Source organism: Semicossyphus pulcher, unplaced genomic scaffold, assembly GCF_022749685.1.
Source record: "Semicossyphus pulcher isolate SPU_LCO1_2020_fin unplaced genomic scaffold, fSemPul1.0.p SCAF_8, whole genome shotgun sequence".
Lineage (NCBI taxonomy): Eukaryota > Metazoa > Chordata > Actinopteri > Labriformes > Labridae > Semicossyphus > Semicossyphus pulcher.
In genome coordinates this window covers 28818572-28879519 of record NW_027211759.1, presented here as the reverse complement: position 1 = coordinate 28879519, position 60948 = coordinate 28818572, and the positions used below count along the sequence as shown (strand labels likewise).

At 43.0% G+C, this 60948-nt stretch overlaps 3 protein-coding genes across 3 annotated transcripts; 1 reads left to right on the top strand and 2 right to left on the bottom strand.

Moving 5' to 3' along the window:
• Nucleotides 1–1060: 1060 nt before the first annotated feature.
• agk (acylglycerol kinase) lies at nucleotides 1061–5673 on the bottom strand. The gene is made up of 14 exons (XM_069686578.1): nucleotides 5423–5673; nucleotides 5295–5334; nucleotides 5119–5198; nucleotides 4938–5013; nucleotides 4711–4836; nucleotides 4518–4612; nucleotides 4339–4408; nucleotides 3010–3089; nucleotides 2866–2923; nucleotides 2259–2406; nucleotides 2058–2155; nucleotides 1873–1943; nucleotides 1686–1770; nucleotides 1061–1551 (listed from the first exon to the last, which is right to left on the bottom strand). Exons 1-14 carry the CDS (start codon nucleotides 5530–5532, stop codon nucleotides 1417–1419), a joined length of 1272 nt encoding a protein of 423 aa, XP_069542679.1. The 5' UTR covers nucleotides 5533–5673; the 3' UTR covers nucleotides 1061–1416.
• Nucleotides 5674–6109: 436 nt separating this feature from the next.
• nup205 (nucleoporin 205) lies at nucleotides 6110–22242 on the top strand. Its single transcript, XM_069685923.1, has 42 exons — nucleotides 6110–6146; nucleotides 7358–7500; nucleotides 7677–7848; nucleotides 8042–8186; nucleotides 8296–8455; nucleotides 8538–8766; nucleotides 8893–9057; nucleotides 9214–9389; nucleotides 9527–9643; nucleotides 9872–10009; nucleotides 10097–10247; nucleotides 10611–10816; nucleotides 10900–11082; nucleotides 11401–11451; nucleotides 12342–12551; nucleotides 12671–12908; nucleotides 13013–13202; nucleotides 13359–13479; nucleotides 13686–13767; nucleotides 13876–14040; nucleotides 14173–14297; nucleotides 14463–14577; nucleotides 15662–15811; nucleotides 16133–16207; nucleotides 16312–16469; nucleotides 16563–16643; nucleotides 16730–16921; nucleotides 17144–17345; nucleotides 17445–17543; nucleotides 17790–17938; nucleotides 18210–18401; nucleotides 18521–18642; nucleotides 18756–18888; nucleotides 19066–19192; nucleotides 19304–19377; nucleotides 19487–19615; nucleotides 19859–19985; nucleotides 20143–20315; nucleotides 20522–20651; nucleotides 20840–20965; nucleotides 21573–21649; nucleotides 21782–22242. The coding sequence occupies exons 1-42, from the start codon at nucleotides 6119–6121 to the stop codon at nucleotides 21932–21934; spliced, it is 5979 nt and encodes a 1992-aa protein (XP_069542024.1). The 5' UTR covers nucleotides 6110–6118; the 3' UTR covers nucleotides 21935–22242.
• A 1879-nt stretch (nucleotides 22243–24121) lies between these two features.
• fgd4a (FYVE, RhoGEF and PH domain containing 4a) lies at nucleotides 24122–53093 on the bottom strand. The gene is made up of 18 exons (XM_069686286.1): nucleotides 52962–53093; nucleotides 46283–46366; nucleotides 36080–36232; nucleotides 34257–34461; nucleotides 31615–32032; nucleotides 28734–28823; nucleotides 28416–28561; nucleotides 28153–28309; nucleotides 27863–28001; nucleotides 27714–27772; nucleotides 27482–27628; nucleotides 26976–27148; nucleotides 26637–26667; nucleotides 26465–26545; nucleotides 26258–26383; nucleotides 25696–25833; nucleotides 25442–25582; nucleotides 24122–25320 (listed from the first exon to the last, which is right to left on the bottom strand). Exons 1-18 carry the CDS (start codon nucleotides 53026–53028, stop codon nucleotides 25057–25059), a joined length of 2619 nt encoding a protein of 872 aa, XP_069542387.1. The 5' UTR covers nucleotides 53029–53093; the 3' UTR covers nucleotides 24122–25056.
• Between the last annotated feature and the right edge of the window lie 7855 nt (nucleotides 53094–60948).

Genomic DNA, 60948 nt, shown 5'->3' with positions numbered 1-60948 from the left:
TGTCAACCTGGTATTTTGTGTGGGCTTGTGAGTTTAACGAACTGTAAGTGTGGGATTTGGGAGCATTGAAGGTATAATTAAAGCTGCAGTTGCATTATGGGAAATGTAGGATCCAGCGCTTTCACAGTTTGACCCATTCTGAGGCCATTTAGTAAGGTTATCTTGGCCTCTGCTGCTTAAATTGTGATTATCCGGGGCGCTGGTTTAGCTCAATTGGTAGAGCAGGCGCCCCATATACAGAGGACACAGTCCTCAATGCACTGATTGCAGGCTCGACTCCCGGTCTGTGATCATTTAGTGCATGTCATCCCCCGCTCTCTCCTCCCCATACTTCCTGTCCGTCCTCAGTTATCCTATCTAATAAAGGCAAAAACCACAAGATAAATAAAAGATAATAAAATAAAATGGGATCATTCTTTTGTTTTATTGTCTCTTTTGAATCTCCAAACCATATTAAAGAACAATAATAAACCACTGGGGTACCTCTCTGACAAATTCATGTTTAAATTGAAATTAGGTTAGTCTTTGTCAGAACAATCTTACCATACAAATTAACCAGGAACTAAAGCTGTCAAATAAATGCAGTGGAGTAAAATGTACATTTCTCTGTAAAAAGTTAGTTACCGTTTCCCCACCACAATAATAAAACTAAGAGCCTTCCTCTGTCTTTTCCTAAACAGCCAAAAATGATAAGAGGCCGGAAACGCAGCTTCTTGTTTAATCCTGCAGATTTGCCGTCTACGCCATCTGTCAGATCAGACCCAGGCTCACCAGGGAGTCTGCCAAACTCCTCATCTGAGATTATGGGCTTTTGGAACAAATTCAGACTGCTGCAGCATCCCTTTATTCTTCCACATTTATTCATCTAAATATACCTCCAACCTACCCATACTCTTGTGAGCCCCAGTAACTCAAAGCCATGGCGCTAAAAGGTCCTCACTAATGATGCATCGTATTATCATACATTAGTCTTTTTGTGTCCATCACTTTAACTTCATCCCTTCACCCCAAGGCCATCCAAACCAGACATCGAGCTAAAAGTCAAATATAAAAAGATGTGTTGATTTGGACATTATCTTTATTGACCAAGTTTAAATGTGATGACAGTAAACCATTCAGTAAACATAAAGTCCATGTGTAAGACAGCCTGTACATCGGTTACAGGCTCTAAGAAACAAAGTCTTGGTCCTCTCATACAACAATATGTAATGTAATCCTCCTCATAATTGATTAAAACAACTTCAGCTTCATATTTCAGCAGTTTTACAAAGAGGCTAATTCAAATCAACAGTTCTTTTAAAACTGCTGCAGACATCCACATCAGAGTTTTACGGCATCTGCTTCTTTTCTTTCTCTTAAATTCAGTGTTTGTCCTTCTGTTCTTGTCTTCTTCCTGGATTGATGTTTTTTTTTTCATCACTGCATCTGTGAGAGGAGCTGCTCTCTGCGCTCTGCACTGATGAAGAAGCGTAGTTTCCTTGGCAACAGTCTAACCTCTACAGGCATGGCCTCATACTCCTCGTTGTCGATGTTGTAAAAACCACCAACACCCTGCAAGGTCAAGACAAAGACGAATAATACACTGAAAACTTACGAAACAAAACTGAGTAATACAAGCACAATTGTTTTCATTTCTTTTCAACTGACACAATGACAAAGGACTAAGTCGCATGAAAGCTTCCTACCTCTGGGAGCTGCAGCTGGCAGGCACTCGCCTCCAGTTTTGTGGAGTTTTTAGTGAACACAGTGGGGTCCTCTTCTTTTTTATTACTAGAATAAAGAACATTTACTTTATTTTACTTGAAATTATGTGAACATGAACATATAATATATATTGCCTCAACAGTGTTTAAAAAACCTGATACTACCTACCCGACAGTGATGAACTCGCCCACAGTGAAGTCGTCTGGTTCTGCACAGATCATCAGGGAGTCATTGAGCCTCTGCAAATTCAAATGAATAAAGAGACGTATATATTTAACATCAGATTAAACCAGCATTCAACATTTTAGAACAAGTACAAGGTTTTATAAAGTGTAATTATTTTTTCCACTGACCCTCTGCACTGGGTTTTTGTTGTGCGTTTGAATAAACAGCTCTAACGTCGACAGCTGCTCCTCCTTCCACTCCTCCGGCTCTTCCACTTTCGGAGGCTCTGAGCAAACACACAAACCAAACAACAATATTCCACTGTTAGGATTTGGTGTCTCGTTGTCATGCTGTGATCAACCTATCAACACTATAACACACACTGCTACCTTCAACGGGAGGGTTCCAGTAGTTCTTCAGCCTGCGGATGATGCGGTTCAGCAGGTTGGGTCTGGGGGGTTTCTGAGGGGGCAGATCTGGGGGCCGGAGGCTGGGAGAGGTGTAGGACACGGAGACGTTTCGGACCAGGGGCCACTCCTGAAAGATTTGATACAGTGTAAGATTTAAACACAGCAGCAGACAAGAAATTATAAAGATACAGTAAAGTAATAACCTCTAGTTTTCATGTATTATTAAAAAATGAAAAGTATATTTTTCAAGGTACAAATACTAATAGCAGCATTTAGCTAGTTATAGGGCACTTCAGTTAAACAGCTGTTTAAGGCAGAATGACTGAATAAGAAAATGTGTTTAATTGCAATCGAAAAACAGGCGATAAATGTCAAGAGCGATAGAAAGACAGAAATGCACTTGCAAAGTCATAACCAAGAGTTACACAACAGAAAAAATGCTTGTTCATATCAGGAAGGAATCTATTTCTCACGGGTGCTAGCTAACATGACCTAGTTTCCGTATCAGATATTGTATGAAAGGCTAACACCGTTTCCATATTTTGTTCTGACCTATGCATGTTAAGACCAAAAAATATAGGCTTACCCGCAGAGTGCTTAACCAATGTGCTGCCTTTGTCTTCAGTGGTCCAAGGTACCAATATCTATGGAAAGATTTGGTTAAATACTACTTTGTTATTATTTCATGATTTTTCCTGGGTCATCTGAGTGACCAAATGTGTAATCTTACTTGCTGATTGTTGCAGCTACATCTCTAAAAGCGCCCCAACGTAGTCCCATCAGAGCAAAGACTGGCTGCTCTTTCTCCCCCTTGAAAATCACACAAACAAAAACACAGATGTTAAGTTCCTGTCTGAGTGCCGTCACATAAAATCTGACAACACTGCAAAAACAATCATCCTTCATGACAATGTAACATTATTATTGCAAATGAAGAAGACATGCATATTATAAAGTTTGAAATAAATACAAAATGAATTTCTTAAATTATCTGTTAATTTGATCTGAAAATGCTCAGCATGTATCTGCATTTGAGAGGTGCTTTAAGGGGACATATTTTTGTATGCAATCAAGTTTTTGAATCATGTTTGTTTGTTTCGTTTTAAAATATTGTATACATATTTTAATCTCATTATTTTCTGGAGCCTCTCCATCATCCTGTGAGGGAGTGGCCACACTGCACTGTTACTCCAAAGTTGTAGAAAACATGGCTGCTCTTGGATCGGTTATTCGGCCTTATATGTACGAGCCAGAATCGCCAAGAGATATTGGAATGGTAAGGTGAAATCTCGACAATGACTTGACTACAAGCTCGTGCAAGAAGGCAGCCTGAGGTGAATGGCGATTGGTCAATTTTAGCGAAAGCAAGGTTCTATGTAGAAACCATAGACTGTATAAAAAGATGGACAACATGACAGCTCCCTAAAAGTGAAGCCAAAACCTCTCTATCGCCCCCTGCTGACTGGCTGCAGTATAGGTCATACAGCCCACCTCCTCCATGTTAACAGATGGGACATGAGTCAAACTATAAAATCAAAATACAATGCAAATACATTTTCTCAGACATGGTTTCTGTCATTATAGTTATTTCTTATCATGCTGATTTATGTCCAAGTGTTAATTTTTATTTTAAAGTTTTATTTTAATTAGTTATTTGATACTATAAAAAGGATGATTGACAGCTCTGTTGACAAATACGGCTCCTGCAGCGGATCTGTTCCGGATTAGCAGAGTGGAGGACGACGGTCGAGAAGAGACGTAACTAAAACAATCACTACATCATCATCATTGAAGTTTCCATATCTGTGAACGTTAACCTCAGACCAACACGAAGAAGCAGTTCTGCTGAAAAACACGCCGGCGTGTTGCTGTTTTTTCAGTAAGTTAAGTGTGTGTTTTGGTTAGCACAAGTAGCTATGGTGGCACCACCCACCGATCTCTACTGCGCAGACTCTGGCTCCAAATGTGAAACCCATGCAAAATATGAGAATATAAGAATTAAAAGACATGGCCCCTTTAAGTTCAAAGCTATGTTGAGTAAACAGAACCAGTTTCTCACTTTGATTTGTAGCACATCCAAGGGTACCGTTTCTCCCTTCAGAATGGACAGTGTTGCTGATATTATGTCTCTGAAAAAAGGTGAAAAGGTATCTATTTATTGAGACTCATTCAGTAAACCGTTATCATGGGATTGTGTGTTGATAAAATCGTGATGTATGCTACTGATGAGATACTTACTTGACCTTGTTATCACTGAGAAAATGAAGACTTGGACTCAGAGAATTGTGAGAGCCCAGGGGAATGAATCCAATTGGTGTGTTGCTGAATGCGTCCTGTAGTCATAAATCATCATCAGTGAATGATTAATAGAAACTTTAAATAAACTTCTTCGTTTTTGACCTGATCAACAAAATAACTGTGCGACACTTACTTGATCTGGCCTTCGCAGTAAGCCTGTGATGACTTCCTGCAAGGTGCCATCCCCTCCTGCAACAATTAGTATGTCTGTCTGCTCCATGAGCTCCAACAGTTTTTTCGCCTGGCCTTCATAATCTGTCTGCAGAGGAACAGGGAATATATAATCATGATACTACACACCATGATTCCTTCGAGAGCAACTAGTACCACTATATGGATTAAATAAGAAAAAATCTGTACCTTTACTATAGTAACCTCCACACCTGCCAGGTGTAAAATGGGAGCAGCATTCTTTTCAAACAGGTTGTTGGCTTTCCTAAGGGAACACGGAGACAGGAAGTTGGACATTTTCTTTTAAAATAGTTGTCTGAAGTCCAGATAAAACTGTCAATGAGAGGTTTTCAGATTTGTGTCTTCTTACCCACTGCAAGCTGCAGGGTTCAAGACCACTGTTGCTTTCCTCAGCCGCTCCTGTGGTTCTATCTGTTGACGTCCAAATTCCTAAAAGAGGTGGTGATTATGATGATGATGATGATGATATAACTTCTATGATCATCAATGATGTCAATTTCTGTGTAAAAATAAGTACCGTCTTACCCTGGCCACGAGACAAGCCTCTCTCCGCAGAACATTGTCACTAATAAGACACAAGACTTAATGTAAGACACACGAACAGGACAGTACTGTTTTTAATCAATGGAAATGCCACATTCTGAGCTACTTACCAGTGTTTACCATACAGCCAGTGGCCACCATAAGACAGCACACACACTGCAAATGTGGACTTCTTCCAGTGATTCCGCAGAGTCCGAAACACTTTCACAACCCGAGCCATGGTGTCGATTAATATGGCCCCAAACCTGTATTAAAATACAGTGCTACATTTAAGCCGACACCGACGTTTTAAACTCAGGAATGACACATTTGCATCGCAGCGGTCACGGGTCTAGCTGTCAGACTAGCATGGACATCTTGGTGTAACGTCAAAACAGTACGGACAAACACAAAGCGGAACCAATGTTGTGGCCGCATGTGGATCATTAACGCGTTTCAGCGAAGAAAAGTATATCTTTCTTAGAGGTTCATAAAAAATAATATTTAAAGGAGGAATTAACTAAAATCCTAAGTAAATAGGTCAGAATCCAATAAAATCACATATTTAGTTAATCTATACAAATAAACTACAACTCCCATTCAGCTAGGCAGCTCCAACGGTCCGAGGACCTCGCCTGAAAATATTAAAGCGAAATATAGAAATGTTAAAAATTCTATATCGATACAATTATCCATTATATACATTAGTTTAGAACTAATTATTTTTTGTTGAGCAAACATTACCAAAACGTGTTGGGCTAATTCATCATTTTAAATTTCACACCGGCACAAGCGCAGACTCCCTTGTCCGATTTTCCGAGTGTATCATGGCGGCGCAGATGGCGGTAAATTCGGGTATGAATCACATTTCTTTCCCTAAGTAACTTAAATGCTGTTGTTTTTATCAGTTGCAACTAGTAAGCGTTTCACACATAAACACGTTCATATTCGCTTTATAGCGCAAGTTTTGTCGCATGTCATGAATTGAACACATGGTGATGGATCACTCAAGTTCAGGCACTGATGCTAGGCTAACTTAGCCTAGCCTGCAAGTAAACGTTAGTTTAGCTAACGTTTGGTGAACAGTTAATCGATGGGCAAACACGTTTTTACAAATTCATACATTTAAAGTAGCAAATGTAGACTTCGCTGACGCAACACTTGTCAGACGGGTCAGCAGAGTCCACTTATTTGGAAACAAAACTGAAACAAACTGACTTGGAACTAGCAAAGAACTGTTAGACATCAGTGCTGCTTTGCAAACTGTAATGTTTTCCCTGGGTTCACTTACGTTGTTCCTCGCTTTACTCTCTGGCAGGTTAATGAAAAAGATAAAAACCCAGGCTTTAAACCAGCCTTTAGGTTGACTGTACTGTCAGTGATCAATGCGTCAGTGTCAGTTGTTTACTGGTGACGCTGGTCAGATTTGTTTTTACAGACCAGATTGGTTATGCTTAGCAACGTCTAGTCCTCTTGGGGGTTTGAAATACTATACTTTTAAAACACAAAGTGTAAATGAATGAGGCTTAATGTACAATTCATAACGTGAAGGGTAAAACACCTGACTTCAAAACTAATATAATAAATATAATATTGAGGAAAGTTCACAGGGGCTGTCAATTACTGTCAATCACATGTTCATCTTTAATCAGTTATCTATCTATCTATCTATCTATCTGTCTATCTATCACAATATCAACATCATGAAAGAGTCACTTCCCAACATCAGTCCTGTCATTTACCTCAGATTATACAGGATTATTTCTTTGTTAAAAGTGAATTTACATGCAGTATTTTTCCAGAATATATTACTTAATTTAACTAAAAGACATACAAAATATAGGCTACTCAGAATATTATCTAGAAATGGATTTAAAGTATGAGTGCAGGACTTAACAGAACCATGATATGGTTCAGCCATGATATGTAATATATGGGGGATACACAAAATGTTCAAGCAAGAGATACGAGAAGAATATAAGTAAGATTTCAAGACATTAGTATGACTAGACTACTAACCGAGATCTGTTTTGACAAAAACTTGAAATTTCCCTCACCAACCCCAGGAGCCAGTCTGTGGGGGCCGCTGAAAGAGCTGTGGGAGACGGTGGACGGGGCGGTGTTGAGGAGACAGCCCGAAAGCGTCTACCTCCTGGACCTGCAGCTGAAGAAACACAAAGCTAACTTTCTCTCACTCTTCAAGAACCCGGTGAGACGCTGTTAAAACACAAATGCATCTTTTGTAATTGCTGTTGTTTCATAGCTGAATTCTACAGTAGTATTCTTCCTGTGTTTCCTCCTGCAACCTAATTGGTGCAGGAGGAAGAGTGTTTTCTGAGACAACTCTGTAATGCTGATAACATTTGGTCATCTCTTTACTTTCAGCCAAAGAGTGCAGAGCAGAGAGAGAAGGTGCGTAAAGCCAGCACAGAAGGCATCGCCATCCAAGGTCAGCAGGGGTCACGCCTTCTCCCAGAGCAGCTTCTCAAAGAGGCTTTCATCCTCAGTGATTTGTTTGATATTGGAGAGTTGGCAGCTTTGGAGCTTCTCTTGGCAGGTAAAGTGGACATAAAAGACATGACTTGAATGCAAACTCTTACAGAAAGTTTAATGATGTAATAGATACAGTTCTCACATTAAGAGAAGGGCTGTTTTTTTGTAGGTTTGTCCTCATAAAATGTAAGATTCTGACACAAAGCCACTTTTATTTTAACACAACTAATTCCCTGAATATATTTGCCTGCCTCCAGGTGAGCAACAGCAGCCGCATTTTCCAGGTCTGACACGAGGCCTCGTAGCTGTGCTGCTTTACTGGGATGGAAAGCTTTGTGTGGCCAACTCCCTGCGCACACTCATCCAGTCCCGCCAGGGCAAGACATTCACTCTGGACCTGAGGTAATAATGCTGTCTGCAAGTAGTAAGTTTGAGCAATAACGAAGATCGTCTTTGTGGGCATGGAACTGTGGTTCTTCTTATTGACTGAACTGTTTGTTTTCTTAATCAGTGGTGAGCTGGTGGCTTTCACAACACGTTTTACAGATGAACTGATGAACCAGGGTCTGACCAAACGCATTCTAACATTGGTGTCAGAGATAAGTGTGACGCGTGAATTTGAACGGCTGCAAAAGGAACGCGGCCTGGGCAATGAGAAGCACAGGAAAGAGGTATGGTGCTGTAACTAAGGTAGAAACATTTGATAGAATATACATACATAAATATAACTTTAACTTGGTTGCTTCTCCGCAGGTCTCAGACCTCATCAAAGAATGCCGACAGGCTCTGGCAGACAGTCTGTTTTCATGGACCTGCCAATCACCGCTGACTAAAGATGACACCCTGGCTCTTATTGGCCACCTAGAGACAGTCACAGCTCAAGCTGATGGCTCATTGGACAGTGTTAACCTGGCTCTGGTCATGGCACTGCTGTACTGCTTGGACGTGAGCTTCGTAGAACAGGGAACAGAGGACAGAGAAGGTGAGCGCATGTCTAGAATTGTAACTCCGTGTTTAAATCTCACTAAAACCTTCTGCTTCTTGCTATGCATAAGATTGCTTTTAGGTTCAGGTAGTGAATGATTGTGTTTGTGTTGTGTTTTTCTAGATCTGCTCCAGGCACTGCCATTGCTGACTGAGAGGCAGTATGTGTCTGCAGTGCACAATCGTCTGATGGACGGCCAGCCGTGGAAGCTTCCAGGGCTGCAGGCTGTTTGTCGACTAGCGTGGGCTCTTTCTCTGAGGGTCCTTTCTCAGCTACCACAGGGATCTGGTAAGTTTTGAATTATACTGACCTGCAAGAAAAATGCCTTTCAGCTGTTTGAAGGAATATGAGTTCTAAAAGAACAATGAGAAGATATTTTGTGTGTGTGTGTGTGTGTGTGTGTGTATGTGTGTGTGTGTGTGTGTGTGTGTGTGTCCTTTGCAGCGCTGGTTGAGTTCACAGAGGCAGATGAGGCCCTGGCTGACCAGGCACTTCTGGGAGATGTGTTCCTGTTTATGAAGGAGGGCATGCTGGGATGTGAGAGTTTTGGCCAGGAAGAGTTTTACATCCGCCGCCTCCATTCACTCATCACAGACTTCCTCGCACTCATGCCGATGAAGGTGAGAGATGCGTCAGGTGTTTACTATCAGTGTTAATACTTAAACAACAGATTGATTCGGATGGATCTCATGTTTTAGGCAAGTTTCTTATCCAAATCTGTTTTGTTATCTTTATACTTTCTTTGCTTTCTTTGTAGGTGAAACAGCTTCGTAATCGTGCTGATGAGGATGCTCGTCTGGTGCACATGTCCATGCAGATGGACAGTGAGCTTCCATCATCACTACGCAAGGACTTAGATCACCTCATGATCCTCGTGAGTCTATTTCCTAAATACATGCATACATACAAATACATATCAGCAAACCTTACCTTTTTACGTTTTAGGGGTTTAACAGATATTATCCAAATTAAGGTAGTCATAGCAGGAATAGGACAAGTTTGATTACTAGATGAGCAACATTAGAAGCAAGCAGTAGCAAAAGTGTGCTGCAGACACTGTGGCTTTCAGTTGTCACAGTTAGTTTTTGCTTTGTCTTTCCAGATAGGAGAGTTTTACAGCAAGGACTCTTTTGGGCTGGAGTTGGGTTTGGAGTTCTGGTGTCCCACAGAGTCTCTCCAGCACACCTCTCTGCAGGGATCCTACTTGGGAATGGCGCTGCAGAGGCCTCCACATAAACAGGTAAGGTTATTTACTGTACCGTGTTTGTATTAAAAATTTTTATTCTTCAGAGTTTTATTGAAAGTTTTTTTTAATGTTTTGCTGCAGGTGGTTTTGTCAAAGTTTGTGCGTCAGATGGGAGACCTTCTGCCCTCCACCCTCTATATCTCCTACCTGCGTATGCTGAAAGGCCTCGCCAACGGTCCTCAGTGCGCTCACTACTGCTTCAGCCTGCTTAAAACCAACGGAGCCACACACAGTAAGGACAGACTGCAGCTATACCCTGAAAGGCTTTTTAATCTTCTGGGTTGGATAAGAATAAACACATTTTCATCTTGACATCTGAAATAGAAAGCTGTTGAACCTCTGATGTTCAGTCTGGCCTTTTAGGGCAGGGATATCACGTGGATTTTGTGTTAATCTGGATTGGGAATTTCCACCATTAGAGTATTAGACTATTTTTGTGGCTTCTCAGTAGTTGATACAAAAGGAATGATTTTTTGATTTTTAAATCCTGCTTCAAATTAAATTCAGATTAAGGTGACGTTAACATCAGACAGTAAAGGCCCCTTGCTGTAGTTTAACATATTAATACCAACTAACTACATGTACATGTGTACAGGTGACAACATCCAGGGAGTTTCAGGCAGCCCCGTGTCTTGGGAACATTTCTTTCACTCCCTCATGCTCTACCACGAGAACCTGCGACGAGACTTTCCAAATCCAGACGCAGCACAGTACCGCCACCCGCCACTAAGGGGCATCACCCAACGAGAGCTGGATGGACTCACCTCATTTCTGCAGTTGCTTACCACCATCATAACATGGGTACGGTACAAAATTTACTAGAAGGGTGGGCATTTTTGGATATATGCGTGTTGCAAGATATGTGTGTGTGTTTTTCCCTTTAGAGTGAAAATGCTCGCCTGGCGTTGTGTGAGCATCCCCAGTGGACCCCGGTTGTAGTCATGTTGGGGCTTCTACAGTGCAGCGTTCCTCCCGTCCTGAAGGCTGAGGTCCTGCACTGCCTGGCTGCGTTTGGGAAGTCACCTGAGATCGCTGCCTCACTCTGGCAATCTTTGGAGTACACACAGGCATGTACACAGCCTTGATAAATAGAACCGTTTTAGAAGCAGTCTGTTCACCTGAGACATGAACATTATTTGTAGTTCTTTATTTAATATTGGTTAGGTGGAATCTGTATAATACCAAACAACAAAACTAAACTTTAAACTTATGTATGTCATATTATCTTAAGAGTCTCTTGTGGTGGATGTGTTCTTGTATCTTTTTTAAAGACACTTAATTCTTGTAGTGTTATGACGTTGTGTTTTGATATGGCACCTTGTTGTGTTGACCGATATCTTTGTATCACATTTAAAGTTTTGTAACTTCATGCTCTGTTACCACAGATCCTTCAGACAGTGAGAGCCCCAGGACAGAGACAGGCAGCTGGAATCGAGGTGAGTCTTTTGTGGTTGATAAATCTGATGCTGCATTGTTACTCATAACATGTTCATTCTATTCATTCTACATTTTATCCTAATTTGATGAAAAGTCTTTTAATTTAAACCCTTCTCTTTCAACTTCAAGATAGACAAATAAGATGGTTCATAAATTGGGAGTTAAATGAATTAGACAACTTGGGCCTGCCAGGATCACCTTTACTTTGTTTGGATCAAGATTACATTCGACTGCAGCCCAAAGAGAATATTTTAAGATCCAAATATGTTGTTGCGATGTAAAAAAAATACAGACAGCAACTGAGTTCTCAACTTTAGAGGGCCAGGTCGCTGATTTTCAACCTCAGTCCTATCATGCTATTATGGGGAGCTAATGCCATTATGGTGGAAAAGAAAGCAATTTGGCTCTGTGCCTTTGGAGGATGCTATCCACTTCTCCAAAGGGCCCTGAAAAACCTCCACTAGACTACGTAAAACACGTCATCTGGCGGAGGCCAGGGAGCTCGCAAAACTACACTTCCTCAATCAAGGGCGCCTGCCTCCGAGGTCATGTCTCGTTCGTCAGGTTTGAAATTTAGAACTGCAGACCTAAAGATTTTTTAGATGATCCACCGGTATATTCTCGTCATATTTCGGATTTTGTCCCGCTCTGAGTCATTGCCTGCAGCGAAAATGGTTCACTCCAGCCTCTCCGCTGGGCCCTTCCTTTCAGAGGGAGGGGCGCAATGCACGCTGGGTGTTGTAGGAATGTAGAAATGGAGAAACCACAAGCTGTTTGTACAACTTTCTCTACAGCTATTTCAAATACTATTGCTTCTATCAATTACAGAGAACACCAGCCTTGACTGACAGTGGCTTGCTGCTTTAAGTGTTGTGTTTCTTTATTTCAGGTGGAGCTGAATGAGATCGAGTCCAGCTGCGAGGAGTATCCCCTGACACGAGGCTTCTGTCATCTTACAAGTACATTGGTCGAGAGCAGTCTGCCTGTTAATTTGGGGGCGGGGCTAAGAGTGCCAGGTTTCCAGCCCTACCTGAACTTCCTGCGTGAGTCTGTGTTCCTGCCCTTCCCCACCAGAGCATATCGCCGCCCAGCTGAGAAGGTAGACTACCGTGATCTGCTCTCCATATGTCATTACAATGTTAAAAAACTACTGTGTGTATGTTTGTTCTTTGAACTACACATGGATCTTTTCCTTTTTAATCCCTTTCCATCTCTCAGTGGGAGGTCGCAGATTCTGTCCTGGAGGTTTTCCACAAGCTGCTGCGGGACTACGAGCCCCAGCCAGCAGACTTTGTCCAGGAGATGGTTGAGCTGCAGGGTGAGCAGGTCCCGGCCCACAAGCCCCCTGGCCACAGCATCATGTTCCACCTGCTCAACGACTCGCCCATGCTGGCGCTCTGCCTCAGCCTGCTGGAGGAGGGTGTACGCCAGCTGGACACCTATGCACCCTTCCCTGGTGAGAGAACATATGCTGCTACTGCTCCCGGAGAAAGAGAGACAACTCGTGTGTGTGTGTGTGTGTGTGTTCCACTGAAATGCTCTGATACTCTTCCCCTACAGGTAAGAAGAACTTGGAGTCGGCGGTGCTGCACTGCCTGTGTCTGCTGGACTTGGCTCTGCAGAAGGAGGTGGTGTTCATGGACCTCCTCAGGGAGAGCCAGTCCTCCCTGCTGGTGTCCCCCTTGGAGCAGCTCCTTCAGGGGGTCAGTCCTCAAACACGAAGGGCTGATCACATAGTCAATATAGCAAGGTACGAGCATCCTGCTTTGATATAAACTTTGATACAGACCCCATTTATAACACATTATCAGAAGTCATTGAAGGTGATGTTTAAGAAAAACTCTATACATAGAGAATTTGTTCAAAAAGGTGCAACTTATTGGGAATCTATGTTTGTCCCTTGCAGGTATCTGTACCACAGTAGCTCAAACCCAGAGGCTGCGTTCCAGAGTGCCAAGATCCTGCGTCGCATCGCCAACTACCCCAACATTCAGAACAGGCTGGTGGGAGATTTTACACATGACCAGGTATGTAATTATGAGCAGATGATATGTACTTGTACATTATACTCATGTACCTATAATAAACAGTATTATAATCGTACTACAATATATATTTTATAATGTAATGCTATCTGAATGGCGTAGGAAAAGGTATCAGGAAAGGTCAGGGTTTTTTTGTTTTTTTTTACTGTGGTGTTAAACTTTAGTTGTGTTTCCTCTCTGTCCTGCAGGCTGTGAGTGACAAACTGATGGCAGGCTTTGTGGAGTGTCTAGACAGTGAAGAGGCAGAGGAGGGAACAGAGAAAGAAGATGGTGAGAGAAACATGATATTCTCTTTAATATTTCGTCAGCCGTATCATCTTCTGTATTTGGCTGTTTTAAAAATGTAAAAGCTAACCCTGTGATCCCCAAAACTTCCAGACTCTGACACACAAAAGAAGGTTGCAAGAATCCGACACGAAACCCAGATCCATATCCTGAACCTGCTCATCACCTCCTTGGAGCTGAAGACCCCCAACCTGGCCCTTTATCTTTTGGGCTATGAAGTCAAGAAGCCTGTGTCCTCCACCAACCTGCAGGACCCAGGTCAGACTAAGCTTAACATGCTAATTTAGATGTTTTGTTTAAGCAGCAGTGGTCGGGTGGTGGTTTAGAAGGAAAATAGAAGATGATGTGAGAGTGTTATCTTTTAGTTGATAGCACAATTGTGTGTTACAGGTGTGTTGGGATGTCCACGGAGTTGCTTGCACGCCATCCTGAGTCTCCTGCAGAGAGGAACTGAAAAGAGATCAGGACCTGTTCTCACACAGCAGGCTCCCCAACTGGCTGAGCTCTGCTACCAGGTACTCCTCATCCTATGCTCAAAATGCCCAGAAATAAGGCTCTTTGACATCAAGATCAGTCACTGCACAGTAGCACCTTAATGTTTACATTTTCAATATTATCATAATATTATCATTTGTGGACTGATTGTTTAATTAGTGTCTCTGTCATTGTTTCCCTCTCAGGTGATCCACCAGCTGTGTGCCTGCCCTGACACATCAGGAGCCACCATGCGCTATTTAAGGACCAGCCAGGACTTCCTGTTCTCTCACCTGCAGCACCTCCCCTTCATCCTGCCCAGTGAGTTCAGGGTCCCTGCTGATGTTCTCAGGAGAAAAAAATATATAATGTTCTATATAAGAACAAAAGCGTTGTTGCTGATGAAATGTGATTTTCAGGGTTTGTCCTGGCTCCGAGTGGACCTTTGGTTGTTTGCACGACAGTAAGCATATACTGTCTGCTTTCATCAAAGGCAACGAGTCTGTCACTCTATTTGACAGGAATCTGTGAATTTCCCTGTTATTTCTGACCATTTAATAAACAAAAAAGGATTTTATGATGTCATCGTCCCTCAAAAAATCCCCAGAAACAAAATCAATTTGAATAAAGTGATCCATCGGATTAAAGGAGATAGAACTATAAATACCAGGAACTGACAAATCCTCCTGGTTCTGCCTTTAGAGACTAAGTATTCATATTAGGTATATATAGGTTGCTGCATGCAGACAGACCGAGAGCTCCCGAGAGCAAGTTGGATAGTAAATGAAGAGACAAATGAACAAAACCTTAAATCGGAGAAATAAAAGGCCTATTTCTGAATGTTTGACGACAGTTCTGAAGCACAAATAAACACAGCGACATGTCCACTCACCTCTACACAACCTGATGGGAAGGAGCCACATTGTCAGAATCTGTGTATAGCAGCCAAATCCAAACTTCATGCTGGCCCATAGCTCTAAATACATCTAAGAGAGAGACGGCGAGCAGGGGAGAGAAACTGAAACAGCTTGCAATGTTTTGTTAGTCCTTTTTTTTTGTTTTATGAGAAATTGCTGGAAGTTCTCTCTTTTAAAAGCTAGTTTCCGATCAGGGCGTTCATGTTGAGTCAAAACATTGCAGTTATCTTTTGATCAGCTGCTATGTAAATCCAGCGGTTGTCAAAGAAAGGGTTGACTGTTGGTATTGAAGTTTATTTTCTGCTTGTTCAACAGTTGTTTGGAACATTTTGGGGGGATTGTTCTCAATTCTTCTTTTATCCGCACTGATGACTTTTAAGGGTTCCAAAAATTCCTCTATGTAGGAAAAAAATCCTGAATGTGCTGATGAAAATACGATGCTTGTCTCGTCTTCCCATTGCCTCAATTCTACTTTCTGCTTTCCCAAGGCAATCAGATCGCTGCCCTCTCCCAGATGTCTTGGCTCATGAAAACGGCTGCAATCGAGCTGAGGGTGACCTCACTGAACCGCCAGCGTTCACACACACAGCGTCTCGTCAGCCTCCTGTTGGATGACCAGCCACACACTCAACATACAGGTAGATTTTTTTTTTGTCATGTCTTTTTGTACGTCTAAAAATATGTTGAATTTTCCAAATATTAAGCCTCAATGGCCTCAATGAATGTTTTTATAGAGAGTGACTAAAGGTTTGAATTTACACATGCTATTTGAAACAGGATTGGATTATAACCTTGTTTTTCATTGGGTTGTCTTTGGTTTGAAAGATCTCAAAGGTTCTGTTTACAAAAGCCTGCATAGAATCTGATGAATAAACACAAGTAATGATCACACTCTCTCACATGCAAACTTAACTTTCCATTTATCATGAACCTAACAACCTCGTAATTTCTGTTGTTAGCTGATGGTGAATCTGGTATGGAGGAAGAAACAAGATCCGTCAGTGGTTTCCTGCATTTTGACACAGTTTCCAAAGGTTTGTGCATCTTTGTTTTACAAATTTAAATCTAACATTCTTAAAATAAATCCAATCAACAAGTATATTTCGACTTTAACTCTCATATACTCTAATGCCAACAGTTCGCAGGAAGTTGCTGAGTGTTTTGGACGCCATTGACTTTAGTCAGGATATGCCCGAGCTGCTGCAGCTGGACTTCTTTGAGCGCACTCAGATAGAGCAGGTGATCTCCAACTGTGAGCACGTCAACGAGCAAGGACACACTGTGTGCAACGTTAAGGTGGGCCTCCAAGTTGCACATCACCTCTGTTGTGTTTTTTTTGGCTTTATTTTGTGTTTAATCATCCTCTTATATATTTCGTATTCCTCACAGTTGCTCCATAGAGTTCTTGTCGCCGAGGTGAACGCACTGCAGGGGATGGCAGCCATTGGACAGAGGCCCCTGTTAATGGAGGTGAGTGGACTAAAACTAATAACTAAAGAGGAGTCATCATGCAGTGGACTATAACTCTGCACTGGTCCCTCTGTGCATTCTTGTAGGAGGTGAACTCCATCCTGCAGCAGGTAGTGGAACGCAACCGCGTCCGTAGAAGTTTGAGTGCAAAGCGACATGCGCTGCGGTCCTGGAGGAGCCTGGTGGAGACGCTGCTGACTGCCTGCCCTTCTGATCTCATACCTGCTGACGACAGGCAGCTCATCATCAGAGACCTGCTGCTGGACCTGCACGATAAGGTCAGTGAGGAAGCCTGTCACATAAAGGCTGAAAGAAGTGCAGCAATAATATCCAAATTATACATCATCAGACTTGACTTAACCAATAGATATAGTAACAATATCTCAAAGGGTTTCTTAGCTTTTACTCACCCATCAATACATTTGTGGGATTGAATCGTATTAGACAAAAACCTAATAATTAAATGTTGCTAAACGTGAATGTTGCTGTGCATTGTCCAGGTGTTATCTGAGGACGCAGCAGGAGAACTGATGCCCATTGTTGCTGGGGCAGTCTTCACTCTGACAGCCCAGCTCAGCCAATCAGTCCTGTCGGAGCAGCAGCAGGGGGCAGGATTAGAAGCATCCTCCGGCTTTGCCTCCATCGCCAACTCTGCCCTGCACCTGATTCTCCGCAAGCTGCTGGACTTCATCCTCTCTACTGGTGAGTGATGACTTAAAAACACACCTTTATCTAATTTGATATTTTGTTAGATTAACCTTGTTCAGGTTAGATTTTCTAATATTTTTTTTACCCATGAAGGAGGTGGATACCAGCGTCTGCGTGCTCACTTGTATGGCTCTCTGCTGTACTACCTTCAAATCGCCCAGAAACCTGAAGAGCCAGACACTCTGCAGACAGGTACAACACAGAAACATTCATACAGATAATCTGTAAGATGATGATGGTAGATGAAGTACTTTATTTGTCCCAGAGGGGAAATTATATTAAGTATTAAAGAACATTAAAAACACGCTACTAACTAAAAGATGCTGGGAGCTGCTACTACAGACTGCCACTAGCATGGCACCATGGTTACCAAGCACGGCGCCATGGTCCCTATTTTAAAAGGAACAACTGATAAAGTCTCCTTTTCCGTTTCTTCAGCTGGGAAAGCAATGTGGGAGCGTCTCACAGCTCCTGAAGACGGTTTCTCCAAACTGCAGAGAGAGAACCTCGCAATCATTGAGAGCTACGGCAAGTCACTCATGGAGGTGGTTTGTCGGGACGCCTGTGACGGCCATGAAATTAGCAGGGTAAGAGCCAGATTGTGATGAGCATTATTCACAATATTTGACATTTCATAGACTGAACAATTTATCCAGTAGTCCCAAAACAATATTCGTTAACTGCAGCACTAGAATGACTGGAATAAACTTTTAAATAAAGCTAAATATAAATGAGAGAAACTAAGTCCAAATATCTGAGACAGACACCTCTAGTTTTCTTTTCTGACTGCCTACAGAGGCTCTTTGTTTTACTCCCAGTCCATCCTGTCTCATCCTTGTCTCCTCTCCCGTCTGACAGATGTTGGCTCTGGCAGTGCTGGACCGGATCCTGTCCATCGACCGTCAGAATCAGTGGCTGGTTTACGTCTGCAACAGTGGCTACCTGCGGTCTCTTGTGGAGAGCCTGAGACAGGACGATGCTGCCCTGCAGAGCCTGCTCGCTCCTCAGCCGCCCCTCCTCAAACCACTCTACATCTATGAGAGCAAGATGGTAAGGAGATGTGCACTTGAACACACACACAAAGCTGTGGACTGGGACCAGTAGCCTGAAACTGAATGCCAGTTTGAGAGCAGGATAATAAAGGTGCAAACTCTGCTGTGTGTTTTCAGGCTCTCCTCACTCGTGTGGCTAAGACTGGGCAGGGGGCTGTGGAGCTGCTGCGCTGTGGCCTGGTGGCTCAGCTGATAGAGTGTCAGGTGTTTGACATGGTACCTGACAGTGATGCTCACAGGTAGGGATAAAAATTAAAGGAAATATTTGTATTATTATAATAGGATTCTGATGTTATTGATGTCTTGTTTTTAATTGTTTATTCTGAATGAAATATCCCTCCATTGTCTTCAGGGTGATGAGGGACCCGTCAGGCTTCATCCCCAGCCCTCTGGACCGCTACAGGCAGATTCTCTTACCCACCTTGAGGCTCTTTCAGGTGATCCTGACCTCCACCACCATGAATCACCAGCAGGGGGCAGCACAGGTAAGCACTCAACAATAATAATATTGCAACAACAAAGCTTATTCTTGGGAGATTTATTTAATTTTCCATTGAAACTCCTCGTAAACAGAGTCATAAGTGAGTCTATCATGCTGCCTGTACTGACTGTGTGTGTGTGTGTGTGTGTGTGTGTGTGTGTGTGTGTGTGTGTGTGTGTAGGTTCTCCAGTGGCTGATAGTCCATGCAGACACCATTCAGTCCCTGCTGCGCTGTCAGGAGCTCAGTATGGGAGCTTTGCAGGAGCTCTCTCTGCTTACAGGCATTATCAGTAAGACGGCCCTACCAGGTATATTATCACACAAAACAATGTATCCACTTTATTGTATTTGGCCATTCACTACATATTCACATATCAGAAAGTCAGTGAATGGTGTGCATGTGCTGCCTTGTCTCACAGGTGTCCTTGAGATGGGTGGGGAGGTCAACGGTGCAGCTCTCCTGGAGTTCCAGGGCCACATAAACAGATTCCAGGTTAGACATCTGCAGTATGGATGTGTTTTTATTGTTATCTTTATCGCTGCTTATGCAAACCCCTTCCAGTGTGTGGATTGTACAGTTCATAACATGTCTCCTTTTTTAGCGCCTCTGTCTGTCCCTGCTGGGCCGTCTGGCTGGGAGCGAGCGTGAGAGGTTGCTGAAGCAGGCGGAGATCGCTGCACCGGGTGACTCAGCAGAAAGACGAGAGGAGATGGAGGTCGCCATGCAGCAGGTCAGACAAAAAGCCTTCTGTAAATGCAGGAGTGAGAGATTTGGTGAGGTGGTTTAGTTTATTAGATCTCGTCTACCTGAAATATATTGTATGTTTTATTTCACATAGTGTAATGGACAGTGGGGGGATGGAGGGGATACAATTGCACTGAGGCAGTATGTGTGGAGTCTAATATGCATAGTCATGATTATTCATCAGCCCTGCTCTGTAAGTGACCTGAGAGGTGCTGTCCTCTGTGCCCAGGTGTGTGCTAACATCATGGAGTACTGCCAGACCCTGCTGCTGCAGAGCTCAGCTCAGGCCCAGTTCAGCATCTGCCTCTTCAGCCCGTCAGGTAGCGAGCCAGCTGGCAGGGACGGAGGGCGCACAGGTCAGTGATATTCTGCATATACTCAAGGAGAGGATTTAATACCTTTAAGACCTGATTAATTTGTGGATAAGGCAAACTTTTTGCCAAGTAAGCTTTTTGTTATCAGCAGCACTTCCTCAACTTTGAGACTGAACCATGACTTGTTTTTTTTATTAAGATCTATCATCCACTCTGCCCTCCATGGCATACTCCCGGGCCCCCAGTCTGGGTCTGGTTCTGTACCTACTGAAGAACAGCGCTGCGGATTTCTTCCGTTTCCACCAGAGTCACAGACAAAGCCTGGGAAAGCTGCAGAGCCTGGATCAGCTGCCTCCTGAGGAGCTCAAGGAGGTAATGATTGGTCAATACACACTTTCACTCTCACCACATATTTCCCATTCACCACACTGCTGTGCACATTAAGCAAACAGTTTCTCCCTTATATAAATGTTAAAAAGGCAAAACACTAATAACTTAAGAGTCACTGCTCTTTCTTCTGTGCTCCTTATTGGCTCCAACATGCATTGTCTCAGTTCTAACCGACATCTTGTCTCTAGCTGTGCCAAGGCCTGGTGTCCGGTCCAGGAGCTGTGGAGAAAATCCCATCAGTCCAGAGGAACCTGCTGGCCAAGAGACGACTGGTCCAGCTTATTAACAGCAGAGCCAAGCTGCTCGCCCTGTGCTCCTGTATCCTTTGGTCCCCTGCAGGATCAGCTGTTGTCGCAGTGACTACAAGACCAGAATTAAAAATCAACTTGAAAATGTCCCTCACCAGATTATATTTGTCCTTTGGAGTTCTCTTTAGTAGGCAGAACTAACAACATGCTGCTACATTATACATTTCTGTGAAATGCCTTGACCTGCCTCTTCTTCAGATGTGATCGAGACCTGTTTGTTCGTGTTGTGGCGCCACCTGGAGTACTACCTGTTGCATTGTACTCCCACTGACCCCAAGGACCTGCTGCCTGGAGCCGGTTTATTTAGATCACGCCTCACAGATGGTAAGATATTTGCATTAAAGCCAGGGTTTGATGCACGATTTTCTTTCTTTAAAACAAACTAAAAAAGATTATTTATAATTTATTTACCATTTTGTTTTTACCTTTGCTTTGTGCCGGCCCCTTCTTTTCATTTGAGATACGATAGGAAAATTATGCTGCTAATGTTACCTGCTTAATAGTGGGTGTTTCACAGTTGTCATACTCAGCTGCGTGTCTCTGTTTGAGATGTTGGAATAAGTTAGTCATGCTGCTGCCTTTAGTCACTACTGACTTTCGACAGACTTTACAGCGGGGACTTGGGGAACTGCTTCCAGTTGACTGAGGTTCCTTTTCTGGGAACGAACTCGTCCCTTTAATCAGCGCATGCCACAATGTTGACATTTTGAGCGTTACTATGAACTACGGGAGCTCAGAGGCTTTGCGACGCTGTGGCAGTGCCCTGCCAAGTGCACTCAAGTTAAGGGAAAATCAATTTTCATTTATTAAAATCTTCTTAAACCATTAATTCGATTAATTGATAAAATCGATTTATCACCCAGCTCTATAAAGCAGACTTGAAATAACCAGCAAGCAAATATATTGTATCTAAAATCTTTCTTTTCTCTAGACTCGTTTGGAGGTTTGCAGGCAAGTGGAGGACGTGGTCTTGGTCTGTCCCGAGTCAGCCAGCAAGACCTTGACCTGGTAAGAAATGGCTGTGAACTGGCAGCCTGCTGCGAGTACATGTTGCACGCATTGCATAGTGTTGTTTATATGCATTTACCCTCTAAACTATCCCTGATCTCTCTGTCCTTCTTTCTGTTTTTGTGTGTGCAGCTGAAGAGCGACATGGCAGCCGGTTTTGGGGAGGCTCTGCAGAGGAAGCTGCTGGAGGTGGAGGGTCTGTACAGCCAGGTCCGCTCCCGCTACACCTTCATCCAGGCGCTGGTCCGCAGGGTCCGCGGCCTCCTCCGACAGCCCAAAAGCTGAGACAGACTCTCAAACACAAAGACTGACTAAAACTAAAATTCTCAGTTTCATGAATTGAATGAAAATTTCTGCACCAGAAAACTACTAAGGACTCTTTCTGCTCTGGAAACGTCACTCCTTTCTACTGACCTGTCGAAGCTCTTTTCTTTAGTAATGCCATCACAACCTGTGGTGCATTCTGTGTGACCAATCCTGATTATGTTTGACTAACGCTGTGCAAGAAGTGTTCATCAAAGAAGTGAGAAAAAGTTACTTGCACAAATATTTCATAAATTTTTACTCATTAAGAGAATTTGATATTGTTTTTGTTCGCTCTTTTCTTTTGTGAAAATAAAAGTTTTCTAAATCTGTGAAACCGCTTGTCTCGTTCACGCAAAATGGCACCTTAATCACACCAGCATGTAGCAGAATATATTCTGTTACTACAGATGTTGCCGTTCTTCAAGTCCTTACTTATCACGTACATCTTCAGTGTCGACCACGTCTGACAACAGCAACTACTGACTTCACCTATTTCTACGTGCATACGTGCATGCGACTCACTTTGAAAAACGTTGTGAGGAGAAGCAAAACGAGGAACCAAAACAAGATGTTTCTAAGTGAAAGTAGAATCACAAGGACTGATGTGACCAGATATGTTGGACTGGTTTGAATTTCTATGATAACAAGCCACAAGTCTCAAGAGGTAATATAACATACGAGCTTAAATCATATTTAATCTCATTTATTTTCTTTGAAGGTACACTTTATAAGACTGTAAAGTGCGTAGATTCTCAAACCTTTGGGGAGGACATGAGGACACATACAAATCTGGATTTACATTCAGATCTTGCAGACAGAAGTTTGTGCTCTTGTTTTTTTATTTGAATACTGAGGAGGGGGAAAGAGTTCAGACTCAGGTGAGCACCAGCATCGAGCACAGGGGAAAACTCAACTTCAAACAGAATCATATGAATGAACACAGCCCGTCCAGCCCGACACTGAAGATCTGAGGTGACGCTTTGATGAGTTAGTGGAAAAACGATTCGCTCTCAGACAAAATAAGATCTAACTAGTTTTCAGTGAGGGAACAACTCTGTGCTACTTTTAACATCATGCTCGTCATATTCTATAAATTACTTTAAATAATAAAATTAATTACAGCATTAAAAACATTTACACTTCACACACCAGCTTGCTATATCTGTGATTGTGCTGCTCTTTCATCTAAACCGAAAACCTGCCACACAACGACAACGATGATCCTCGCTCATCTCTCTCCACATAAAGGTCCATGAGTGTCCTGAAGTTAGACAAGCATGTACCTTTCAATCCTCAGCTTTGTATTTGATTGGCTATCATCGGTTATTACGCCCAACTAAAGTGCACATTATCAATGTATTAATGCAAACAGCACTGTCTGAGCCACAAGGTTAAGGCGATGTGTGACGATACATATAGTAAGACTTAAAGGTTTAATAAGAAGGATTTTTCCTTTCATTTTGTCAACACATTCAAAGTGGGCCCCTCCTCCTGGGCTCCTCTTCACCAGAAGCTCACTCTTACTCTCTCATGCAAGAACACGCCCACGCTCCGAGCTAACACCGACAGCATCACGGTTACCTTTGCACTAGCTAGCATGCTAATCACCGGTTAGCTTTGCGCTAGCATGCCACAAGTGCGCCCCTCCAGAAAACGTCCCATGCAAAGCAAAACAACAGAATAGATGCAGAGGGAAGGGTCTCACAAGGGTCTGCACACACATATGTATAGAGGCCCATAAGTGATGATTTATATTACATTATACTTTAAAAGTCTCTATTTTATTTTTCTAGGAAAATCAGACTTATTATACCTTTATAATAGAGTCGTCCCCTTGTTATATTACCTTCTGTAGAGGAAGCTATAAAGCCTGACAAGCTCTTGTGATGTCATAGATGTTTCATCAGGGTTCTTTTTGTCAGGCTTGAGACCTTAAATGTATGGCAGCAACTCTGGGTATTTAAAAGCAGGGACAGTTTAATGTTAGTTGCATCATCTACCGTTTAAACTTGGCAGTTAAAAAAAATGTTGCAGTTCACAAAACTTTATAAAAGAGCATTACCAAATTGCTGGTGAGCCCCGTTGCCTGTGTTGAAATCAATAAGCAAGCCGCACTCAATGAAGTCATGGATTTACAGGATTGTTGCATCAATGTGATGAAAGTGATGTAACTTGAACCAAAAACTTTTCGCATTTTATTTTATCTACAAGTTGCTTCTGGACAATGTTTTAAAATCGCATAATGTGTTGCCATTATATTCGTAAATATAGAAATATTTCATCCATATTGCCCACCCTCATAGCATCCTTTTTGATTTTTGATTTGCCATTTAGTTGATTCGTCTCTAATAGAAAACACTTTAGATCAGGTGCAACAAAAGCAGACAGATCAGCTGTCGTGCATCTGGAGTTTGATTAGACTGTTGATGAGTTCACACTGACTGGTGTGAGAGAGAGAGAGAGAGAGAGAGGAGACCATCGTTATCTAACCACATAATCATTTCCCAGTTTCGGAACGAACTTCTCAAGCAAAGAAACGGGGGAATACTGTAAATACTTTGTCATACTTAGTCGTTTCTATGTTATAAAAACAAAGTTTGGGACTGATTTCTGTACATGAAAACACAACCGAAAAAAAAACATTTATGCTATACAGGTACACAGACTGGAGCTACAGCACCAGCAGACTTTGCTTTGATTCACATCCTGTACAGAGCGCTGTGGAAGTCTGTGGTCGTCCACTGGCTCAAGAAGAGCTGACACGTTAAGAGTCCATGATGAGTACGTTTGAACTGTCCTTTATAGTGCCTGTTTGAGGGAAGCCGATCGATCCTGAGGCCCTTCTGCTCTAGTGTTGATTGTACCAGACATGTCCTTTAGTAATCCAGCACAGCTCTGCAGTCCTTATGTAGCTTTAGGAGGAAATCCAGGAGTAAACAGGAGAGTGGCAAGGAAAGGCAGCTTATCCAGCAGTGAGTTTTCCACTTTGTCTTTGAGACTCAGATTTAAGGACAGCATGGGGAGTGAGCATTTGTAGTTTTTATGTGTGCAGCACGTGTGCATAACGTGTCTTTCTTGAGCAATCCAACAGCAGTTTGCCCTTATGTGCTGTCTGTACTTGCTTCCTGTGCATTGTTATCCATCATAGAATTGTTGCCGTTGGTCTGAGGGCATTCGGGCAACTCTCCCGTCACTGCCACACGGATCACTTTCAGCCAGCGCTGCTTCAGCTCCTCTGATTCAGCTGCAAAGTTGTGGATGGACTTAGACTGAGAGAGGCGGAAGCTGGCTGGAGGGTCTGTGGGCCGGGCGCTGTCATCCACAGAGTATCCCAGGAGGGGGATAGTACACTGGGCCTTCACGTCCTGTGGGGAGCGATCAGAGAAGAAGAAAATGTGATCTTTATGGTAAGATTTTAAATCAATATTTTTATATTTTATTTTTCATAATATAAGTGACTAAATTTCTTCTTCATCCTCTGTTTACCTGTGGAGCTCCGTACAGGTAGAGCACCAGACACTCCATCTTGGGGATGACGCACCACACCTTCTGCCAAGGTTTGTTCTTCTCAGAGTACTGCAGGAAGCTGCACATGATGCTGCTGCCTGTGAACTGACCTGCCTCAATCTGGGAAAGACAAAGACAAATGAATACAAAACTAAAGAGCAATGCTTGTTCAAAATGGAGAATGTGACATCTGTGTCAGATAATCTCAGCATGCATCAGTACATCCTCCTCACCTCCAGGATGCCCTTCTTCTTGCCCTCTGCGACCCTTTCTCCAGTCAGGTATGAGAAACAGTCTCTGCAGACTTTGTTGACCTTGTTGCCATCGTATTCCAGTGGCACCTTATTGTCTGAACATTTCCAGCACACCACCTGTAAGAAAGAAAAAGATCTTTGTCACTCTCACAGGTAACTTTGTAATATATCATATCAAAACCCTCACTAGATTTTAAAGGAACGATTCTGGAACTATTTTAAGCCACTTGGCACAAAATGGGGGGAGCCATTTGTAAGTTGTACTTTTAGTACTTGTGGAAACTGTAAAAAAATAAAACCAAATCCAAAAGTTTCTCTTAGAGGGAGTGGGTGTGGCATTGACAGATGACTACACTCTTCAGCCCTTGAGTTCAAAGATAGGAGCATTCTGTGTGTATTTTACTGAAATCACATTAATTACTGATGTTAAAAATAAACACTGTGATCTTTGAATGTGTAAAGCTTCCTGTTGTAGTGACTAAGCTATTCTCACGGACTGTTGATGCATTATGCATGACATGACAACATTGAGATTACTCACGTAGCCGCAGGCCCTGCAGTGGTGCCTCCGCCGCGTCAGAGCATTGAAAGACTCTTTACACTTCATACACATCGTCACTTCATTGTCGCGGATCCAGCGAGGGGCTCGCTTCCCCAGCTCTGCGTTCTACATGCAAATAAAAACATACTCAGTACATGACTGTGCAGAAAGATGGTGAAACGTTTGGAGCTCTGATGCGACACTGACCGACACTTCCTCCACGTCTCTCAGTGCGTTCTTGAATGACTCATTTTTTTGCTGGAAGATCTCAATGGTCTCCTGGAAAGCCTGAAATATAAAAACATCAAACTCATTACACATCGAACGCATTTTATCAATAAGAAAGGAGATTTAAATGACGGCATTGTACTGTACGCACCTTAATCCAGCCTGCCTTGTCCTGCTCCGAGCTGAGGAGGAAAACAAATAAGAATAATCATTAAAACCCAACTCTTCCTGTTCCTCTGAAAACACAGCAGTTAGCTGTGGTCAGAGTTTATTTAGAGATTTAATGGATTTAAAAGTAGACTTCTGGTGTGTTAATTTAGGTGGTCTCCCACATATATGTGAAATTATACTGTATGGGCTGCAAATTACATACAATTATGCACTTCAGTGTGGGATGGGCGGGGATGTTTTTGCACCTCTTTTCAGGCTTTGTGAAAGTGGAGTTTTTTAAGTTCCTTTTTGTTGGTGATATTTCTGCATAAAAAAGTACCTGGCCTGTAGCTCCAGCGTCCTCTCCTTCCCCGACACCTGGAAGGTATGAGGGTAGTCCTCGTTGCTGGTTTCGAGGACCTTCATGCCGTCGATGCCGATACGCGTCCTCACTGTGTACTTAGGCCCCCCCAGGCTGAATTTAGGCACGCAGTACAGCAGCATGTTGTTGAACTGGTGGAAAATGAAGCACAAAACGTCATACTGGTGGAGAGCATGTAATGCTGTTACTGTACTTCAGGTTTCTTGCAGTCTTAAACACTGTAGGCAGCTTGAATTACACAGATGGGAAACATTCAGCCTGAAGTTAATGAGAAACAGCCTGAACGTAATCTCATCATCTGGCAATCTCAGTAATTGAGAGATGTGTTTATGTGCCCCCCATGTATCTTTACACAGAGGTGTTCCTATCTTAAAATGATTCACTTGTTTCAATTGCAGACAAACTCTGGCCTCAGCATATTTCCCCGCAGCGTCTTTCATTAGATAAAAAGAAGCTTCACTCACCAGGTAGAGGTATCGCTCCATGGCCGACGTGTTCCTGGCGGCCAGCTTCAATATGTGTCCCTCTTTGATGAACTCGTTAGAGGGGTTAACGATGTCCTCCTCCTCTCCCAGCAACTCGTAGATCTCCATCAGCTTCTTCAGATTCTCCTGAACAAGAACGAGATGTTTATTTTAGTTGGATGTTTGATGTGTCGGATAGATTCTGTCTCGGTTTAAAATCATCTGCACTTACAGATTTTCGTATGGCGCTGTTGGAGTGAGTAGCTGCTGTGGCGATAATTTCTAACGATTCTAGGGAAAGAAAAGAATAATTAAAATACTGCAAGATCCCTGAAATAAAAAAGATCACTTGGAAAAAGAATATTAGCCTTTTCTGCTTACTTTCTGCATCTCGTCGGTCGGGGTCGTCCTGAGGCAGCTTCTTCAGATAGTCTTTAAGCAGCATCTCGTAGCGAGGGACTCTCTGCACGGGCTCCAACATGTGATGCTGGAGCGTCAGGCAGCCACACACGTCTGTACTCTGTTCAGGAATAACAAAAAACAGCTTAAAAACTGAAATGTGCATATTCACAGGTTCTCAGGCAACAGTACTGCTGTATTTCTTTAAGTAACTCTAGCCCCTTTCTAAAATAAGACTTCATTTTTCCAGACTGGATTTTGCTCTTAAGTACCTGTATCTCCTGAATGATGGCCTTGAACTGAGGCGAGCGATCAGTCCACTGTTTCAGCAGCTCCATGGCCTTGTCGAAATTCTTCACATACTCTGCATACATCTTGAGGAAAGGTGTGAGTTTCTGCAGGATGTCCCCGATGCGAGGTGTGGACGCCCTGAAAAGAGGTTAGTGTATTATTAATAAAGTGGGGACTTGTAGGTGTCAGTTTCAGCATTGACAGTATATGCAGTGTTATCGTGTTATTACAGGCTAATGCTCACCATTCGCCCATGCGTTTCTCCAGCTCTGGAAGCAGAAACTGGCAATGGAAGGCATTGATGGAGGTGATGTTGGAGAAGATGTTCTTCACTACGTCCACAGGAAATGTCCCTTTGTTAGCCTCCTCCATCAGCTTCGTACAGAACACCTGATGAGCCATACACAACATGGAACAGGTAAGAAACAATTAATGAGATGACATTTGTACAGTTGATCTGCCTCGCCTGTTTTAACACTAATGTTCTTCCTACTTATGTAAACCCTTTACTGTGTAACATGATCAAAAAACAGAAGTGAACAGGGCTTTGAGAGTTCCTCACCTGGTCCAGCAGGTTCAGTCGGGTCACGTAGGCCCTCTCCGTCTGCAAGAGCTCGCTGGCGATCTTAAAAAGCTTCTGTTCATTTGTCTCCTAAAAACAGAGATTATGTTAATGTCAATTTTATATACATTTGGTGCTCTTAAATGACTTACAATATTAATGAATTGCCGAAGCTTGAATGTGATCTTATTCAGCTAAAGAGTCACTCAGTTCTGCGTAATGACGGTTTCAGTTAAACACTTCTCTAATGATGACTTATTGAAGTGTCATCTTAGGATTAAAGGAAAATGGGGCCTTTTGGGGTTTAAGTGAGCAGACTGAAAATGATGCAGATAAACTGTCTAAGGGCATAAATTCTGTTCGGCTCAGTATTCATTCCTGCATCATTGTCATTGACAAGTGTAGCTTCCTGTCTCTCTGCAGGTTCCTGTTTGATTCGGAGAACCGATCTCAAGCCTGGGTGTAAACGACACCCTGTCATTTTTAAACAGAAAGAGTCTCTGTCTGAGGAACCACATGATGCATTTCTAAAGAAAATGTCCATCACAAAAACACTTGTTCTACTAACTCTGGTTCGACGCATCAGTAACCACTCTGCTGAATGCAGCCTTGTGTTAAATGCTGTTTTGTTGTTTCTGCAAACAGCAGCATGTAGCACTGGTGTGTATGTGTGTGTCTGTGTGTGTGTGTGTGTGTGTGTGTGTGTGTGTGTGTGTGTGTGTGTGTCCCCTTAACACTGGGCTGATGGTAAGCTGGCCTGTGGTGTAGCACGGGCTCTCAGAACAGGAAATGAAAATACGGAAGAAGGGAAATGAGACCCAATCGAACAAAGACACAAAATGTCCAATAGACCAATTAGCACCACAAACAATAGCTGTGGACTCAAAATGAACTCAACAATCAAACACTCATGTGATGGAATGTTGTTTTTTGTTGCGTGCCAGAACAGTTTAAAGCCATAATAACTATTGCAGCAGAATATTTCACACTATTCAGATCTAAAAGGAAGCATTACCCTCCTCTCAAATGTTGGTCTGAGTGGCAACCAGAGCAGCAGCACATTTCCTCATTGTTTATTAGCCAATACAATTTCTGCCTCAATCAAATACTAACAAAAAAAACCTACTTTTCTGATGTTGCGAAGAAGCAAGGGATCATGGGAGTTCTTTATTGTAAAACAACCACCATTGGCAATGACAATCCACAAGACTTCAGAACTCATGTTAAAAAACGAGGTAATGTTTTGGTTTGTAGGGAAGCCTGAAGCGCACATGAATCAATACATTTTATTTACTCCATTTTCCTGTGATAACAAGTTAATTTCAGTTGTTTCATTTATTTTCTGGTTATGTCGAGATTAACGCTTGTTTTCCTGTAATAATGGATTCATTTATTTGTTATCTCAAAGGAACAACGTTGTTTTTCTCGTGATAACAGGATAAAAGGCTGGTTGGTCACTGTGACACCAGGACATGCCATGCTGCTGTTGCCCACACTAATGAAGTTCAGCCTGTTTCTAAGTTTGTTTTGTGCTTTTGCAGCTCTGGAGATTCCAGTTATGATCATCTGACGTTACCATGGTGCAGAGTTGTTATCTCGAGATAACGAGATAAATAAGTTGAGATCTCGAGAAAACAACCGGGAAAAGTCGTTATCACAGGAAAACAGAGTAAATAAAATGTATTGATGCATGTCCGCTTTGGGCTTCCGTAGGATTGCACACTGGCTATAAAGTATTTAAAACAAGCTCTGCATCCGCTAGCTAAGCTACCTGCTGTACGCACTTATGCTAACCATTACAATTAGACAATGTTATAAACTTACATAGAGATAACAGCTGCCTCGTGTCTGCAGAACATGTACTTTTACTTTTGATACTTAAAGGGTGACCTCTGTCAATTTGAGACACTGAAGTCTTTTTACAGGTCTGTAGGGGTATTTCTGTATATGTGAAACTAGTGGTATAAACCCATTGTGGCTCCAGAGGTAGACAAACTGCCTCAATTGATGTCACTTGTGTCATTTGTTCAGGAAGTCTGAAATTAAAGATAAATCTGAGGCTGTGTAGTTAGAAAGAAGTGAGCTAATCAGACCCCATTTGTGGCTACATTAGCCCCTACAAGCAAAACACACCAAAACTTCTAATGTCCTGATGCAAGGGCACACATAAAGTCAATAACCTGGATGTATTGAAGTATATAACAAGTTGTTTTGTACCAACTAACATTAAGTGAAAATATACAGCAACTCAAGACAAACAGCACTAATAAATCTGGTTTGACATCCATTTACTGGAACCAAGAAACTAAACTGAGATTGAACCAGATTTGACTACTGAACATCCCAAAACAGACCAATCAAGTTCATCACCAAAGTTTGAACATGACAGAGCTCCCCGTCAGGTCAACACCACGCAGAGAAATACGTTGTTTTGACTGAACATTTCACCGTGCAGCGACTGATGGCACAGATGACTGATCATTTTTGCTCTGCACATGGCTCTTCCTCTCAGACATCAGTGAGTCTGCGAGGTTGTTTTCAGCAGAGAGAAGACAGAGATTGATCTGAATCTCAGATATTTATAATCTGTAGACAACAGCAGGCTCCACAGGGGGGGAAGTCGCCGAGGCACGTCTTCAGCTGCTCACGCTAAAGACATCTGCTCTGGCTCTGCAGAAAATAACCCCTCTGAGACACACACACACACATGCACACACCCTTGTAACTCTACCCTGACAATATTAAAGTAACCCCGAGAAGATTTAATATTACTGGAAGCCCAGAACATAAATAAATGCTGATGTTTGGTCTGGAGCAGCTCTAAATATAAGACACACAGGATGCAAATACACAAATCCCTTGGGTGAAACAAGGCACGTACCTTCTGGTCTGAGCCGCCTTCTTCGTTCCTCTGCTCACTTTCTGTTTTAGTCCCACTGTCCTCGTTCTCAGAGTGGCTTTCTGTACCAGTCCTGTCTGTGTGTGGAGCTGAGTGCTCATCACTCTGCTCTGTGCTCCCGTCCCCCATATCTCCGTTTACCAGCCCAGCAGTCTCTATCCTCACGCTGTCATTGTTCCTCTCCTCCTTTTCCTCCTTCTCCTTTTCCTGCTCCATCTGCACTATCACCCCGTTAGCCTCCGGTTTGTGGGCATCCTGCGGCGCGGCCGGTGCGGAGGAGTGGTTCTCCTGAGTCCCACCAGAGTCCGTCTGCCTCTGCTGGGCGCGGTGAGCTGGGCTGCCGTTGGACGACTTGCTGATCTGTTTGAGCGGCGAGCCGTCTCTCTTGCTCTCTGTGTTGCTGGAGGAACAGAGGAAAAGGCAAAGGAGGAAGTCGGTCAGCAAGGCAAGAGAACAGAAAGAGTTAACTTACTAAAGATAGCAGAGGAACAGAAGAAGACAGATTGCAGGAGGCTGCTCAGGAGCTGCTCAAGCCAGCGTGTGAGCAGGGAGTGTTGGACTCCACGGTAAGCAGAGAGATTTTGCATGTGAGTGTGAGAGTTAAAAATAAAACTGTGGAGATGCACAAACTCCTGCATGTCTTGTGAGGCTGCTGGGGCCAGTGTTCTGCAGAGGAAATGTGTGAGAGCACGAGGAGAATGGAGGTACAGTAAGGAGCAGGACAGGAGGAGGGGGTGAGCTACAACACTGCTCCCCAGAGAGAGATGCTGTCCTACTTGCAAGGAGATTTATACATCGTGCTCTTACATCTCCTCCATTCGTTGATTGAACATGAATGTAATGGAAAAAACAGTTTGTACAAGTCAATTTGAAATACAGCGCAGGAACGGAAGCTTAGAGATTAACACAAACACACACTCGCATGCATGTACAGTGACATTATTCATCTGCTCTACATCCTGTACCGGCAGGCAGCCCAGCTGTTTCCCTGTAAACGACCCTCCAGACCTCCTGTCTCAACAGCAGGCAGCAGCCAACAGTACAGTAGCTACTGTATGTGAGCACGCTGATCTCACTTCTGTTCTGAAACATGGTCGCAAATCGGATCAAAGAAAGTCGACAAGAATCACACTTTCTAGCAGAAAAGAAACGAGAGATATCTGCAATCTAAACTTAACTGACCCAATAAATCCTCAGCTATGCAGGTGATTTTTAGCCCCCCCCCGAGTCATTCACTGCTGCGCTGAATGTCACTGTCCGGTAGAAACAGGAAGTATGTATAAATAGAGGAACAACAGGCTGGTGAAAAACTCCACAGATGAATCACTTCTGGGCTGTCGGCCACCTGAGGCGTTTAGACGTGAAACAATAATGTCTGTACTCCTCAGAGGAGAGCTGATAAATGTGCTACCTCGATTGTAAGATACAGTTTAGTTCAGAAACACACCAACCTCAGTTCCTCTTTGCTTATAAATAGCTCAGCAAGTGTTCGACAACAGTGTTTTCAAACAGGCCTAACTAGATGAGATTTAAGAACAGCTTCACCTTCCATGTGGCTGTCTTTTCAGGTGCCTTTAAGGCAGCCTAGTGCCATGTGAACCAGATTAGTATATTAGTAGGCTAATTCTGTTCTGTCAAGCTGCGGGCCTTTCTCTTCTTTCTCTCTCCCAAGGCCACTAGAGGGCTAATCCCCACAAGCCCACGGAGTCTGAATGTAGAAGATTCACCCCATTTCTCTGATTAACCTTGATTTAACACTCAAAAACGTGTGGAGAAAAACCAGGGAGTCTGCTTCTGATTCTGTTTTTCAGCGACTCAGGCCGGAGACGAGAGGCAATATGAGGCCACAGACTGAGGGAGATTTTAGTGGGCATGCTTCTGCTGCACACCAAATATTTTCGGGCTCTACTGTATGAGCAGCTGCGGACAAGGGCACCATTGTTGTGTCTCTCAACACTTTGAATAAGCCTCGCTCTCATAGGGAAGGCTGCAGCTCCAATCAAAGCTGACAAAATGCTAAAAAAGGGGGAAAAGCGTTGGTAAGCCCGTTAGATACTTCTTACATTTAATCATCATGTCGGTATGAGATCAAAGATCAAACACTTTGAAGTTAAGAGAGGAGATCCTACCTCTTTCTCCTGGGCTTCATCTCACAACATACAGTCCTGTCCCAACACTGAATGAGGAGCTGTGTTTCCCCCCGCCTGTACAAATCTCCTTTCATCCCCTCGCTTGGCTTGTGGAGTGCTGGCTAATCTCTGCTCGTCCTGTCTGCCGTGTTACTATCAATGAGTCAGGCTGAAGACTTTAATCGAGGGACTTCTGCTTTTACTCCTTGAAATAAGCGGCAGTAGGAAACGTTGGGAAAGACAAAAGTTTTCCGTGACTGTGATTGCAAAAGCCTGAGTGAGGCCGGTTAGTTACAAAAGCTTTAGGTGACGTAGGTGGAGTGATTCAACCATCTTCGTCATCGTTGTGTGATAATGTTTTAAAATAGAGCAACTTTCACTGAATAATATCACAGATTGACTTTGGATGAAACAAAAACCCTTCATCCTCTACTCAACTTGTTCTCTCTGTAAAGGGAAACTAAACAGAGCACGAGGAGGTTAAGGTGTCCCTACCTGTTCTCCTCAAAGCGGCTGATCAGGTCTGAGACTTTGGAGTGTTTGTCTCTGCCTCTCTCCCGGTTCACAGCCCCTCTTCCTCCTCCTCCTCCTCCTCCTCCTCCCTCCTCCATAATCTGTCTAAACGGAGGTTTCTGGATGCGGCCCAACGGAGAGTAGAGCTCCGTCACCGGGCTCTGGAGATGTGGTGGCTTTGGAGGCACTGGAGACAAAGACGGAGACAAAGTAAAATGTTTAATGAAGATGATTGATTTATAACTGCAGTATCGATTTGGATCTGAAGGGGGCGGTATAAGCTACTAATCTAACACCACACACAGGATGATTGTATTTAACATTAAAAACTCCAGCTCAGCACAGAGTAACTAGCAGCTGTAACTGTATCACAGATTATGTGCCAGTAATTGACTTTACTTTAGCCGCAGACAGAGTGCAGCGCTGGCTCAGGTCTTATCTATGTCTAAAGATATACTCAGATCAAATAAAAAGGGAACAATGCTCAAGGTTCACATGCCGACTTGCATAACGATGTTCCTGTTTTCACTGTTTCACTGAGGTAGACTGAGTGTATGTATGACCATATAATATACTGCAGTGGTTGAATTTAACTATGTACCTTAACTGAAGTGCTGTACTTCGGTAAACATTGGAGATGCTTTATTTCTCTAACTATTACTTCACAGGCGCTAGTATTGTGCTTTTTCCTTCACTACAACTTTAGTTACTTGTAACTTTTTTTTGCATGAAAAGTGAATGATACACACAAAAGTGATACACCTTCACCTTCACCTACATCTCTTCACTGATCCTGCCCTCTACATGCATGTGTATTATTCTCTCATGAAAAATGTCAGCCTGCTTATTTTTAAATGACTAATGTAGTACTCTCTCTCTTTGCTATTTGTTCTTTCTGCATGCTGTAAATACTTCATCTGAATCCGACATGGTGGCAGCGGTGAAAGGCTCTAACATTGAATTATCTATAAACAAATAGTCAATCTTTTAGCTGAGGTCTGGTTTGTGTTTTATTTAGAGACATCAGTATTAAATTAAACAGTTTCAAAACCAGTCACAGTACGTCTAATTTAAGGATCCGAGTACTTCCTCCACGACACCTGCTTTCAGTCCTCAGGTATGGCTGAATGTCTAGAATATAAAACACAGTACTCAAACATTCAACTTAAATATTAATCTATGTTGTGGATACATGTTTTCACTGTTCGCCTGCACAGCCGGCTGCGCTGTAGCCGTTGTTGTCCCTGCTGCGGTTTGGCCCTGTCGCATCCCCTCTGCCTCTGCGTGGCCCCTGCCGTTCGTGCGCGTGCTGCGTCTCACATCCAAGTTGTATTGGTTTTTTAGGACGTGCGCGAGTGGCGTGTCCGGCAGACCAGTCGTGGGTGTGTGTGTGACGGCTGTCGTGCGCAGTGTACTGATCATAATGGATGAACCAAGATTATGTTTTGCCTCAAGTAGGATCTCCTGATCTCTTATACCTTATCATTATTGTTTTGTCTTGTTCATTTTGTACTTTGTTTTGTTTCTTGTCTTGCGCTCTGTTAAATGTCTTGTCTACTTGTACTGTTCTTTTCTGTATTTATGGATCCCCTCGAAAACAAGATGACACATCTCATCGGGTTATTCCTAATAAAGAATTTCCAACAAATATTAAGAGACACTATTGTAGCAGGAGAAAGGCCACTCTGATACAACCAGCATGTGTGTCAACACTTTCTCACTGACCACACAAGTGCATCATAGACTGATACAACTGTGTCCACTGACCCTCCCACTCTGCAGTGTTGTTGTGAGTCAATATGTACCTTGTGGTTTAGACTGTGGGCCAGGCCTGCTGGCAGGGACTCTTCCATTGACCCCTCTCCTGTTCTTGTCAGTCCTCCCGCCGCCTGCTCGACTCAGACACGCCTGCACGCTGGGCGTGTCGCTGTGCTCGCACGCTGGGCTGCTGCCGAGAGCTGGAGGACACAGAGAGAGAAAACATGTCCATGACTCTGTCATTTCATTGAATGTTGTTGAATCAGAGATGATGTATTGCGTCATGTAAACACTCTTTTCTTCCCTTTAGACAGGGCAAAGAGAAGGTTGAATAACAAGCAATAACCTCTACCATCTGGACAAAAACAATGTTCAATTGAACCACAAGATACTTCTGCTTCAAACTCAACACATTGTTAGACAATTTATCAACACACAGGCACAAATACTAGTGTTTAACTTCAAATGTTACCAAAGTACAGCAGAAGCCTTTTTAATTCCAGACGTCTGAACCATGGACTGTATAAAAAGATGGCCGACATGACAGCTCCCTAAAAGTGGAGCCAAACCCTCTCTATCGCCCCCTGCTGACTGGCTGCAGTATGGGTCATAAAGCCCGCCTCCTCCATGTTAACAGATGGGACATGAGTCAAACTATAAAATCAAAATACACATCAAATACATTTTTCTCAAATATGGTTTCTGTCATTATAGTTAGTTGTTATCATGCTGATTTATGTCCAAGTGTTCATTTTTCTGACAGGTTTACTTTTAATTACTTATTTGTTGCTATAAAAAGGGGGTGTGACCTCATGATTGACAGCTCTGTTGACAAATCGGGCTCGCGCCGCGTTCTGTTCCCAAGTAGCAGAGTAGAGGAGAAAAGATGAGAGGAGACGTAACTAATTCTAACACTACAGTCATTGAACTTTCCATAACTGTGAAAGTCTGCTTCAGACCGACACAAGAAGCTGTTCTGCTGTACAGTTAAAGTTACGTGTGTTTTGGTTAGTGGAAGGGGCGGGACATGGTAACTGCAGCTCCAACATTTACATCTTCTTGGTTCCAACTTATGCGTTAGTGTAGCCATATAGGCGTGCTGTGTTCCTTTTAAATATTTGATCCACAGTTAGTGGGATTGTCGCTTCAAAAGCAAATGCAAAGTATCATTTTGGTCACACCAAATGTAAATAAAATTTGGTAAACACTGGACCTAAAAACTGCTAAGTTAATGCAGATAGACGGACAGAAGTCTAGAGAGCTGATGCATCCTGATGAATTCTGTGCTACACTTTAATTTGAGGTTAAACTTTAATTTTTCAAAAGCCGGTAAAACCCTGTTAGACCTGAGGGATACTGCGCCTTAAACTATCCCCATCTTAGTGTACCATAAGCCTCAGTGTGTCCTATACAACTCCCATATCTCATCCTGCTGGCAATCACATGAAAACCTAACACAGGGCATACTGTACAAATGTATTTCAGTAAATACGTTTATGATAAACAGCTGCAGACTAAATATTAGGTTCAGCTGATTATCCAGCTAATGATCCAGTTGATGATGAGCTCCAGCGAGGCTTTTACCCGACCAGCTGGCCACAGATGGTCCAGCGTCAGTGTTTACAAAGAGCAGACAGATTTAATGGAAGGACAGACACAGACTGGCAGTGTTTACAGTAGCCTCAATCTACCTCTCTCTGACCTCACACCCACACCCACACACACACATGCATGCTAGAACGTGTACTTAGATGTGCAGCCCAGTAAGGCAAATTACCATATAAGGTGGTGAGTCAGCAGGTCCCCTCATTATTTTACAAACTGTTGGTTCATTAGTTTCCATTTAAGGTGGTCACTTAAAAGGCTGTGTGTGATTTAACAAGGGGCACTGATGAATGGGTTGCGTGTAGAAATCAATGTAGCTTTGAGCCTCGCTAACTTGTGTGGATAAACAGTGTGTGCCGAGGGAGGATGCAGACTAAACCACACCTAGAGAAACAAAAACTAGAGACAGACAGAAATGTCTGGTCCTCCTCTGTTTGGCACTCAGTGATTCTTTTTTAAAAAGACAGATTTTACTTTGATGTAGCGTAAAATTCAGTGTGCTGATCAACGCACCGATCCGATACCTTAACCAATTAGCCCAAAAAACTTGTAGATTATCTTGTGACAAACCACAAAACGCGATGCTAGCAGAGATTGTAATGTTAATCAAAGCTTGCAAAATGTCAGCATTAGTTAGCGCTGAAGCTCACAGCTAGAAGGTTCCTGGTTTGAATCCCGGCTCAGACATAGTGGGCCTTTCTGTGTACTTGTATTTAAATCACTGATAAGAGGTTTTAATACCTTTATAAACACAATTTCATGTCCAAAAAAAGATCAGGCTCGAAGCAACTCCACTGTAAGAAGAATACATTATCAAAAAAAACAACTTCCATAAAATGATATGCTTGATAAAGACTTTTTTCACCTCTTATTTTCCAAGCAACAACAGAGAATTCACAGATATTCTACCTGTTTTACTTGGGATTATTTACGCTCAAAGCAGCTTTGAGTTAGACACTGGTGTCAGCATGCTTACATGCTCACAGTGAGGCTATCAGGCTGATGTTAAGCAGGTAATAAGTACCACCTCCCAAGTTTATCCTGCTAGCTCGCTAATTAGCTCTAATGCCAAACAATTCCCAGGTCCAGCCTCTTTAGTACAGTCTTTTGGACTGTGAAGATGTGTGCTTGAGCTTTCAGAAATTGTAACAGTTTTAATACTATTATTATATTTTGTATACTAAATGATTAGTTCAATAATTGAGAAAATAAACGGTAAAGTAAGTGATATTGAAAACAATTGTTATATGAAGCTCTAAAGTAAATAAAGAATGGGCATTCGGGGAAAATAAGTATGTACTACATGTGGTGTCCCCTTCCAGATGCAGTTTGTTGTTACTACAAGCCAAAAATGGTGCTTGAGACCCTTATTTATTTTCCCTACAGTGATCTTTATCTTACCAATCCTGGAGCAGAAAGAGAAAATAACAACCACAGAATCATATAGTCACAGTTTCTATTTTTTACAGCCTGGCTGTAATTAAAGACAACAGCTCGAGCGACTGTCTGACTGGAAACGGTCCCACGCTGTGTTTGGGAGGCCAGACTTTCTAAACACAGCCCGAAAATTGCCAATCAATTCTGAAACTGGCCTCAGGAATGTCTCCTGATTACGTGCTTCACTTTCCATTTTGGCCACATTAAGAGATCATAAGACATCCAGCAACAAGTTTTGCACCATATCGTATATTTAGAGCTCAAAATGAGGTCCCCGCCTGCAGATTTCTCTCCACACGCGGCATTTATCCTGGAAGATTGCAGGAGGTCCACCCTCCACAGCCTGGCTCTGGCTCTGAGAGATGTTATTAACCGTGTCACACACCAGTCCCTCTGCTGTAAATCACGCCTGGGCTGCAGACTTTCACTTAACCAGAGCATGTGCAGGTATTTGAAGTGTAATTTTAAGATAAGGAAAGAGATGTAAATAAAGATAGGTTTAGTGGCAGATATGTCTAGAAATGCAAACACTTTGGCGTCCACATTAGGGTTAACATCAACTGTCTTTGAGCTGTTATCTGCAGCATTAACAATGAAACACAGCCAGTTCTGTTACAGTAAAAACTCTACTTCCTTGAACTGGAGTTGGCAGGAACTACTTCTCCTGGTAACACGCGCGTTCTGGCATCTTCTCATTAAATCTGGCTTGGCACAAGTGATAGACCGCCGTGTAGAGTAAATAGGCAGCAGCGAGCCACCACCCAGCAGAAACTCTTTGATTCTCCTCCTCCATCTGTGAGACAGAGCGGTAGCCCTGCTGTCTGAATGTGAGACTTGTTGATGACATAAACACAAGAGGAACTATTGCTTTTTGAGTGAGTTTTGTAACATCAAAGAGGTACTAAATGAGGCCTCACTTTTTTTTTTTGTATCCAAAATGATGATGTGTAATGCTAAAGATAATCTGCTTTTCATAACAAACGAAACAGTGTTTGAACGCTGCTGCAGCCCTGAAAGTGAGGAACTGACAACTCAAACTGAGACTCGACCTTTACCTCTGTTTTTGCTGTAGGAAGGTGAAACTTGCTGCCATAGTGAGAGGCCCCTTTACCTCCTGAAGATGCTACATGTATCTGTATCTGAGCCTGAAGGCATCTGCTTCTATCTCAATAAATAAAAAACTACACAGCGAGTGTGAGAGATATTGCAATAAAGGTTGGATGTTAGGAGAACATGCAACGTGCAAAATGCTGGTTTGAAAAGACCCCCTGAGCCTTTTCATTTCATTTATCTCCTCTGCACTCTCCAAAAACATGAACAGCATCTTCTCTTACTGTGTGAATCTATCAGTAAGACAGGGCTATGCCAAATCTCTCCAAAAGCATCAGACAAGAGTAGAGATAACCTGCTTTCTGTGGCTTACCTGACCGCAGTGTGTTATCTTCATAATGTGTGTGTGTGTGTGTGAGTGGTCTATTTCGTGACGGCACTGCCCCCCATCCACAGCCCTCCAGCTCTGCCACATCCCGGCTCTGGAGGAATGAGTTTACCGCACGCCAAAAAAGGAGGCTGAAAGAATGTATCACACAGACACAAATATCTTCCTCTGCAACAAAAACACAAACAATGTCCGAAAATAGTGAATCATCCCGACTTCTGTCTGAAGTAGTTTGTCTCCAGGGATGGCAAGGAGCAAACTGCATCTGTTCCTCAGTAACTATTACATAAGACTATAAAATAACTACTGGATGGATGACCACTCATGCTCCCCAGAGGATGAATCAAGGCGCACGTTATTAGCTTTATTTGGAGAAAGTTATTTGAAGGCTCATATTGGTAGTTTAAGGCAACAAATGACTAATTTGTGTGCATAAAAAATCTTATATATATATAATATATCTGCAGGACCTTGTTTTGCTTTGTCCACTTTCAACTAGACTACAGTTTAATACCCGTTTTCCACCAAAATTAGTGCATTGACGCAGGTTTTTTAGACCTGGGAAGACTTGCTTATAAATGCCAATTGTCTCTTTTCCCATTGCCAGTGAAGTATCTTCCTGTCGGTCTCTTTTCTGCTGCGTCACCGTCTGACGTCACAAATGCGCCGGAGACAGGGTTAGTAAACAGTGAAGATGTTACGGTCTTTATTGTATCTGTTACTCATTCCGTCTGTTTATCAAACTCGGCACAGATAAATCTGACACGATGTTCGAGCACTGCTCGGGTGTAGATGGGTTGAATTTGTAGCTGAGATGATAAGGAGTCGCAGAAGTTATCGGCGGAGCATAGCATCGTGCTGGAAAGGGGGCGGAGACTAGCGTGTCGAAACAGGATTTATGTTCCCACCAATGGCGATCGGAGCCGAGGTGATAATTACCTGGGTCTACTGCAGAGTCATTTGACTGAATGCCGAGTGTAGCCTTTAACATTAAGCAAAAAAGACAGGCTTTTTGACCAGTGGGAAAAGGGCTTAAAGGAGTCCACCATCATCTGTTCTTTTGCACAGCTTAGAGCTAAGTGTTAACATCAACATTCTAACATTCTCACTATGGGATCTCCAAAGTCAGTAAGATTCAACCTCTGAGCACCATAAATAACTTGACAAGTTTAGTTCAGACATGTCATTTAAAACAAAAACAATGTCAACCTCAAGGTGGTATAAGATCGTCGACCGTGATGAGCATCTGTGGACCATGGGATCAAAGTTTCAGATACTTTCTTGTCCTTTAAGCATGGAAATGAACTTTAGCCTTCATGTGTTTGCAGGTGCTCAGGTGTGCCAGCTAGTTAATCTCCACTCAGCCTCTCGGTCAAACACTATTCAGTGAGCGTTCAGGACATTTCCACCACGCGCTCGTGACATCATGACCTTCCTGGCACTTGAGGGCAGGCCTGCCTGACCTGTCTTTTTATATAATGTCACTCGTGTCACTGTTTCTCTCCCTCCTCCCAAAAAACACCTCTGGCAAAATGTGTGCCGATACCTCAGTGTGAGAGCTGCAGGTATGAAAACAATAGAGGGCACACCTGTCTGCGTGATGCAATGTGTCCCCACCCTGCCAGTCGCTCAGGACAGCAGGCAGAGGAGTGTCTGACACTGAAACTCAGGCTTTGTGTTAGAGCTCGCGGCCCCACAGGCTCCACATTTATATCAAAGGGAATGTCTGAGAGGACTTTTTACACATTCTGCTTCTTCTTGATAAGTGGGCTGGCATATTAAAGATTGTCTGGGTGGCTTTTACACAGATACAGCAAGAGAAGAAGGAAGAAGATGTGTGAATGATTCGACGGCCAAATCTTATCAGAAATCCTTCACACAGTCTTCAGCTGACCAGAAATCAGCTTGGAGCTGCTACATTATGGTAAAAGTGTTGTGAAGGGTAGAGATATGGTGTATTGAAATCCATCTCAGCCTGTAAACACGCAGGCTATTATTATATCCAAGATTGAGCCAGTTTAACAGTGTAAACATTGCATCACTGTCCCATTTCATAAATCAACAGATAAAGACGTCAACATGAGAGCATGCAAGCTTGTTCTAGCCATTACCAACATGTGAGTATACTTAATGCTGCCTGAATCACAGTTTAAAAATCAAAAGGACAGATAAAATACATCTAAAGAGAAATGAGAGACAAGTGGAGAGCCAGAAGAATCAGTGAGGAAGAGTTTAGAGATAAAATAATCTGTAAAGTTAAATGAACTCACCCAGTTCTTTAGACAGATGAGAAAACAGTTGTGAAGAGTATCCTCAGTGAGGGACCGCGATGTGTGTGTGTGTGTGAGAGCGAGAGCGAGTGTGTGTCCCTAAAGAGCACCAAGTTTAGGTTCCCTGCGATCTTCCCAGGCAGCTCTGTGGCTGAGTGAATCAGCTCAACAAGGAAACTCAGAGCAGTACATGACTCCTCCTTCACTCTCGCACACACACACACCCCTTTTTAAGTGGCTTTCAAAAAGTACAGAGACACACTATCTGAGAGAGACACACACACATTCAGAGGTTCACAACTCTGCAGCAGACAGGATCTGCACATTCAGACTCTAAGAGCTGTTTCTTTAACTGTTAGCATGAAGAAATGAACAGCACTAAATAGATTTAAGGGTATGAAATTGGGAATTAAATTCAGCAGCATGCACAGCCCTCGCAGGCACAACATGATTTAATCTCTCTCCAGCTTCCTCTCACTTGTTCTCATTAGTTTTAACCTGATCATAAAAGAGGCGATCAAATAAAGCCTACTGCCGGGAGCTTTGCACTGAAACAGGACCACTAGTAGAGGACGGACCCGCTTATATAACCGACTTCTCATTCTGTCTACGCCTGGCATCAGTCGGTTACCCTGATCAATGATTAACTAACACCACAGTACAGCAGCCTGGAGCACTAACACCAGCTCTCTCGTGTGCCTGCTAAAATCTAAATGAAGCCCAAAGGCTGTAATGTTTTATTTCAAACCACCATCCCATCAACTCCTCCTCCTCCTCGGGCACAGCTCTTGTGCAAATATTTCAGACATTAGAACGAGAAAACGGGGAAATAACTGCCAATTAAAGAAACGAGTCATCGAGAACGAGTAAACGCCAAATGCATCTGGTAAAATCCACAAACAGCACACGACTTTAAATCGACATTAACTTACATGACAATGAAACAAAGATCCCAGAACATGCAGGTGAGAATGAGATGTACCTTTAGCAGAAGTTAGCGACCAAAGCCCCTCCATGTTCTCTATCTCCTGTGCACGGAGCTGCACTGGTGTCGGTGACAATCAGGCTCAGAGGTGTTTGCTCTCCTGAGTCACAGCTGATCTACAGTTTTATATATCAACCTTGAGCTATCACAAACACTTGTACCAACACAGGAAGCCCCGCTTAAATCAGTCTAACAGCTAAGATGTCACATAAATAGTTCCTGTCATCTTCTATCGCTGAGAACATGAAAGTTCTTTGTGTGTGCTTATTTTAGTGTGCAAATTCTCACACACATGGTGCACACATTGTCAAACACCTGCGACTCACTGACATTTACTATGTAGCACCTGAGCAGGATAAGAAGGAATGACAGGTATTATTTTTCTCTCCAAGTAAACCAGTTTGACCAGCACAAATTCTATCACTACATTCCTTCCTAATTACACATTATCACCTGCAGCGCTGCAGAAGTTCTGCACAGCTACTATTTTGTTTATCAGATTCTTAGATTTCACATACATGACGCAAATATCTAGTACTAAAGATTAAAGCTGCATGTGAACAAAACCCCGAAAAATTGTGCAACAGTGACCAAGACCGCACTCTCATGCTCATTTCTCAGTGGTGCAACCGAAGGCTGGTGCCAGTAAACAGCAGCCTGCAGCCTCCGTGTTGGCAGGGTCTCACTGCAGACTCATGCAGACAGGATTGACTGGCTGCCAAGGACATTTGACCTCTGACCTCAAACAGGGGCTGCACAGAACAGCATAAATCCAGGAAGTGTGTTTATATGCCGCTTGGAAGTAATCTGATTATATTCCTGCCCCCACTTTTTTGTAATACAATTAAGCATTTACCAGTTTTTATTCTACAAAATTTTGACATATTTATTTCAGTACAACTTTGCAAAAAAGTTGTGCATTAATGTCAGAATGCATACCTAGCAGAGACATCAGGCTTCTCCAGCAGTGTTAAACAATGCTTTGATAATGTGGATTCAATTCACACCACTTTCTACTTTTCTGTAAATTTTCAGCTGTCATAAACATAAAATAGGTTCCTGCTAAATCCTTGGATGCAAGTGCTTCGATGACGCAGGATAGTGGGAGAAACACTCTCAGAGGCACAAGAAAGATACTGAGACAGTGACATTTACAGCTGCTTCCCACCTTTCTGACGCAGTTTCACACAAGCAACACATAATCTGACACAAACACACACACAAACCTAGTTTCTAACCAATTATGCTGCCCTACATCACTCAGTGAGATTAGAGAGTGTGTGGTTACAGTTCATGTCTGGTACAGGAAGCGCTCATTGTGTCCATCACCCTGGCACAGACAGTGTGTGTGTGTGTGTGTGAGAGACAGACAGGGTGACAGATAACCACCAGGCATGGAGGATAAGCTGTTTCTGTTAAACTACCCAGACTTTCTTCAGATTAACTCTCCCTCATCCCCTAATCCGAGGGCCAGCGTGAGATTAGAACCCCAGCCTGCCCAAAACCTGGAGGCTGGGATGATGGGGGGGTACAAAAGTGTCAGGGGGGTTTAATAAAAAAGAAGATGGAGTGTGTGGAGGTGAAAGAGACGGGAAATGGACTGGGAATATAAGAGCCAAGCCCAGTGGTATTATTTCTCAAGGTTGAGACGATGAGGTGAAGACAAAAGGTGAGGAGAAAGCTTCAACAGTGCTGAGGAAAAGTATGATGAAAGAGACAGGAAGGAAGGATGAGTGAGGGCACCATGACAGCAGACAAGAGAAGAGAAGGACAGATGAAAAGCCAGATGGAAGACAGGTGAGAGGATGGAGGGATTTAGGAGGTGAGGTAGTGCACCTGAAGAGGAGAGGAAATGAGAAAAAGTGCAAAATAGGAAGACACAAGGGGGCTGGAGGAAAGTACCCATTCATCACGCAGACACACACACACACACACACACACACACACACACACAAGTTAGGTATAAAAATAGAGCAGAGACCAGCAGCTTCCTTCACACCCCTGCATTGCTGTGAGCTGCAGGAAGAAGCTGTTCATACTGCCTTTCACAGCATCATCCTGCCTCCTCTCTCTTCAAACCTAGCAGCCTAAAAGTTTCCTTTACTGTGGCCTGTTTGAAGAATTAAAAGTAGAAGATCTCCAAAGATTTGATCAAGTTCAGAAAGGACTGAAAAGTCTTGGAAGTCTTTGCATGATGTTGATTTCAAATGCAACAGCGTGCAGCCCTCCTGCTGAGCATCAGAGGTGGTCAAAAAGCCTTGCATCTTAATTTGGCCTGAGGCAGCGCTGCCTCCCACACACATCACAAGACGAGGATCATAAAAAAAATATATGTCAACACCTACACAAACACAGACAAACAGGAAACCACAGCAAGTGAGCAACCTCCTCACATCTGCGCACAGGAGAGCCTTGAATAGCCTTACACTTATTAATTGAGCATGCAGTAATAAAAAAAGCAGCATAAAACAGAGATCAAAAAAGAGAATGGTGTGTGTGAAGGTGATCGGCCTACCTCTGGCGTGTTCGATCTTCACCGCCACGCAGGCCTCCTCATCAGCACTCTTGGTCTGGAAACAGCTAGCTTTGCCTTTCTTCTCTGCAACAACAGAAGACACAAGATTCAGTGTGAAAAAAACAGCTGACACATTCGTTGTAGAGAAGAGGAGGATATTTTAATACTTGACCTGCATCTGAGGAAGAGGCTGCTTCAGGCAACCTCAATGTTTAATTTAAGAGGAGCTCAGACTCAGAGGGAGATAAAAATGAGGAATGGAGGAATAAAATGCTATTATATTTTCTTTAACACTCTCTTTGCTTAACAGCAGCAGAGACAGTAACCTGCACTTGCACTGAGTTGTAGATATTCAAATTGGGTGCACTCTTCTGGAAGCTGCATTTATCAAGATCAGGAGCAGACTGTGTTTGTTTTGAGAATGAAAAGAGAAATACCGCCCCTCGGAGATAGAAACCCTAATTAGTCTGCCTGTGATATGTAGGGCATCATCTGTGGGGAGAGCTCACACTCCTTCAACACAGCCGTTTGATATGCACATAAAAGATTAAAGAGAAAATAGCAACCATCGTAAAAACAATGATGGGCCCTCATGAGTATTAGAATGCACCCCACACACACACACACGTGCACACACCAGACACACACACATATAAATATAACTCAGGCATAATTAAAAAGGCTCACACATAAACTTATGCTCTGTCTGATACAATATGAAGCTTCAAAGCTGTGGGATGATCAATGCAGTTGTCCACATGCGGCAGCGTGGGCAAAGTGACACAGACAACCACTTTGAGCTGATGACATTAAAACCGACCAATCATAACAGCAAACAGTAACCCGCTGTCTAGCTGTCTTAAACCACGACTTTCCAGTAAGGTAACTTTCTTGTAGCTTGACCTTTTGTGCTTTGAAGCACCTCACCTCCTACAGCAGCAGGACAATATAATGGGCTGATAACAGGTTACCACAGATAGATCGTCATCAGCATGCAGCCATTCATGTTTAGATTGCAGCAGTTGTTTTCATTTCTAGATACATTTCTGGTTAAAATCTTTTACATTTCAATGTCTTTACTTTTAAAAATGTAGTTATCTTTCTTTAAACTGAAATATATCAATCGTTAGCGCTGTTGCCTCACAGCTAGAAGGTCACTGGTTAAAACCCCGGTTTGGGCAAAGTTGGCCTTTCTGTCGAAGTCTGCATGTTCTCCCCGTGCATGTGTGGGTTCTCTCCGGGTACTCCGGCTTCCTCCCACAGTCCAAAGACATGCTTGTCGCCTGTGATTGACTGGCAACTAGTCAAGGGTGTCGAGGGTGTAGCCCTCTCGCAAAATGACAGCTGGGATTTGCTCCAAACCCCCACGAGCCTGAACAGGATAAGCGGTATAGATAATGGATGGGTGGATGGATGGATATCAATCGTTACATGCACACCATGCCATGACATTTGGTAGAAGTGTTCATGTTCCTCACCTCAGATAATGAATCTTATGGCCAGTTCAGATCAATGATTTGCAACGAGACTGGATTCAACTGCCAAAAGAATCCTTTGACCTCTGATCGTAAACGTTCTGAAACTGGGCCATTCACATCAAAGCAACAGCCAGAGATAAGGGTGCCTATGCCAATTTATGCTGTTTCTGATGCTCTGCAACTAACCAGATCACACAAACTGCTGCAATTTTCTCTACAACATTCTAAAACCGTTTTCTGAACTGGCCTTAAAAGACCCTTATGACCCTGTGACCTTTGATGCATTTTTTATACGGATATCCAGGGTTCCCAGATGATGAATGACTTTGATTTTCCCTTTGCAGAGGGAAATATCCGAACCACCCTCAGATGGATTCTCATTTTATTTGACATCTTGGTCTCCCTCAAGATGAATCCACCTTCATCCAGCACCATCAGCATCATTATTGTCTTACATTTTGGTTTCTGACTTTAAGGCTTTACTTACAAAAAAAAAGAGATCAGATGATGAACATGGGTAGAAAAAACTGCTATACACTTCATGTTAGCATATTAGCATTCAGCTTTAAGCACTGTTGTGGCTCAGTCCAGCCTCACAGAGGCCCCAACATGGCAAAGCTTTTATAACATTTTCATCTTTTGTTTTAATGAAAATCCACCACAAAGAAAGTTATATGAATATAAAAGTCAGACAGATTCCTCAAACATCCACGATACACACTTTTGTCATCACTTTCATCTTTAAGTGTTTTTCACAGTTTTTCCCCTCCAGTATTTTACAGCATCAGTCGGGATATATCAACACACACACGCTGAACTGAGACGACATAATGGCATGAGGTTAATGCCACGTAAGAGGAAAGTGGGCAAACTCAGCGAGGGGCCGTGCAAACAGCTGAGAGGAGGTACAGAGACTTGATATATATGTGTGTGTTAGTGTGTGTGTGTGTGTGCGTGTGTTTGCGTGTGTGTGTGTGTGTGTGTGTGTGGGAGGAGGGGGGTATAATATCCTGGCTCAGGGATTAAAGGAGGGCTTTCTCCACCCACCATCTGGACTCCTCATGACAGGCCTGCCTGCTGCTCACTCACACACGCACACACACACACACACACGCACACACATACTGTTGAGACTTTATATTTGTGTTCATCTGTACAGTACATAAACTGAACCTCAATCTGTTATATAAATTCAGGATATAACGCACACAAGCAGCTTATCAAAAGCATAAATATCAGACACTTCTCTATAGAGACGGCCCACTCACTTCACTGTGCCCCCCCCCTCCAGCAGACTCCTAACCATGTGACCCGAGTCACCGTACACCTATTGTTTCCTCAAGTGGGTGTTGTGTTACTATGTCAGCTCTCAAACACAAACACACACTCAACATAAATAAAATGTCACACGGTCTGCCAGAACATAAGTGAGAACATCTTAGACCGACATAAAGGTCAGGTAAACGGGTTTCTGGGATGTGGGTGTGTTCAGTGTGTGTGTGTGTTTGTGTGTGTGTGTGTGTGTGTGTGTGTGGGAGGGGGAACCAGCTTCACTTATGATGTATGATGGGGAGAGTCTACTGTTTCAGCTCCTGGCCTGACCCTCCACTTCCTCTTCCTGTCAGTCAACTTCCTGTTTTTATATTCTATAATCTGGAGGTCTCAACTGTCGAGCACAGCAAGACTCTGACCAAAGAACAAAAGAGAAACTGTAAGAAAACACACAAACACACACACACACACACACACACACACACACACACACACATATAAACACACACAGTGGACACTTGTTGTTCAGGCAGGATTTTAGAAGGGATGTGAAACACAGTTCATGACAAGTTCTTAATTCTGGGAATTAAACTCAGAGCTGCACTGATCTCAGAAGCAGTGACGATGACACACATTTGAAAGTGACTGACAAGACAGAAAAGATGCCTCACACTCGGTGATCTCGTTTCGTTCTCTTTGTCGGCACATATTGCGATAAACAGTAATTGCAGGAGGACACTTCCTAGATATCCAGACGTCCACGGTTGGCTTCGGTTTTAACTCTTGATTTTCTGCTTGCTTCATCTGAGCGTCAAGTTTGTTTCTTTTTCTTTGGATTTTCACTTCTTTTTGAAGTTGTATCTGCAGTCATCCATCTTTGTCGCTTAGCTCTGCCTACCCTCTCTGGCAGACCAACCACTGCTGGCTGATGGAAAAAGCCTCACTAACTCGGCGCCGCTTGTGATTCTTTTAGTGAAAGTCGCCACAGACACCCAGTCTGTAATACTGCTTTCAACAGTGGGCCATCGGCTCAATCACCATTGTGTTAGCTCATTCGGCGATAGATAGAGACTTAACAGACATTTATTTACATGAGATTATTACTTTAACTTCCTGTGAAATATGTCCAAATAACATCTCTGGTCCGGTAAGAGAAGCTGGGTTGAATTTGTTTTTTATAGTTTATGTTAATTTACAGTTATAATATTTTCTATGACCATAAAACTGTGACAGTACAGAAGATGCTGTATTTTATTCCTTTACCTTTCTTTCCTCTCTTCTGTTCTTGCGATCTTTGGCTGAGTCCATTCACCAACGAGACGACGCAAAGACATTTGAGGGAATATGATTGACGTTATGATTGTTATTATAGCAAAACATTTCTGCCTATCCTATCAGGATATTGGAATAGATGCGGAGGCCGTTCTACATGAGTTTGATGCATCAGGGAGAAGCCAAACTAACTTTTGGTAGGAACACTGTTTCATTATATTTCGTCATCTGGCTTTTATATCGTGGCAGATATGTTTTGTCCTGCTGCAGGGGAGTGTTGCATGATCTTTTTTCTTTTTGCCTGGCTGTTCTTAAGATGATGTTTCCAAAAGATTAAATCAATTGCCTGCTTAATACCAACTTTACTTCTACTTACCGACTGCTTAATACGGACTACTTACTCCGCGTTCCTCTGGAATATCTTTGATGGTAGGCTGTATAATACTACAGTATATTGCTCCCAACATTTAGCTGGCTGTTGTTTTTAAGGTCAGTTGGCTGGCTACGTGCAGTTAATCGGTAGCTGAATTGCAAAAAAAGACATGAATCAATCTCTCTCTCTATTGCTTGCCTACCGACTGAGTAGGTCGCGTATGTGCACATGGGAACCTAGACGTTAAAGGTGTCTTACATGCGCGGGAATGATTCTTGTGCGTACTATGAAATTTGATCTTGCTGGCGCCACGGTTCAGTTACATTAAGCTGCACAGGTGTAAGTGAACATGCAGGTACTGACACATTTTTCTCATGTCATATGAGATTTATGTTGTGCACAGCCACAAGTTAACCTTTTTAAAATCACCTTAAAAAAAATCGTCTTCAGCATAATCAATTAAAAAGATTTGATGGTAGAACAGTTGGGCCAAAATGCATGTTGGAGGACTTTTTTGAAAGGCTGCTCTAGTCTGTAAAATTTGCTCAAACCTACACTACATCAGCTCAAATATGCAGGAAAAATGATGGTGAATGAGTAATCTTTGAGTAATATGAACACGGCCGTGCTCAATCTTAAAACTATGAAAATCACAGCATAATTTTAGAACAATATGAACAACATCTGTGTAAAATCTTAGACCTGTGGGCCGAACTTTATGTGAGCTTTTGAGTCGTTTTTGTCGGTGGTGTCACTGTTATCACCAAATCTTAACTGGGCTCCAGAGCAATTCGATTCAGTGGATTTTAACAGGTTAAGAAACACATCTAACATCTGCCTCGTGTTTATCTTTGGGCTTCTAGTTAGCATCATGAATTAAACTCACATCAACACAGACGGCAAACTGCAGCTAATCCTCCAATGAAGGCAGTCAAGGAAATTCAAAACCTCATTAAGCAGTTACATCAACAGCAATGAAATCAGCTCTTTAACGAACGCTTTCACTTCTCCTGAAACAGCCTCAGTGTGAGGGTCGAAAATGGTGGAAGCGCTATCAGCATTCTAATACCTGTAAACGATGGTAACGGTAGGGCCGATCAAAAGCACAGCTACGACTTTTCTGGGACAGTTAAAGGACAGTAAATGAGCTGTGATATTTATCAAATCTACAAAATGGTGTGTGTGTGTGTGTGTGTGTGTGTGCAGTATGTCAATACGGAAAGGTGGTGTAAACAAACCTCTTATCACACTCGTCAGTGTCTCAGCTGTTGATAGCAGCTCTGTCTCTGTTTACATTCACCTGCCCTGTAGCAACAAGACGACTTGTCTACAGAAGAACAATGAGTTACGACCGAGTCTGACCCTCTCTTTACTTTGCATGCTCTCTCTACGCTGGAAAATGGAGCGAGGCCATTTGATGGGGTAAAGATTATGATGCCCTGTGTTTACCAGATGCCACCCAGAGCAAGATTACTGTAGATTGAAAGTATTCCCTTTTACCTGCTGCAGAGTCAAAAATAAGGAAGGAAAAAAAACACCCACCCTTACGCAGAGCACACAAGACACTATGCTTAAAGATAGAGCTGACAATAGATATTCAACAGATTAAAACAGCGCATATTAATAACCAATGTACCCACAGGCTGACAGAGCTCATTCCTCTCTGTTAGGGTTAGAAAAGAAGAAGAAACAATACTTTACTAGTGCTTTTTAACGTGAGAAATGACTTAACTTTAAGGATATAAAACCAAATCAAAAGTACACAAAAAAGGAAAAATAAATCAGATTAACTTCATACCACTTTCTTCTGAACCATGTCTACAAAATCCTTCTCGATTTCAACTACATATTTCAGCGTAGGTCAGTACACCATCTCTAAAAGACTTTACACTCTTCTCTACATGCAAATTAACACTTAAACATGTCACAAAGACGGACATAAAACTCCCGGCAGAAGTTGTAATGAAGAAATAACACTGTACCGTTGACATAGACTCTGATTAATTCCTCTTTTGCCAAGTTATGAGTAATTATCTACATGGTTTCCTCACAACAACTACGCTGCATGTTTAAAATGTTTGTGAGGTGACTGCATCAACTCACTGATGCATCCATTTGTCTGGCAGCACCTGTGTGTGTGGGTTTCTGCGGTAAAACCAGCACTTCCTCCACTTCTTTATCGGTGGTTCCCACAGAGCTCACCACCAAGCAAACTGTATTTTGTGACATTTCTAAGTTGCTTTGCTGTTTTAGCAAGAAGGAGAAGAAAACATCTCTACAGTACCTGAGAGCTCTTCCATCCAGTACGGCTGAGTTCTCACCCTCCTGTCAATCACACGATGATAATCCATGTCTGAATATCACTTTAAACCACTTTTATCAGCATCTATGAAGGAAATGATTGTCTTTTCCCCACACACGCGACTTTCCTCGTCAGCTGGTTACTTTATGTCTGTAACCACCCATTTGAGCAAGTGCTTTGTCACTGCACAAACCGGTTCCCTGGAAACCAGAGTCACCAGGTGCAGAAGAAGGAGGGAGGGAGGGATGACAGGGAGGGAGGGAAGGAGGAGGGTGAAGTCGTCCTTCAAGATGTTGATTCACGGTCACTTTTAACCATTTCCATAATAATAATGTTTTGAGGGTTAGCCAGCACTCAAGGACAAAGTCACCCCAGGGTGGGAGGAGAGAGTGGGACGAGGAGAGACACCAAAGAAGAAGGGTGGGTGGAAACTGTAAGTGAAAATCACAGGGGAGGAACGATGGAGGTGGAGGGGGGAGGGAGAGGAACATGTGCAAAGAGAAGTGAGAGAGAGGCAAATTAACCAGCCGTAACAGTTAATATTTAACCATCTGCAGCCCTGACAAATAATCTACAACCCATTATTCAAATCATTTTCTACCATGATGAAGAGTGTTATCTTTTCTGTCTGACTGTATTCTCTCCTGTGCTGAATGTGTTACACAAACCTGACTGCACACGCCCCTCAAAGCCCAATTTTTACCCCATCTCAGCCCTGATGTACTGCAGCAGAGCTAAATGCCACACAAAGAGACCTCCCTCCATCACAGAGGAGAATCTGCACTTTTCACCCTCTAATAATGAGATGCTGTTAAATATAAAAAAAAAATTCAAAGTAACTTCAGCCTCATTTGCATGGCTGCCCTATATAGAGATAACTACCATTCAAATGTTACTCATAAATAATGTAAAGAGGAGAGCGTATTAATATGCCAAGTCACACCCCTTTAATCATCCTGCTTCATGTGGTGATAATGTGTGTGTGTCTGCGTGTGTGTGAGCACATGGTTTTCATGCTTGACACAGAAGAGATTGGCTACTGAATGAGACCAGATGCGTCTGTCTCCCTCTCCTCCTGTCCCTCCATAAAGGACAATTACCAAAGAGTTATGGTTTTCTGCCACAAACAGAATGGAGTTGAAATTAAAAGGCCGGTAAAGCCTTTATGTGGTGAAGGCGGCCAGATGAGACCCTCAGCTCCTGGAGCAAACATGGACATACGATGCAGTTAACCTCCATCTAACAATTCAGCTCTGTGAGGAATTATTGCACACAATATTAGCTGATAAAGCACATCTTTACAGCAGATTTATGACACTCTTGCGCTGTGGTTCCCTCATTTTTACTCTCCTTTAAGCTATGCTTTGGTCTCCACCAACTCCTGGAGGAAATATCGGTCGCTTAAGCCATAAAGTTCCCCTCCATGTTCTTCAGCTCCTGAACTCTGTTTCATGCTGAGCAGGTAACAAAGGGGAGTTTTTGGTTAGATTTAGCTGCCATTTTTGGCTGAGAAAGGGGTTTATGAAAAGATGCTACATGCTATTAACCTATTATTAAAGACCCCCTCCAGTGAAAATCCAGTGTTTAACCTTGTAAACATCTCCATGTGGTGTTTCTCATGTGCTACAAGACAAATAAGGGGGACAACATGAGCAGTCATCTCCATGGCTGGGCCTGTCTCCTTTTAAACTGCAGTGTACCAAGGACAGGCTGAACAACACGTTTTCAGATTGGCAGGTTTGAGACGTCACAAACCTAAGGAGCCAATCCTGTTAATGGACGGGGTGACGAGGAGCGGAGGTCGTTGTTATCACAGGAATTTGAGGGAAATATGAGGCCATCTTAAATCCATTGAATATATCGATATGGGGGTCGGGAAAATCGATACATTATCGTGAAAAAGAAATATCGCGATACTTTGCTGTATCGATATTTCTGCACAGCCCTAGTACCGACCCACTGGCTCTCTACACACACTGTTTTGCGGCATACCGGACGATTCTACCCGCACTATAAACAGAAACCAGAACATCCAAAACCCAAAATGTCCCAAAGATGCTTCATTAATGTGCTGAGTCTGTTTATGGAAATTAGTTTCTAAGAAGTAGTCACGGGCCTAAAAGAATGCTGATCTGTTAAACAGGAGATAAAAATAGTTCTAAGAAACTTTGATCAGTTGGCTGTAAGTTCCCTTTAGCAAATGCAACTTCCTTCCTCTAGAGAGTTTTACTTAAACATGTGCCCCATCCAACTCGTACAACATGTGCAGAAACTGTCCGTCTACTCTCTGCTTCACAGCATGTTCCCTACACGGCCCCAGCATGTGAAGATAAGCTTTTAGCATGATCTGAACATGCTCTCTGGCCCGTGTCTAATGAGGGCAGGCCAAGTGGGCAACTGAACCCCCAAACACCCTCCCCGTTAAACGCTTCCTGTCTGTAATTCAGAGAACAAGATCGTCACAGTAGCGAATAATCATGCAGAGAAAATGAAAATAACTCAGCTGACAGACACATTTATTTATATAACCGATATGAAAACATGAGTGCATTCGGATGAGCAAAGAGCAGAGAAAGAGAGATTGATGAGAGTCCTATAATTGAGATCCAAACAGTAGTGTAGAGAGAGTGGACTCTGTGATTACTGAGCATTGAGTAACTGATCGATTGTTGGAAATAAGAGCATGCGATAACATCGACAGACAACAGTCAATCTCTCTCTCTCTGTCTCTCGCTTACTTCCTCCCTTTCACTGGGCCTCTCTCCTTTTCTATGTTGTCTGCTTCTTCTTTATCACCTTCTCTCTCCCTCTACTCCCTCCATCTCCTCCTCCTCCTCCTCCTCCTCCTCCTCCAACCCCCTGCGACCCGCCTGTCTACCTCGAAAAACAGATCACAGCTGCTGGGCAGGAGCTCCCAAATGTGTCAATCAATATCCTGTCCACCCAATCAGCACGTCTGACTGGGCCCCAGCAGACCAGCCTGTTCATGAGAGGACAACATTGCTCATTCACAGCTCGCTCTTTTATGATAAGACTGAACCAAATGGATTTTAAATGTCTCACAGATTAACTGCAGATATGTGAAAGTGACCTATATCCAGCAGAGAAGACCATTACTCTGCTTGTGTGTCTATCAACAGCAATAAACTACAGTAAACTCGAGCACCAGCTGTGCCCACATATTTGTATTAATTCAGTGAAGTTGAACCGGGCAGACCCACATTCTCCCAGAGGACGTCCTAGTGTAAGCTGTGTTCCCTTTCAATGTCTGTGTAAATCCATTTTAGAACAAATCATCTACGAAAATAATTTCCATCAGCTCCGCAAAAGTAAATGACTTCCTGATCTTAAAATACACCATCCCCATCTCTAAAAATAACCCCATGGGAAACTCTTACTTGTTATTGTTACTCATCTGATGTTGGTCATACTCGAGCTGACAGACAGTGAAAAGCAAAGAGATGCACTTGGTCATATTTTAACGCACTGACTAAGAGTCACAGAGCCACAACAAAGGCTTTAGACACAGCAGCATGTGACATTTGTGAAAGGTCATGGTGGACAGATATCCCACAGACAATATTTCAAAAGCAAATGCTGTGATAAAAATGATCTTGATGGTTAACAGGGATGTTTAGTCAGAGGCTATTTTACAATTAGCCTTAGAATAATCGGTAAATACAGAACCTTACCGACCTTTTTTGCTAAGCCCCTCCCCCAAGCAGCCACTGTCCACTGTAAAAGGAACGGCAGGTCGTTAAAGTTAATGTGAGCACATGTTGAAGCCGTGTACACGAGTCTGTAGTCAGAACAATACTTTATAGACTCTATAGACTTTGGACAAACAAGCGCAGAAGTGTAACAGATAGAGTAAGCACTGCAGTGTGTTTATTTGCTGTAATGTCAGCTGCAAACGATAGCACGTCCTGCTACAGATAATAAAAACTCAGCGTTACCTTCATGAACATTGTCGACTGTTTGGGGTTGAAGGTTGCACAAAAAAAGAAAAACCTCAGTTCATGTTAGCTCATCCACTGTGTTGTATTTCCCAACTGTGTGGAAGCTGCTTCTGCATAAGCCTGTCGGTAAGCGTGAGCATTAATGTCCTGCTCTGTAATTTAGGGGAGGAGAACTCCAGGAAAACTTTGCTATCCAAGATGGAGCCAAAAACCAAAACAGTCCTCAAAGCTCCTAAAAACATTTTAAAGCATTCAAATTGTTGAAAAATGAAACAATAAAAATCTCTTTGCTGCTTGTCCAGGTATCCTTAGCATTTAAACGGAGTAGGCTTTGTTATAATTAAGTAAGAATATGATTTAAGATTGAGATTTTTCAGTCATACGTCCTCTGCATTTCCTGTCATAATACTATAATTATCTATCTAACTGCATCAAGTTCATTTAAAACCACTTTACTGTTCTTATTTTAAAAGACTTAACATTAAAACATTAAAATGGTCAGCTGGAGACCAACGATTTTCAAGCAACTCTTTGTGCTAGTGCTTAATTAGCAAGCTAGCTACAACTGACACACACTGCTGGAGACATCTTTTTTTCAGTCTGCAAAGTCCAAAGCTGTGTCCCAATTCAGGGGCTGCATCCTTTGAAAGATGAATCTCAAGGCTGATCGTGTCACAGCGTCGTCTCAAAGGCTGTGCCATTTTAAAGGCCTCTTCAGATGTGGCCGAGGACCGTGAACTTTTTAAAAATAATAGGTTAAGTTACATGATGTAAGTTATGTTAGCTAGTTAGCCAGCTGGCTACCTCTTGCTAGGCGGCAGGAGCACGGTTTGTGACGCAAGGGGAAGGGTGGGAACAGCTGGTGAGGCAAACATGTAATCCCCTGTAGACCAGACCGACTCGTTTCAGTTCAGAAGACGTGGTCTACACAGGCTACGAAGATGCATCCTTCATAGCCATTCTTCGAGGGATGCAGCCCCTGAGTTGGGACACAGCTCATGTGTGCTGGCTGATTGAAATCAAGGATGTTTATCTTTAAAAGTATTTTAATTGTGTGTGGTAAATCTGCCTGAGTCAATTAATTCAATACATTGTTTGAATTAAAATACTTCTGGATCACTCCTCACGGTCTCTTTGTTTGTCTCCTTCTATTGGTTCCAGTGCATTGAAGGAACAGTAAGCAGTAGAGATTCATTAATGCTAAGCAGATCTGACTCAATGCATTATGTATGAAGTAAATAGATGCTGAATATAATGCCAATCAAACAGCGTGGGTAAGGACTTGTGGCTCAAACAGGATCATTGTGCTCAGTATGAATGAGCCCCTCTGAGTGGAGGCTCTGGAGCCCAGAGTCTCAGCACAGAGCTGGAATGCACAGAAAAGCCTGCTGCCCTGAAAACAAGCCTGCAGGCAGCCTGCAGCCAAGAACAGGACACTAATGAGGCCGAAAGAGAAAGAGAGACACTTACGACAAACATTTAACATGACACAAACTTCCTTCTTTTACTGAGCACGCTTTAACAGAAATAATGTCCTCTCTTCCTCATTTCTGACTCTGTCTTTGCCAAAATATTCTGTGAAACCAGATCTGCACTTTTCATATTTAAACCCACAGTGCAAATACATGGAGTAACCTCTCTCTCTCTCTTTAATCTGACACGTCCTGATGGAATAAAGTGTCAAACAGTATCAGCACTTCTGGCCCGTGTCACGAGAGGCTCAGCAGAAAGACAAACCACCGTGCACAGAGAGGACAAGATGGCAAGACAATCTGCCACAAACCAAACTAGTGACGCCTGTGCAGGGCAATGACACAGCATTTTTAAGAGAAAGGGAAGACAAAAAAAATAAGCACATTAAACCAAGAAGTAAAGCGGGGGAAAAGGAAGCAGGGAGGGTGAGGAGGATGAATCCCACGGTGATGAAGCTGCTGACAGAGCGCGGAGTCAGACATGAGCCGGGGGGGGGCTTATATGCACACGCACACAGACACACTCGTACACAGATACTTGTTAAAAATGCAACGGAAGCCATAATGTGAAGGAATGCGGGTTCTTACAGGCAGGCTGCATATGTTAATTATTATTCATAGTGAAGCAGTCCTTCCTCTTTGTAACTTCTCTTTAGAGAGCACGTTTTTAATCCCATTTCTGGCCCCTGCTGCCTCGATGATGTTATGTCTGAGCAGATGTAACCTTTGTTTCTGCCTTAAAACATCCAGCAAAGTCTGTTAAATTAAACATGTTAAGGAAGAACTTTGGACCAGGATCTCTGGCTTATATATTGGCACTTTAATTTTTGTCTGCGAGGTCGATCTTCTCTGATGACAGCTGTTAATCGAGAGAGTGATAAGGTCAATCTTTACATGACAACAACAAACCTCAGCCTTCCATGACAACTTTTACAGTGACTACAGTGAATCTCCCCCTAACATCCCTGTTACTGACACATATTTGAGCCACAGAGGCCTCTAAACTTGTGAATCTAACCTCCCTTTGTTTCAAATTGAGCTCTTTGATTCGTTGCAGGTACTTCCTTGATCCAGGAGAAACCCCCTGAGTTGGATCAAACACACAGTGCAGACACACATGGCCTCCATCGCAGCACAAACAGCAGGATCTGATAAAAGCCCTGCCACTGTCAGCCTGTATGGGAAGCCAGGCTTAGAGAGTGGAGGGAGCAGAAAATATATTGCTGCAGACAGAGTTAATGGTTTCAACTGCAGCGATAGCTAGCCAAATGAGTTACAGTGAGTGCACACAGCAGGGGGATGCAGCGGGGAGATTAAGCCCAAAGAGGCAAAAAGCATGCGGCATACTTTCTCTCTTTATGTGTCTGATAATTAAAAAGTCATTATAGCAACATTTTATCGTTTTGTCGATAACATTTACACAACAATTTTCAGGAAGGAGTGCAGCAACGTCGCGCAGTCAGGATAACATCAGTCAGCAGGAGATTGTGTTACAGCTGTAATGACAAGGTGACTTAAATCATAGTTTTGTTTGCAGAAGGTTCAGGAACAGCAAGCCACAATATACACACACACACACACACACACACACACATGCACACACACACGCACACACACACACACACACACACACACACACACACACACAGACACAGACTTGCATATTTTCCCACAGCTCACTGTGGACAGCTGAGGCCGATTACGCCAATCATTGCAAACAGAGTTAACTGGAATCAGCAGCAGTAGCCTCTTCGTGTAGAAGCGTGTGTGTGTGTGTGTGTGTGTGTGTGTGTTTGTGTGTTTGTTGGGCATATCTTGAGACAGCCGGCAGCTGAGAGGCTCAGTAAACAACGCCTTAAAGAAAATTAATAGTCCCCTCTAGCCAATTCAGCTCCCACTGCTTAGAGTACCCACAGCTCCCTCTCTCACACACATACTGTATTTCACACACACACACATACACAACCACCTCTGCCACACTGAGCTACATCTCTTGCCAGAGGAACATCCTGTGGTGAGATCCAGGGTTTGTCTTTTGAAAAGTGTGCTCCCCTCCTTTGTTAACCATCAGCCTCAGCAGGCGACGTGTGTCTGTGTGTGTGTGTGTGTAGAATAGCAAACATGTCTCTGTGGTCATGAACCACCCAGATTTTGTTTATGAGCTCTGTTAACCCAACGCCCCACGGCTGCATCGTGCACTCGGTGGATACAGCGCCCTGGTGCTGGTTAGTGAAGCAGTCTAAACGAGAGGCACTAACCTGAGCGGAGGCGGTGTCCTGTGAGAGCAGCGAGGTGGAGTCCAGAGAAGAGACATTAAAATCCACCGCTAGACTGAAGTGAAAAGACCTCTCCCTCCTCTCTCTCTCTCTCCCTCCTCTCTCTCCTTCTCTGCGCTCTGTCGCTCGCACTGGCAGGTTCAGGCTCGTGTTAAACTGCTGCCTCGCTGCATTGGTTGCATCCTCTTCCTTCCCTCTCCCTCTCTCTCTCTCTCTCTCTCTCTCTCACACACACACACACACACTCTTGCACACTCAGTGA

What these genes read in the sequence shown, in the direction of transcription:
- agk (XM_069686578.1), bottom strand. Translation starts at nt 5,532, where the DNA reads ATGGCTCGGGTTGTGAAAGTGTTTCGGACTCTGCGGAATCACTGGAAG. An exon ending in TACTGCGAAGGCCAGATCAA is followed by an intron (nt 4,613 to 4,710) that starts GTAAGTGTCGCA and finishes TTATGACTACAG; the next exon opens with GACGCATTCAGCAACACACC. An exon ending in ACAAAAACCCAGTGCAGAGG is followed by an intron (nt 1,944 to 2,057) that starts GTCAGTGGAAAA and finishes TTGAATTTGCAG; the next exon opens with AGGCTCAATGACTCCCTGAT.
- nup205 (XM_069685923.1), top strand. Translation starts at nt 6,119, where the DNA reads ATGGCGGCGCAGATGGCGGTAAATTCGG. An exon ending in CAGTAAGACGGCCCTACCAG is followed by an intron (nt 19,193 to 19,303) that starts GTATATTATCAC and finishes CTTGTCTCACAG; the next exon opens with GTGTCCTTGAGATGGGTGGG. An exon ending in GCTGCTCGCCCTGTGCTCCT is followed by an intron (nt 20,652 to 20,839) that starts GTATCCTTTGGT and finishes CCTCTTCTTCAG; the next exon opens with ATGTGATCGAGACCTGTTTG.
- fgd4a (XM_069686286.1), bottom strand. Translation starts at nt 53,028, where the DNA reads ATGGATTATCATCGTGTGATTGACAGGAGGGTGAGAACTCAGCCGTAC. An exon ending in CGACCGACGAGATGCAGAAA is followed by an intron (nt 27,773 to 27,862) that starts GTAAGCAGAAAA and finishes TTCTTTCCCTAG; the next exon opens with AATCGTTAGAAATTATCGCC. An exon ending in ACGCTGGAGCTACAGGCCAG is followed by an intron (nt 26,668 to 26,975) that starts GTACTTTTTTAT and finishes TTTCCTCCTCAG; the next exon opens with CTCGGAGCAGGACAAGGCAG.